The sequence below is a fragment of the Malania oleifera genome, chromosome 5 (assembly GCF_029873635.1).
Source record: "Malania oleifera isolate guangnan ecotype guangnan chromosome 5, ASM2987363v1, whole genome shotgun sequence".
Lineage (NCBI taxonomy): Eukaryota > Viridiplantae > Streptophyta > Magnoliopsida > Santalales > Ximeniaceae > Malania > Malania oleifera.
Genome location: NC_080421.1, coordinates 76,394,392 through 76,455,339, shown reverse-complemented (window position 1 = coordinate 76,455,339; position 60,948 = coordinate 76,394,392). Strand labels below are relative to the sequence as shown.

At 34.9% G+C, this 60,948-nt stretch overlaps 2 protein-coding genes across 2 annotated transcripts; both read left to right on the top strand.

Moving 5' to 3' along the window:
• Positions 1 to 4,136: 4,136 nt before the first annotated feature.
• Positions 4,137 to 23,545, top strand: LOC131156301 (probable galacturonosyltransferase 6). Its single transcript, XM_058109873.1, has 9 exons — positions 4,137 to 4,440; positions 4,551 to 4,585; positions 4,880 to 4,921; positions 5,026 to 5,176; positions 5,268 to 5,332; positions 7,125 to 7,360; positions 7,572 to 7,929; positions 20,061 to 20,582; positions 22,573 to 23,545. The coding sequence occupies exons 1-9, from the start codon at positions 4,329 to 4,331 to the stop codon at positions 22,846 to 22,848; spliced, it is 1,797 nt and encodes a 598-aa protein (XP_057965856.1). The 5' UTR covers positions 4,137 to 4,328; the 3' UTR covers positions 22,849 to 23,545.
• A 34,126-nt stretch (positions 23,546 to 57,671) lies between these two features.
• Positions 57,672 to 59,555, top strand: LOC131155498 (photosystem II reaction center W protein, chloroplastic). Its single transcript, XM_058108693.1, has 2 exons — positions 57,672 to 57,919; positions 58,826 to 59,555. The coding sequence occupies exons 1-2, from the start codon at positions 57,820 to 57,822 to the stop codon at positions 59,167 to 59,169; spliced, it is 444 nt and encodes a 147-aa protein (XP_057964676.1). The 5' UTR covers positions 57,672 to 57,819; the 3' UTR covers positions 59,170 to 59,555.
• The last annotated feature ends 1,393 nt before the right edge of the window (positions 59,556 to 60,948 follow it).

Genomic DNA, 60,948 nt, shown 5'->3' with positions numbered 1-60,948 from the left:
TGTAACTCACTTGCCACACACTAGTAATAGCATATTTCATCTTACTAAGCGTCGTCTCATCCCAAAAATTAACATTTTTTTTCAGGTGATCCAGCCAGGCAAGTAGATTAGGCTCACAAGTAGAGGGGGCTACAGTGTTGCCCTATAAGTAGGGTGAGTCTTTTTGGGGAAGGGAGTACGGTTGTGTAGCCTAATTCAGTTATATACGTGTAATTTGAGAATAATCTAGCACTCTGGTATCGTATTGTATATATATGGTTGTGGATTTATGTGAATTCAGCTTCTTGCTGCTTAGGCTGTAGTTAGATTTAATTTAGTAGGTATCAGAGTAGTGTAAACTTCGGTTTATATGTATAACAAAAATAATTAATTAGTAGGTCGTTACATCAACAATGCAAATCGGAGCTCGAATGGAGGTCCCACGAGCTCGCACGCACCTACAACAATACGTCGTAGTAGCCACACACCTCCACGAGCCGTCACGCACTTCTCGGTAGTCAATGAGTAACCACATACGCCCATATGCGCCAGTGAGCTCACGTCAAGAACTGAAGAAGAAAGAAGAGCTTACGTTAACATCCAGTCAGTGCTGAGTCAATGTCCTATCAGTGCCACGTCAGAGCCCAATTAGCCTGCCACATCAGCGCCTAGTCAGCAGCCACGTCAACGTGTTGTCAACTTAGTTAGCCCCGCCAGTAGTGGGGCCCATCATACAATGTCAGCAGCCACATCATTAGTGGGGCCCACCATTCCACGTTAGCTGTCACGTTATTAGTGGGGGCCAGTGTGCCACGTTAGCCGCCACGCTAGCAGTTGGGACCCACCCTCTGCCACGTCAATAACGGTTGGCCGTCCCGCATAGGATACCTATATTATTATTATTTGATCATATATTTCTACAATTTATGTCAGTCAAAATATCATTTTATGTACTTATTTACATATACAAACAGTGTCTACCCTATTTATCTTATGAAATTCCATTTTGACCAGGCCGACGTCTAGGGAGCGACTAAGCCGCAATGGTCTCTGAGTACTTGCTTAGACAAGGCCTTTCTTAGGCATCAAATATAGAATCAAGGATCATAATATAGAAACACTTTCATTTTGATACTAACTAAATGACCATTATTATTATTCTATACATTTTTTTTGGGTTATTACAGGAGTTGTCGACAGCCACCAACCCAGCCGCTTCTGTTGAATTTGGAGACCGGCAACCACCAACCCAGCCCACCTTCATTGAATCTAAGCCACCTACCTTTGAATTTTACCCCCCATCCATGGCTATATAAATGAGATGTGTGTGTGTGTGTGTGTGATTTGTGGTGTGTAGAACTGTGTGTGCATAATAGAGAGTGGAAGAGTGTGCGTTCCTCTGTGTTGAGAGAGAGAGAGAGAGACAGAGAGAGTTGAGTTAAGCAATTGCTCCTCCTCTTTGTAATTATTCTCCCAGTGATTAGTAAGATTGGTGTGCTCCGTGGACGTAAGTCAGATTGGACAGAACCACATTAAATCTGGTGTCCCATTTTCGCTTGTTTATATTTTGCTTGTGTGTAATTATTGTTCCTAGATCCCCTAACAAATGGATTAGTGTTAATAATATTGGTCGCAAATTGTATCAATAGTGTGTGTAAATAAATTAAACAATTCTGGATGATTATTTGTAATCATAAACAGTTGTTGTAATTGTTGATAAAATTGATCTCAATCGTTGATAAAATGCTAAACACTTTTTAAATCATCTTTTTGAATCCTATTAAAGAGTGTTTTACAAGCTTATGTTTCCTTCTAAACAAAACACCTTTCTTATTTTTAACTAAAACATTTTCTAAATATTTCATTAATTTTCTTCCCTTCTTAACAATAAAGAATTATTAAGCTAAATTTAAATGTGAATTTCTAAAATCTCTCCATTGTGCATCCCGAAAACTAGTATTTACTAAAATGCGCATGAACGAAATTTTTTATTTTTAATTGAACTTTTTTGTTGAAGTAAAAATAATAATAAATAAAAATATATAAAAAATTGTCATATGCTTTTTTAAATTAATAGCATTATGCCATACCTGATATGCTGAAATGAAATGAAATGTTTATTCTCACATTTTAATTTTTTATTTTTACGTTCAGGTGTGTTTTAAAAGTGAGAATACCCATTTCTAGATGCCAATTTCCCAAAAAATGAGAATGAACATTGGATCGAAATATTTGAGAAATGCCCATTTTCGCTTGAAATAAGAATTAAATGCAAATTCTTCCCGACCCTCCTTTCTACATTCCCAGCATCTTAAATCTCGCTTCTTTTTCTTGTGGATCTTTACTTATTGCTCGACGAGTCTCCGGGGGTTATTTTTTATTTTTAATACACATAAATTTCGTTGAAAAAAATAATAATGATATGAATTTGAGATCTTAAATTTAAATTTGAATAAATTTTATCTAAATTCAACACCCATTTAAAAAATTACTATATAACTTTATCTTAAAATTTATGTGAATTTATTTAAATTTATCTAAATATAGAAATTGAGTAAAGTATATATAAGAAGTGATGGAAAGTGGAGACAGTGACATACTGTCAGTGGGGGTGATAAGCTTTAGAGGAAAATTCACGCAAATCACACTTGGGAATTATAATTATGACTGTACTTTTAATTGTAATTATGAGAACTCAGGGACACAGACACAGCCACAGCCACAGGGAAACCGCCCACTGCCAAATGAATGACAATCTACACTTAATTTCTCTTAATTATTATTATTTTTTTCTTCGTATAAATATAATTATGACTGTACTTTTAATTATAATTATAATTAAAGAAACAATTTGTATTAACACCTATCAAATTTCACATTTTGCTCATGCTACTCCGCACCCTGAGTTCCCCATTAGAATAACCCCAAAAAAAAAATAAAAAATTACAGACTAATTAATCAACATGAAGTTCTTTTTTTTTTTTTTTATAACTTTTTTATAAATATTTTATTGCTACAATAACAATTTTTGGATGAAAAAAAAAAAAAAAAAGACTCTGAAGTGAAGGTAAGGTGGTGTACTGGTGTTTGTGTGTGTGTGTTTCTTATGCTTCAGATGTGATTTTCTAAAATCTCTTTATCTGCATCCCAAAAATTGGTATTTACTAAAATGCGCATTAACGGAATTTTTTATTATCAATTGAACTTTTTTGTTGAAGTAAAAATAAAGAAAAATATATTAAAAATTGTCATATGTATTTTTTTTAAAAAAATTAATAGCATTATGCCATACTTGATATGCTGAAATGAAATGTTTATTTTGACATTTTAATTTTTTATTTATATGTTCGGGTGTGTTTTAAAAGTGAGAATACTCATTTCTAGATGCCAATTTCCCAAAAAATGAAAATAAACATTAGTTCCAAATATTTGAGAAATACCTATTTTCACTTGAAATAGAATTAAATGTAAATTTGCATTTCAAATTTCCATTTTTGTTCCAGCATCTTAAATTTCACTTCTTTTTCTTTTGAATCTTTACCTATTGCCATATATGTATACAAAGGTTATTTTTTATTTTTAATACACATAAATTTCATTGAAAAAAAAAATAAGGATATGAATTTAAGATCTTAAATTTAAATTTGAATAAATTTTATCTAAATTCAACACCTCTCGGCTAGTATATTTGAAAGCATATATTTAAATTTTGAAAATTTAATTTGTGTAGAATTAAAAATTATATATAACTTTATCTTAAAATTTATGTGAATTGATTTAAATTTCAATTCAAAAATTTTAACACGGGTCCCACAAGCGACCGTGCGGCAGGGCGCGACGGGAACAGAGCCGATTCCGCCGCCGCAGCATGAGGCGTGCGCCAGGTGGCTCTGCCTTTCCTTTCACAACACTATTGATTAAAAAAAACAAAGGCGAAACTGTTCTGTAGTTGGTACGCAAACGCTGAGCTTTCACCGACAAAATGAGCACCTGGCAGCATCGGCGACGACCATCATCATCATCAGCATCAATCATCGCCCCCCCAATCATATTTCCAAACGTGTCAGTATAGCATGGGCCCCACTCCGCCTTCCTCGCCTCTCAAACTTCCACGCAAACCCCAAAACTATATATATGAAAAGTCCCGCACCAAGACCAAAATTTGTCAGTTCAATTTTCCGAAAAACGAAAAACTAAAAACACTGCCTTGCGCGTTCGACTTCTCCAAATATGGAAGCTCAATTCCACCGATGCGCCAATAGTGAACCCTAACTTTCTCTCCCTGATATCCAACCCCGCAGATGTTTCGGGAAAATCAAGACGCCCGGAGCGAGCCCTAGAGTGCGTTGATGAAGCAGGTTCGCCGATGGCAGAGGATTCTCATCCTCTTCCTTCTCGGTGTTTCTGTGTTGGCACCTATTGTTTTGGTCTCCAGCAGGCTCAAGGGTCTCGCTTCTCCTGGTAATTTGTTTTATTTTTATGTAAATTTTATCAATTAAAATTCAATTAGTTATGGATTCGTGTTCCTTGATCCCTAGATTTGTGATATTTTTGTGAATCTGGTGTCGCAGGACGGAACGAGTTTATAGAGGATTTGAATAATATTGTATGAATCTCTTCTCTCAGATTTCTGTTTTTTTTTTTTTTTAATAATTTTTTTGTTCAATTGAAGCTCTCGTTTGGCTGCTGAGATAACTTTAAAACTTATGTATTCTGGTTTTTAGAAACAAAAAACTAACAATGCCTGGTTGTTTTGTTGAGGTTTATTGGAGGTTTTGTAAATACTGTGAAAAAGATTTTTGAAAACAAATCAATCTTTGGTTATTTCTTTTTCCCACTATCTCAGTAGCATAGATTTAGTTTGTTAAAACTTATGGTGATTTTTGTTTTTTTAATGCAGAAATACAGGACAGATGCTTTGCACCTAAGATCGATTGAGCTGGTAATCTAAATTGTATTGGTTTACTATATTATCTTGCTTTAACGTTGTAGTATGGATTTGCTTAATAACTTGTGTTCATGGCACTGGGTGTCATTTGTATTCAGGAAGCTGATGAAAGCTTGAAAGAGCCACCCCTATTTGTTTACAAGGATGGAGATTTAAATTCTATAGTCAATTACAATTCTTCTAATCTGAATCTTGAAGCAGAGGAATCCATTAGTGCTGCAGGGAGGGTTAATTCCGTGGAAAGAGATGGTCAGTGTCATTGAGTAAATATCAATTCCGCATGATGCTTTATTATTTTGTTGTATATCTGAATCTGTTTTGCACCTGAATTAAATTTCAGGAACAAATGAAGATAAAGAAAGAAATCAGAAAAAATGGAAGAAATTTTACATATTTGGAGGGAAGGTATGACATTTTGTGTTCTTATTTAATGATCATTTGAGGGAGGTCGTAGTATTGACTGCAGTAAAGAATGTTGATCTGATTTCTACCATGTATTTCTGCTGTGAGTTTGAACAAAGGCATCTTTATGTGGATAAATAGGAATTATGTGGATCAATTAAGTGACCAAGGGGGTTGTTTATTGTTTAACAGAAAAGTTATTCATCTTTTCCTTCAAAACCTTTTGTGAGGGGAGTGCAATGTTAAAAGTTTCTTAGGGGTTCAGAAATTCCACACGTTGTGAAGTTGTTATATATTTACTATTTTTGTCAAGAGAGTGGATAGGCTGGATAGCCATCATGTGGTTTTTCTGGTTACGTGACTTTGGTTTCCTTGGCATTTGTGTGGTGCATTCTGTAAGTTCATGAATGAAGTGACTTTTGGGACCCTTGGATCCTATTTATTTAAAATCACTCATTTTGGGACAATAAATCCGTCAAATCAATTTGGTATTGCATGAGGCCAAGTATAGAGGCATGGTCATGACAATGTGGTTATGTGCCAACAGATTATAGAGCTGGATTTGCCTTTTCAGGTGTTTTTTTAGCAGCCACAGCTGTGACATTTGGTATTGGAGCAGATTCAATATCTAGGGTATGATTCATGGAAAGCAAGACCATCAAACCAAAGCCATTACAAGGTAAAAAGGGCTATTGGAGCAGGTTCGATGTCTAGGGTATGAATCATGGAAAGAAATACCTAAGAGAAGGCCATCTACAGTAAAGTGAAGCCATCGCAAGGTGAAAAATTTTGCGTATTGTTATAACAATAGCTATTGACAGTGGGAATGGCTTCCCAGGAGAAGGCTGCTTTTGGCAGAGTTTCAACCACCTCAATGGTGATCACTACCTGTCACTAGGGGAAAACCTTCCCAAACTGCGAGTTCCATTAGTTTGGCAGCATTTGCTTAGTTGCCATGTCTGTGACGTTTGGACTTGGAGCAGGTTTAAGAGATGACTACCTAGAGTAAAGTGGGAAGCTGTTACAAGGTGAATCGGGCTGCCTGTTGTCAGAATAAAAGCCATTGACAGTGGGAATGGGTATCCAAGGGTGCTTTTGGCAGAGTTTCAACTGTCTCTAACAGTGAAAAGGATTCAATTAGTTTGCAAAATGAAATTTTCCTAAGATGAGACCCACTGAAGACATTGGATGCATAATTGTGGTAGTCTATTATGATTCTAATGGATTATATGACTTCAGTTGGTGTGTTCCATCTGTCATATGGCTCTTAACATATCCATATAATTTGTAACAGAAAACCACGAAAAAGAAAGAGTAGTGAAGCATTATTTTGTTTCAAATACGTGATTCCTGTTTGAAAACAATTTGGTGTTTGAAGTGGTTGTCAACTTATAATGTTTTTCTAACATGCTAAATGTAAACATTTAGAAGTTAGGACAATTGGAGGTGTTGTAGAATTGAGTCCTTTTTGTTGCTTGACCTATTGGAACCCTTGATATAACATGCCTGGCCATGATTGTCTTAACATTTGTAATTTTGTATGCATGTGTGTGCTCTCTCTCTCTCTCTCTCTCTCTCTCTCTCTCTCTCTCTCTCACACACACACACACACATTCACACACACACACACAAAGATTGTACTTAATTTTGGAAAGAAGAAATGAATTTTTTTTTTTAACCTTTTAGGGTTTGAAATTCAATAGAAGTTGTACATTTGTTTGTATGTTATAATTTTTTTTTTTTCCTTCAATAAAGTCTCTGGATTAAGCATGATACTTTGATTTGGCTTTGGTAGAAGGATCATTCTGGTCAGGCAAAAGTTCAACATGATCAGAATGTTCAGTCTCGGTCACAAAGGGCCACAGATGAAAAGGTAAAAGAGATAAAAGATCAGTTGCTTAGGGCCAAAACGTACCTGACCTTTGCACCCCCAAAGAGCAGTTCTCATTTAGTAAAAGAGTTGAAAACAAGAATGAAAGAGGTAGGGCGAGCACTGGGTGGAGCCACCAAGGATTCGGATATGTCAAGGAGGTATGACTAAATTTTTTCATTCTCTTGCATTTAAACAACAGAACTAGGAAATTAGGATTGTGTTTAAGGGGGATTCAAATTTCTGATTAGTTAGTGCATTTGAAATGATTATGCAATATCTTTATATATTTGATAAATTATGATAAGCTCTGATTATGCAAGGACCAACAGATAATTCAACTTGTGATCTAAAGAGCTGTCTACTTTGCAGTACTCTGCAGAAGATGAGATCCATGGAGGCTACCTTGTCAAAAGCTGGTCATGTCTATAATGACTGCTCTGCCATGGTTGCTAAGCTCCGAGCTATGACATATAACACAGAAGAACAAGCCCGAACACAGAAGAATGAAGCAGCATATCTAGTCCATCTTGCTTCAAGGACTACCCCCAAAGGACTTCATTGCCTTTCTATGCGGCTGATTGCTGAATACTTTGCTTTGCAGCCTGAGGAGCGGGAGCTCCCTAGCCAACACAAATTTTATGATCCAGATCTCTATCACTTTGTTGTCTTTTCAGACAATATTCTTGCTTCTGCAGTTGTTGTGAACTCGACCATCTCTGCTGCTATGGTAAACTGCTGAGCTTATTATTGTTGTTGTCGTTGTTATTAATACTATTATACAGTGTTTTAACAAGCTCAATCAAGGCTCGCCTTGAGGCTCAATCTAAAATACCAAATTTCAAAAAGGCTAACGCATCGCTTGTCGAGGCTTACGCTTTTTTTCTGAAAGGCACGCCTTTTGAGCTTTTTTAGTTGAATCTTATGCCTTTTGGGTGTGTGATTCTCAAGTTAGAATTGGTTAGAAAATTTTAACTACATGTTTGTTTAAAAGCAATGTCTTAAACCTCAAATCTTTCCAAAAAATAACTGAGAGTCGTATCTTAGATCATGAAAATAGTTTGAACTTATAGTATAGCTATCACGTCATGATTAAAGTCATGTACTCAAGTTAGCAATTTTTGAATGCCCAACAAGCAGTTTGCAAAGTATATCTAATTTTCTTTTTTATATTATATTTGTGGTTTTCTTACTTTTTTTCTTGATTTTTATAATACATATAATTTATTTACATATTTTTATCTTAAAAACAAATTCTCAAAAGGCTTACGCCCCAACGCCTTAAGGCTTTTGCCTCACCCCTTAAGGGTTAAAATGCCTCACCTTACTCTTTCCGCTTTTAAAATATTGCTATTATATAAAAAAAAAAATTAAGAAATGGGCAAGGGAGGTGATGCAAAGAGGAGGACAAGGCATCCTCAAGATGATAGGGGAAAAAAAAAAAAGACAATAAAATGATGGAAATCTAAACAGTATCACAAGATTAAGGAAGCAAAGTTCTCCCTTTGTGTGCAGCTCGGAGAAAATCCTCTGAGAAAGCTTCTCATAGAACACCAAGGCAAAGTGACAAGCACTTCCCTACTCCACATGGAACTGGCAGGAGTACAAGATCCCTTAAAATTTTAGCATCATGCCCCAACTAAATAGACCAAATGACTGCCTAACATTCCCGAAACCCTTTAAATGATGAGCACACTAGCCTTTCAAGGAAAATGGACAAACCCATTGCTCCCCAAAAATAAATAACAAATTACTCCATACATCCCAAGATAAGGAATGCTACAAGAAAAATCGAAAACAAGTCTCTCGTTCGAATAACAAGGCAACGCCACACATATCATGAGATAATGCTTTCTTTGGCCTTTTCCTCTGAAGTAAATCATTTTATATGAAGCCTATTAAGGATTGCAGTCTTAAGTGTAAGCTTAATTTTAGAAGGAATCTAATTTTCCTAATCGAAGGTATGTATGAAAAGGGAAGAGAATTAGTAGAATGCTGAGCGTAATGGGGTACCATTTAACTAGTTTCCAATTTTGCTCATCATTCTTCTTGGATGATTCTTAACATATGATAATTAGCATCCTTAAAAATCCAAGGTTGGCGAATTCAGAAAACTTTCTGTCCAATAAATTTTTATTATTAGGGCAAAGTAATTAGTTTAATGAGGCTGAATTTTTTGGGAGACTTTTAATGGTGTCCATCATTGTTTGATAGTGAACTTTGCAAAGAGCCATATATTCTGCATTTTTATGTGAATTATCACTTTGTGAACTGTTTAATTTTGTAATGCATTGATATCTTGTGGCACATGTTTTGTATAATCTTTTGTCTGTTGCAATTGTTCTGTGTATTGCAAAGTACACAGGAAGTTTTAAGACAAAATGTTGTAAAGACTAAAGCATTAATCAACTTATATTATATCTAAATGCAGAACACATGACAATGATTGTGGTACATTAGGGGTTTGCTTAGATTTATTGTTGAAAGATGTGTATTGGCTTTTCTACATTTAAATGAGGTTATGGAGTTGTTTCTCATTTGTGAAAGAAATCGTCTTTGGTGAAGAAGAGTGATAATGACTGTATACAATTATAATGCAATAATGCTATACATTAATTAAAATGCATCATATGGAAACTACTGACGAAAAATGTACCCTGTTTCTGAATGTTTGTACAAATTTGCAATTTTCTTAGGTGTTAATGTTTTCTAGTGACTATGATTGATTCCATTAAATTTAAGGCTCTAATTACTCACTCCTTTGCGTCTAATGTACACTAATGAACTCTAGAGGGTAGTAAATTTTACATTTCTGCATTAATTTAAATCTGGAGAATTCTCTTATGTGTCATATTCTTGGCAGCTTCTTGAGCATTTATGTAAAATTATATAGTTGCACGGCAAAGTTATTTCTTTTATTTGAGATATATCAATTTGTGTTGTTGCATTGTACATTATTAAAGTAGTTCAATAGGTCTGGAGAATACATAATAAATAACATGCACTTTCACAGAAGGCCTAAATTCAATAAATCTGATGAATATGAAATAAATAACATCCGTTTCATGAAAATCAGGTATAAAATATTTATCCAGTTTGGATCTAATATTTACTATCGGCCCTTGTATGCGAGCATATATAACAGTTGTTAGATTAATTAATGAACTCTGCATAGTACTCTCTTATAACATAAATTTGACAATTTCTTGAGCATTTGAAAAATTTTGAGCATTCAAAAGGTGCTGTAGCTGAATGGGAAATACTTTTGCAGTTATAAGTAATATATGAGATGTATTGGTATGTTGCTTGAGAATTTTCAGGTTTGTATGTGCTTTTTTTGTTTTTTTAATTTTCAATCGCTCCTAAAAGCCAGTATTTCTTTTCCCTTATGTAACATAAAATATAAGGCTTTTTTGCAAGTAAATTAAACATTTGTCACTCTAATTAACGTACTACTCAGGCACTTTGTTTCCTCCCTCAAAAGAGACTGCCTGATTATGTAAATTATCATCACATTGTCAATCTACCAAAGTAGGAAAAAAAAAAAAGAACGGGGGAGGGTTTTTTGGGGGGGGGGGGGAGGGGTAAGGAAAGTAAGTCATAATTTGTCACACTACCATCTGTGTTCAAAGGGTAGTTTCTATTTTCCACTATGTTGTCATCCCTTTTTTTCGCCATTTCTGTGTTAATTAAATTTTGACCTGTTTAAGAAGAGCATTTGACCATGCATAAGAATCTTTGTCCAAGGTTAAATGCCTTACAGATAACAAATTTTGTTTTTCCCTCCTACGACTGCAGCCTGTAGCTTTTCTGTGCTTATATTTAGCACTTATTTTCTCTTTCATTCTTTTCTCTCACAGCAACTCTTGTTGCCTTTTTAATCACTGGGTAAAATAAGATAAGTTGCACCTCAAGCCAGATGATAAGTTTCTCATTTTATGTCTCTAAGCTATCACTTATTTATTTACTCATGCTTCAAATCCCTTGAATTTAATAAAACCATACTATTTGTCCACCTTATCCACTTATTTGCAAGTTTTTGGCAAGAAATTGAGAGCACTTTTGGGAATAAATTTCTATGCCACTGTCGGGCCAGCAGCCTCCATTTATTCTGGCACTGTGCTACCTCGTCACCTCTAAGAAACTGAAAGAATGAGAGCATCTTTGGGGAGAATAATTGTAGCACTTGGAGCAGTAACCACCATTTTAGATGGAGTCGTGTACAGGAAATCAAGTGTGTTTTTTGGGGAATATTTTATGGTGCTACTGTGAAGCAGAAACCTCCTTTTTTTTTCTACCATATCGGGCAGCGTCGTCTCCTACAAGAAATTCAGACAATTTTCATTAGGCAACGTCAACTTGCTGCTGCTGCTGCTCCTCCTTGAGTTATTTACAAGTTTTATCCACTAAATTAAGAGCATTTGTTGGGGAGAAATTTTCCATGCCATTTTTGGGATGGTGTAGAGGGGCTTATTAAAAGGGGAGGAGAGTTTGTATTGTACACAAGTAATAGATGGTCTAAGAAGGGTCCAAAAGAGCAGAACCAGGTAATCTCTAGGAAGCTTAAGTGGTGGCAAGTGAAAGAATTCTGATGGTTGGAGAGATTCCCTGAGCTAGAGAAATTCCAAGAGTTGGGTGGATTTTGAGAGGGAGAGATTGGTTGCTTAAGTGCTAATAGAGACCACACACCCCCCCCCCCCCCCCCACAGTAAAGCTCGGTTGGGGGTGTTTATATGGGGGAGGCAAACATATGAGTTGTCATCCTCCAATAAGAGAATGTCACATTTGATCCCAACCAATACACAGATAAATTGTTGGCCTAATGGAGAGAGGTGACATGTGGTTAGGATGAGCAAGGAGAAAAGGGACATGTCACAAGCGACATATGACGGACAACTAATCAACCTAGGAAAAGGTTAAGGGGATTGAGACTTCTCTTGATTAACTTGATTTGAGCCCACCAAGCTAGCACTTTTTAGATTATTCAAGGACCTGGATTGGTAGGGAGACCTCACTGCATGTCTCCATTACGAATTCTAAGCTTGCGCACTACGAATTTGAGCCTCCTGCAAGGTTGCAAACTTGAAGGTAGTTTATGATTAATTCATTATTGTGCACATAGAAGTTCAGTGTGCACCAATTTCATAATCCAGGGAAAATAAGGAATCCTTCAAATAAATTCTTGTGTATCATACCTTGTAAATGTTGGAAAGAAAATTATGCGAAGTAGGAAATTTAGCAAAAGTAATGTAGCCTTGAGTTTCCACTGCTTGTAAAAACCTTCTCCCCGTTCTTAGCATCTGCAATAGGTTGAGTTTCGGAAGCTTCTATTTGAGTATCTAACTTTATTTTGGCCACTCCCTACACAGCCACACTCTCCTTAGTGGATTCTACAAAACTTTGGAGTTCTTGAAAAAAGATGAGTGCGCATTGTGCACGAGTAAGGATGTTGTAAAGAGGATCCAAAGAGGAAAACTAATCAATACCTAGGAAGTATGAAGCTCAAGCATGAATGGGGGCAGGTGAAAGGATTCTCATGGTTGGATAAATTCCCTGAGCTAGAGGAATTCCAAAAGTTAGTTGGATTTATATGAGAGAGAGAGAGATAGAGAGGGGGAGAGAAATTGCTCAAGTATCAAATGAACCTTGCTGAAGCTTGATCAGGGGTATTTATGTGTGAGAAGTGAGTTGTCAACCTCCAATAAAAGAATCCCATTTCAGGTCTCAACCAGTGAAATGAGATGAATTTCTGGAAAATGGAGCCACGTCACATGGTCAAGGTGAGAAGGAGGAGGACACATGTCATAGAAGACAGGTGGCAAATCCTTGAGTGGCCTAGGGAAAAGGCTGAGAGTTGGAACTCCCTTTAATGAACCTAATTTGAGCCTACCAGACTGGGTCTCTCTAGAAAATCCTAAGACCGAGATTGGCAGGAATATCCCACCATGTGTCTCCACAATGAGTCAAGTGTGTGCTATTAGTTTGATCTCCTGTAATGGTGCAAACATAAGATACTAAACAATTAATTCATTATTTTGTTCAAGTTGAATGTGGGCCAATTTCATAACCGAGGGTAAGTAGTTTCATGCATTTACAAGTGCCAACATCCATTATCCTGGTGTGTTACATTACTTCTACAAGAAATTGCAAACAATGTTGGGGGGAAAAATTTTTATTTCACTGTTGGGGTATCAACCTCCTTTTTTTCCCAGTGGACCATGCTGTTTTCTCTTCTTCTTTTCTGTTATTTACAAGTTCTGTTGAAGAAACTCATAGAATTTTAGGACTGAAATTTTCTAGGCTGCTGTTATAGCATTACCTCCACATTTTTTGCCAGTGGATAAGGCTGCCTCTTCTCCTTTTCCACTTGATCCTGATGGCAATACTACCACTGTGCTATCATGGCCGCATCTACTTCTTCCCCCTCCTTACTCTGTCATAGTTCATAGCACCATGGCTGCTGCAATTGTAAGTTATCTTTATGTATGCTCATGCTTTGAGAACAGCTCTGATAGAGGGAATACTTAATCTATTTTGCATTATCCACCTGTTAATATTTGCACTATATTTTACAGTGGAACAATCAGGAAAAGGAAAATTATTCTGTCCACCCGTTGCATATCCACCTGTAATATTTTCAGCCTTCCTTAATATCCACTCACACTTTTGCTCTTGGTGCTTTGGGGCTGGTCTGGCCATTCTTCATTCTGGCAGTGCTGCCTGTTTAAGCCTTTTTAACTCTGGCAATGTGTGGTGTGACACAGTAACAGGTGTTATATGCTAACCATTGGTGATGCCCAAAATGTGGGTTTCAATTTGTCTAAGCTACTCTAGATATCAAGGAAATTATTCCTTCCACCTGTCGCATTATCTACCTGTTAATATTTTCTGTCTTCCTTATTATCCTGTCACACTTTTGCTCTTGGTTCTTTCGGGCTGGTCTGGCCATACTTCATTCTAGCAGTGCTGCCTGTTTGGGCCTTTCTAACTCTGGCGATTTTGGCGTGGCAGGTGTTATATGCTTACCATTGGTGATGCCCAAAATGTGGTTTTTAATTTGTCCAAGTTACTCTAGCTATCAAGCTCCTGCAAAGATGAGATTTCATGGTTTCAAATTTCCATGAATTTAACAAAATTTTGTCAAAATTTCAGCTTTCCACCACCCTAAAAGTCAAATGGCAGCCAATTTCATTCCAACAAAATTTCCATCAAAATTTTACAACACATGAACAAATCTATTGAAATCGTGAAATTTCAAAAGAATTTTATCCAAAACGTAATAAACAACAATAACAACAAACCAAGCCTTCAGTCCCACTAGGTGGGGTCGGCTACATGAATCCTTTTCCCCCAATTTGCATCATCATGGGTAATTTCCTCTGAAAAATTCACTGTCAAATCCTTACTATCTCATTCCAAGTTATATTAGGTCTATCCTTACCCTTTATACTACCCTTCACAGTAGCTCAATCCTCCTCATTGGTGCACTTTTTGTCCTACATTGCAAATGCCTAAACTATTTGAGTCGCCCCTCACTTAAATCTATAGGTGCTACGCCTAACTTATTGCGAATATGTTTAGTCTCGTAGTTTATCTTTTAACATTATACCACTCATGCACCTTATTATTCTCATCTCAACTACTTTTACTTTTCGGTACGCTATTTCTTAGTTGCCCAACATTCTAATCCATATAGCATAGTTGGTCTTACAGCTATACTATAGAACTTCCCTTTTAATTTTAAATATATTCTACGATCACATAGCACACTCAAAGCACTTATCCATTTTACACAACTTGCTTTAACTCTATGCATTACGTACATCTTCTTCAATTTCTCCTTTAGCTTGCATAATGGATGCAAAGCATCCGAATCTACTAGTGTTATTGATTTCTTGACCATCAAGTTTAACCTTTTCTCCAATATTCCTCCTACAATGTTTGAAATTAAATTTCATATATTCTATCTTATTTCTACTTATCCTAAAATCTTTTGATTGCAAAGCTTCTCTTGGTAGTTCTAACTTAAATTCTACTTCACCCCTAGTTTCATCAATCGAGGCAATGTCATCTGCAAGTAACATACACCATGGAACCTTATTTTGGATGCTCCTAGTAAGTTCATCCATGACTAGAGCAAAAAGATAAGGACTTAAAGCAAATATTTTATGTACACCGATTGTGATTGGAAATTCCCTAGTCTCTCCACTTGTAGTCCTAACACTAGTCACTACTCTATTGCACATATCCTTAATGACATTAGTATACCTACAAGGTACGTTTTTTTTTTTTTTTTTTCCAAAAACCCACCATAGAACTACTCTAGATACCCTTTCATACACTTTCTCTAAGTCAAAAAAAAAAAAAAAACCACATGCAAGTCCCTTTTCTTTTCCAAAACTTTTCATTAATCTTCTTAAAAGATATATAACTTCTATAGTAGATCTCCCAAGCATAAAACCAAATTGATTTTCTAAGACCCTTGTTTCTAATATGAAGTATTGGTTCAACTATCCTTTCCTATAGTTTTCATTGTATGACTTATAAGGTTAATTCCACAATAGTTATTGTAATTTAAATATATTATTTCTATATATAGGTATTAAAGTGTTTTTCTTCTATTTGTCAGACATTTTCTTAACTTTTATAATTGTGTTAAATAAATTAGTTAACTATATACTTACATTATCACCTAGGCGTTTCCAACCATCAATTGGGATGTTATTCGATCCTATAGTTTTTCCCTTTTTTTTTTTTCATTTTTTTAATGCAAACTTAACTTTACTAACTCTATTTTTGCAAGTAAATCTCATATTTTTAGCCTTTCCCTAGCCTTATATTTTATTTTCATTAATTAGCTTACTAAAGTAATTTCACCACCTTTCTTTTAGGTTTCTTCCTTAACAAAGACAATATCATCCTCACTTTTTATACATTTTACGTTACCGAAGTCCTTGCTCCTTCTTTCTATAGATCTAGCAAATTTAAATATGTCTCTTTCCCCTTCTTTTGTATCTAATCTAGCACATAAATTAATAAATGATCTATGTTTAGCTTCACTAACTACCTTTTTTTTGTATCTTTTCTCGCCTCTTATACTTCTCAAAGTTTTCCATGTTTCTACATTTTTTCCATGTTTTATACCAAATTGTTTTTCTTTATAGCTTTTTGGACATCTTGATCCCACCAACAATTTTCTTTGCTACCAAGAATCTTCCTCTTGATTCACCTAAAATCTCTTTTATTATCTTTTTAATAGTGCTAGCTAACTTACTCCAAAGCATGTTTGTGTTTTACACCATCCGGTATCATCCGATCACCATTTTGATCATTTAATCTTTAAATTTTATTATATTTTCTCCCTTTAGGCTCCACCACCTAGTTCTCTTGCACTAATTGATATTATCCTTTCTATTCTATTTTTTAATGCATATATGTAACACTAAAACTCTATGTTTTGTAGTTAATCTTTCACCTAGGATAACTTTACAATCCTTGCATGATAAACAATCTACCCTCCTTATTAATCAAAATTTTATTTGACTTTTATTTTGTCCACTCTTGAAGGTTATTCATTGTTATTCTCTCTTCTTAAAGCAAGTATTCATTGTAATAAAATCATATGACATAGCGAAGTCTAAAGATCATATCCCCAAACTCATTTTTATCTCCATATCCATGTCCTCCATGTATCTTCTCATAATCTTTATTTTCCTTTCCAATGTGTCCATTCAAATAAGCTCTTATAAAAATTTTCCCAATCCCAAATATCCTTTGTATAATACTATTCAATCTTCGCAAAATTGTCTCTTAAAGTTTTCTACTCAACATATATGAGGAGCATATGCACTAATAACATTTATCTCTTGGCCTAAGACCATTTTGATTTTTATGATTCTATCCCCTACTCTTTTGACATCTACTACAGTATCTTTTATGTCTTTGTCCACAATGATTCCTACCTCATTCTTATGTTTTTCCTTTTTAGTGTACCAAAGTTTGGATCTTGATTTTCAATTTTTTTAGCTTTCTGCCCTACCCACTTAATCTCTTGAAGGAAGATTATGTTAATTTTTCTTCCTTGTTGCTAATCTAATGCTAGTCTCCTGAACTAACTTATATACCTATCCACGTCCAGAATAATGTAGGAACCCTGACATATTTGACATTGTACTTAGACAATGACAGAACATGTTGCTTTGGGGCAGTAACTTAGCGCACACTTACCCACTTTTCACCACGCCCGGGTGGTAAAGTGCAATGTGTCGCTCGTAGGGGACGCCCCAACGAATAATTAGTAAGGATTCATATCATAGTGATCTGACAAGTTTACGCTAGCTATCAGCTACCTAATGCAACCATCATCTATTACCTTGGCTTGGAACCGACTGTGTGTGAAAAGATTAGGACATTGAGTGCATCACAGAGTGTACCAAAATTTAATATGGAACCAAATTTCTTTGAAGGTGAAATTTGAAATTCAAAACTTAAATTGAAATTTGTAATAATCCTCTTTTTAAATGAAAATAAAGATTATTACAGCAAGGATACAAATGATTGCTTATAGACTTTTGAAGTTATATACAAAACTGAACTTTAGCAACAACATTTTATTCTACCTTTTTTTGTTTAAATTAGTTGTATTTGCATAATAATTTTGCTTAACTGATTATTATATCACTGGTATTGCACCTCATACACCACATGCCTATTATTGATCTATTTTATTCATAATATTTTAGTTCTAAAAGCTGCATTTTTTTTTTTTTTTTTGGTTTATCAAATATCTAAAGTTCATAAAAATTCATTCTTTGCAATTAACCTCCATCAGTTTTAAGGTTACTAACGAAAGTACTCTTGAAGCTTTGAAATTTTATTTAAAAGCGAAATTTAAAACCTAGGTAATCCTGTGTAACAGGCATAACCAGATAAGAAAAGCCATTGAACCTCATAGGAAATGCTTTGTTATTATAAAGGAAAGAATTAAAAAAGAAAAAAAAAAAACCAGATAAATTTTGGAGCCTGCTAAAGTAACTTTTAAAGCAAGAAAGAATAATTGTGTTTTAATGTGGAAAATTTTCATTTGGTTACTGAGGAGATTAAGGGATAATTTTCAACCTTGAGCTACATAGTTAGGCCACACTAACCATAATAAATGGCACTTCAGAAAGTTGTTTAAAAAAGGGACAATGTTAAGACAAAGTTTAAACCAAACCCCCAGTGACACATTAAAAATGCAGATTTCTTTCTATTATAATCCCCAGTAACTCACCACAATTTTCATCTGTTCATATGTAACATATAATTTTTTAATAGATAAATGAGGAGGAGGATAGTAAAGTTGACCCCTGATCAAGAATAGGGTAGATGAGCCCTTGCCATTGAGTCATCCATTATCCTCACATCTAAGATATTATTGGTATTAAATGAAAGTTTACATAAAATTTGTTTTATTAATTAATAGCCTCTGTAGAATACTCTTTTATAACATAAAGTTGGCAATTTCTTGAACATATAAATAATCTTGAACATTCAAAAGATACTAGTGGCACAGGTTAAACTGTTTGCATTTAATATATGAAATGTATTGTTATGTTTCTTGTGAGATTTTTAAGTGTGTCCTTCGAAAAAGAAAGGGAAGAAAACCTCTAACCATTCCAAACAAAGCAATCTTTTAGTTGCATGTACATTTAACATTTGTTACAGTAATTAATGTACTCTTCAGAATACTCTCTTCTTTTCACTATTAAGGAAGTAGTACACTTGTGTCTTCCCCCAAAAAGTACTTCTGTATTGCTAAAACTATCCTTTCTTTCTCCATCTATATAATTTTTTATTTTTTTCAAAAAAGAAGGATGGATAGTCATATTTTGTCAAATAACTACCACCCATATTGAAGAACGATTTCTGTTTTCTACTTCATTCTTTTTCACTTTCTTCATGGTCTCTTTCTTTCACCATTGCTATGACTTTTCTTTTTAACTTCAATTTGTATAATGAAAGCATTTGGCCATACATACAAATCTTCGCCTGAGGTTAAACTTAAGGTAATAAATTGTGTTTTCCCCTTCTATAACTAACTGCTGCTTTTCTGTGCTATGTTCCACATTTATTTTGTCGTATCATTATTTTCTCTGGCTGCAACTGTGGTAGCCTTTTTAATCACAAGGTTAAGTACAATGAGTAGCACCTGAAACCGGACAAGAACTTTTGGTCTTGACAGGGGTGTGTACAACAAAATGGTTTGAAATAAATTCCTATTTATTTTGTCATCACATAAAATTTCCATATATGCTCTTAATGTATAGGATAAAAATCTTTATGTTCAGCCGCAATGTGGTGATAAAGATGCCAACTTGCTGATGCAATTATATTTATCTTAGTAAAACACAACTCTCCATGGATCTTTTCATATATCCATATACAAAATGTTGACTATTGATTCTTTCAAAGAAATTTAAAACTCATTATAGAAACATTTATAGCCATTTTAATATTAATTATTTGGTCTAGTCTTTGAGTCCAGATCAAGTATTCCTATTGCAATGTAACCATTGTGTACTTATCTTGATATATGGTGTATGGATTTGGTTGGGATCTCTTATGTGGCTAATGACTAAATTAACAATTGTGTCTTTTATTTTTTTCTTGTACTTCGGATTTTTGTCACTGTGCACATTTCTTTCCATGTTTTTGGAGACCGTATTTACCATAGAAATATGTTCTGGCCAAGAATTGTAAGTAGAGCTAGATGTTCTCTCCTAATAAACTCAATCTGGCTGTTATGTGATCAGACTGTAAAATTATAAAGACCTGATGATGCTTCAAACATGACATGAATATCTTTCTTGTTGTTTGCAGGAACCAGAAAAAATTGTTTTCCATGTGGTTACTGATTCCCTTAATCTCCCAGCAATTTCAATGTGGTTCTTACTAAATCCTCCTGGAAAAGCAGCAATCCAGATTCAAAGCATGGACGATTTTAAATGGCTGCCTGCTGATTTTTCTTCAAAGTTGAAGAACCAAGGCTCTCGTGACCCCAGATATACTTCTGCATTAAACCATCTTCGTTTCTATCTGCCAGATATTTTCCCTGCACTGGACAAGATTCTGTTCCTTGACCATGATGTGGTGGTAAAAAGAGATCTTACACGACTCTGGGGTTTTGATATGAAGGGGAAGGTAATTGGAGTAGTGGAGACTTGTCAAGAAGGGGCATCCCCATTTCGTCGATTGGATATGCTTATTAACTTCTCAGATCCTATAATAGCAAAGAAATTTGATGTCAAGGCATGCACATGGGCATTTGGGATGAATGTGTGTGATCTGCGGAAGTGGAGAAGAAGAAACTTAACTGCTGTCTATGAGAAATATTTGCAATTGGTATGTGAATTTATTTCCTGTCTTGATTTTCTGCATTCTTGTATGCTTGTCCATTTTAGTCACCTTTGTTTTCTTTTTATACTATATATATCAAACACCATGGTCTTATATTTCCACAAAATTGTGATCTCCTTCGAAATTTCTGTTTTCTACTACCCTCAAAATCAAAGTGTCTGTTAATTTCTGTCTAACAAAATTTCTGTTGAGATTTTCACTAATTAGGTGAAATTATTGAAATTATGAAATTTCTGGAAAATTGATTAAGAAGTTGACTTTGAACACTTGATTTCCTTGAAATTGAAATTTGAGCAAAACCTAAAATTGAAATTGAAATTGAAATTTTCTCTTAATAAATCCTCTACTTATTGAAAATTAAGATTATTAGAAGGATGTGAATTAACTTTCTAACTTTTGAAATTTTAAGAAAATTGAACTTAAATATTAGTGACAACATTTTATGCCAAAATAGTTGTATTTGCACAACAATTAAGATATAACTGGTTTATGAATTTCTTTTACCCTGTATCCTGAGAGCATGGAATTGAGACTTTGGATTTGCATTTTTGTGGATTTGGATAAAACATTGTACAAAAAAATTGTTTTTATTATTATTTTTTCAAATCCACACATCAAATCCAAACCCCAAAATCCATAATCCCAAATACCACCTTATTTTATTTGAATATATTTTAGTCTTGACTATTGTATTGCAAAAATTGCACCTTATGCACCACAGGCTTGTCTTTGATGTATATTTTCACCATATTTTAGTTCTAGCTTGCATTATTATGCCTGCTAATTGTATCTAAAGTTTCCTAGAAGAATTTCACACTTCCTACTAATTTCAATTATTTTTTAAATTCAAAACCAAATTTGATATCAACATAGAAATTTCCATTCTATTGAAGCTTAGGAATTTTACTTAAGATCAAAATTTGAAACCACCTTTGGCACTAGGTGCTCTCAGTTGGATGATTCTGTCTTGTTCATTTTTTTTTTCTACAATTTAACGATTTTTCTAGAAATTTTCAATTAAGTCCCTATGTCGGGGAGATGTGAAGAACTTTTTAATTTTCTGAGCTGTTTAATTATTGATCACTTCCTATCTTCCTGAAGCTATGGTGGTCTTTCCTTTCTGGTTTCTCAATGTAATTATTATTGATTAATCTCTCTCTCTCTCTCTCTCTCTCTCTCTCACACACACACACACACACACACACACACACACAAGTGCATGTGCAAGCATGGACGCAACTAGAACATGTTTTCGTCTGGAATCATGTTTTTGTAGATGGTTTTTGGCATACCCTTGCATATGTTTCAACAAGCACTATTTATTTCAACTGTTCGTCAGCTTCTGGTGCATGCTTTAATAGGGCGTGACGTGAGATGAAACTGATGTTGGGGATGCCAGTTGCTGGTTATGCCTATCCATTATTTAATTTGGTACATTTCAGTCAGTTACATTGGTGAATTGGGTAAAGGTACGGAAAGAGAGGGATTTGAACCCTCGATCCCTCAGTAAACAGAAGTCTACATAGCAGTTCCAATGCTACATCTTGAACCACTCGGCCATCTCTCCTACATAATGATTATGCCCTAGAAACTAAAGGAATAGCGACTCGTTTATATTAGGTTATTGGATAAATACAACCAATCTATTCTAACTATCAAAATCTATAAAAATAGAAAATTTTTCATCAAAATAGAAGACATGAAATGAGCTCTTGTGATGTCTTTTCTGCACTGCATTTCTTTTGTTTTCGTTTCTTTTTTCCATGAGAAGTTGGTTCAGGAAAGCTTTTGCTGTTGCATTGTAGGTTCATTAATTCATATGTATTTTATTTTATCAAGCAACACTCATGTTGTTTTATTGATTGTATTTCGATGTAGTTTGTGTCTCTGTAAAGTATATCTATGTGTACACATATGTTGATTTGCATTAAGAAGTGTGCAATATTTTAATAGGTGTGTTGTGCTGGGGTTGCAGGGATTTGAAAGGCCACTGTGGAAGGCGGGGAGTTTGCCCTTAGGTTGGGTTACGTTCTATAACCAGACAACAGCTTTGGACAGGAGATGGCATGTAGTTGGGCTGGGACATGACTCGACATTGGAGCTTGGCAACCTCGAGCGGGCAGCAGTGATACACTATGACGGAATCTTGAAGCCATGGTTAGATGTTGGAATCGGAAAATACAAAGGTTATTGGAGCAAACATGTGAAGTATGACCATCCTTACTTGCAAGAATGCAACTTACATGAATAGATAAAGTAGTTGAAATCACAACATAATATGCATAAATTGACCCAATTCTACCCATCATTCTTTGATTCATGTTATTATAGGAAATGAAGCTGGTGAGTCTTTTCTTCCCCTTTCATTAACATTTTTTTTACGTGTAAAATTAAACTCATTTCCCCCATTTTTCCGGCCATAATCTTATAGGAACTGAGTCAAGTTGCATCAATAATGCGATTGAATAAGTCTGTCCTGGGGGGGTGGGGGTTGTTTTGTAATGCTGGCGTTCCATTTGTACATAACTCATTTCTGACAGACATTTCAATAGTTCGAACACCTTCAAACGCGAATTCATCTCTCTGCACTTGATGTTCTCTGTTTGCAACTCTTTCATGCTGTCCCGTGGTTTTAAAGTTGACCATGAATTAGGACAGTGGTCACGTTATCATGATCAGATGCGGCACCTGCTTCTGCTTGCCCTGTTGTACTCTTCAATGGGAGAAAGGTTGGGTCCTGATGTGCTCTGTTAACAGATAAACTGCAAGTGTGTTGGTGCGGTTGTTTCTTGCATGCCTCTGTTTCCATCATTGGGATGAGATGGGGTGGGTTATTATCAAATCCCTTGGTGTACAGCACAAGCCTGAAGACAGTTTACTTTGTAGTACCAATAGCTTGTAACGTGAATATTTTGTGGCATAATTGTTTTGGTGGTATTTCCTTTCAAGGGGGCTTTTTTTTTTTTTTTTTTATTATAATTTTAGTACTATTTTTAGATTGCAACTCAGTTTGCTGTGTTTAACCTTCAAAAGAAGAACAGTTTCACGGCAGTAAACATATGTTAATAAATAAATGAATTACTATTAGGAGCATAACAGTAATGGAGATCAAAAGTGAGACATGAATTTACTTGGTTAAAAAAACATTTAATTAATGGCTCAATTTACTACCTTTTCATATGATTTTAGAATCTTTAACATGCTATAATTAAAATTTTTGAATTTCTAAAATTATTCTTGTTGGCTTCACAAGGTTTAAAATCTTATTTTGATGATAAAAAATCAAAGGAAGTTAACATATTTGATTAAGGGAAGATTTAGGACTCAAGTGTTTTAGATTAAGAACAAGTGATTCAAGTGTTTTAGATCAAGATCAAGTGATTCAAGTGTTTTAAATCAAAATTAAGTGCTTGAGACGTTTTTTGAAAGCTCGAACTCAAAGATAGAGGGAGGACATGATGAAGCTAAAGACTATTGAAACTTGAAGTCAAGATAAACATGAAGAATGAAAGCAATGCATGAAGACTTAGTGATTAAGAAAAGTCAGTCATTGAGAAGTCTCATGTAAGTGCTTCACAAATTTCAATATAATTGTTTGGAACTCTTAAGAATTAATACTAACTTAGAGACCTGTTCTAAAACCCCAGAAAATATTTTCAAGTGTCTCAATTCAATATGTCAAGTATAAAAGTTAAAAGAATTCTTGGAAACAAAGTTTTTGAAAACATATGTTTTCCAAAGACAGACGACTAATGTATTACCATCAAGCGACTAACATATTTATGCTAAATAAAATGAATACGCATAACAAGATCAGGTGACTGATGAAATACCATCAGGCGACTGAAATTTTTACGTTGTTACAATCTGAATAGATGAATAGAGACAGGCGACTGGCGTCTGACCCTATTCTGTGTTTGAAAATTTGCTAAATTATAAAGAATGAAGCAACTGACCCTATGAATCACAATCGACTGACCTTCGTATTTTCAAAATTTAAAACAGTGAGAGAAAATTTCCAAAATTGATTACTTAGCCCCCAAACTTTGAGAAAACTTGGGAAAGACTGCAAGTAACTTAGGGAATATTAAAATTCATTTTTTCTATCTATAAATACATATTAAACCTAAGGATTAAACATACCAACAATCAGCAATCAATCAAATTCTCATACATTCAAAGCTATCTTGTTGAATACTTTTGCTGAACGTTCTTGCTGATTAACTCACGGTTCTTGCTCTTTCACTGAGATTTTCAAATCTAAGATTGATCCCTGGTGATATCTTCTTGAGCTTCATTCATTATATTGTTATTTTTCTGAAGTATTTTGATCTTTAACTTGTACAAATCTGCTCTAACTGAGAGTGTCTATTGTACGACATAAAGTTTGCTTCTTTATATTGTTCTTTTTGACGATTCAGGGTTGTTGAATCGTTGCCTAGCAAGAAGATGTATTCTTGTTAAAGAGGGATCTCCACCTGAGAAGGAGAGAGGTTGTAACTTTGCTTAAGTAAAAAAGTTGCAATCCTCACAACAGTTGCTTGGGGCAAGGACGTAGGCTGCAGGGCGAACCTTGTAAAAAATCTGGTTCTTAGCTCTTCTCCTTACTCTCTTTAATTTTCTACAAGAATATTATATGCGTGTATGATTTTTATATCTTGCTGAATTTTGGAAATTGTTGGAATCTTGGTTTTGATCATTATTTGAAATCAGCATACTATAAATTGTTGGTTGATTTGAAATTTTCAATGAAAGTCTGATTTTTAAAAATTAAACAACTAAAAGGTAATTTGAACTAAAAGTTTTACAAAATCAAATCTTTGAAAATATGTATTTTATTGATTGAAGTAAAAGAATAAATTCTGAGTTTAAGTTTAAAAGCTGAAATTTGTTTCTAAACTATCTTAACTTGATTCTTGAAGTTTACCAGCTGGATTTCAATATTAAGAATTTGAGTTGAATATAAATTGTTTATCAATAGAATAGTAATTGTAAAGGCTGATTAATTACTAAAAGTAAATATTAATGAAATTAAAATTCAACTAAGGAATTTGCAATATAAAGCAAATAACTCAATTTTAAAATCCCAATTCACCCCCCCCCCCAACTCTATTGGGAGTATACCTAGATTCTCAATTGGTATTAGAACGCTAGGTTGTAGTAAATTTTAAACTAGAAGCTATATAAAGACCCTATGGCACACCTAGGTGTATCTCCTTTTGCTGAGGGTCAATCCTACTTTAGACCACCTATCTTCTGTGGTGTTAACTACACCTTTTGGAAACACTGAATGAGAATATACCTGCAATTCATGGATTGGAAAAACTTGGAAAATTGGCACACATGGTGACCTCATTCCTACCAAAACCGTAGACAATAAAGAAATATCAAAAGAAGAAAAAGAGATGACAGATAATGACTTAAAGATGCTGCAAATAAACTCTAGTGTAATGAATGTACTATATTATGCTTTAGATGTGAATGAGTTCAATAGGATTATAGGATGCAAATCAGTTAAAGAAATTTGAGATAAACTTGAAGTAACTTATGAAGGAATGGTTGATATAAGAAATAGTAGAATTGATATGTTCACTAGCGAGTATGAAGTTTTTAGGATAAACCTTGATGAGACCATCACTAGTATGTACACTAGGTTCACCTACATAATAAACTCCCTAAATGCTTTAGGGAAAAATTACTCCACATAGGAAATGATCTGGAAAATACTTAGAGGACTTCCAACAATATGGGAACCTAAGGCCACAACAATTAAGGAAGGAAGAAACTTGAAAAACACTTCCCTTAATGAATTGATTGGATCGCTTCTCACATATGAGATGACCATAAATGAAAGAAATTCTGAAAGTAACAAACACAAGAAATAAATAGCTCTTAAAGCTACTAAAGGAAGTTCTAGTGAAGAAGAAGAAGAAGACAATGAATTAGATGATGATGATATAGCTTTAATTACTTGGAGACTTGGAAAATTCTTCAAGAAAAATAAGAAATTTACTCAAAATTTCAGAGGCTCGAAATCTGATAAAAGAGAAACAAGCAAAAAGGAAACCAAGAATGAATCTCCTACATGTTGTAATTGCAAAAAGGTTGAGCATATAAAGCCTGATTGTCCACAGCTTAAGAAAGACGCCAAGAAGAAGAAAAAGAAGGTGATGAAAACTACTACATGGGATGACACAAGTTCAAGTGAATCAGAAAACGAATCAAGTGATCAAGATGTGGCAAATCTTTGCTTCATGGCTAAAGATGCTGAGGTAAATTCTTACACTAGCTCATATGAAGAATCTAGTGATGAATCATATAGTGACTTGTGTGAAAGCATGCCTTCAAATAAAGAAATTTAGGCTGAACTATTTACTTTGCATAAAAGGTTCATAAGAGTAACCAAAAGAAACTTAGCTTTGAAAGAACAAAATTAAATACTCAAGAACCAACTTGAGACTTCAAAATAAGTTGAAAAGGAAAAGAACTCACACATTGATGATCTCATGGAAAAAATAAATGAGATGTCTCAAGACTTAGTAAAGCAGCAAGTAAATGGTGAAAGTAAAAATGATTCAGAAATAAGTAACCTTAAAAGTAAAATTGAGGATAAAGACAATATCATCTACAATTTCACAAAAGGAAAAGAAAATTTTGAAAATCTGGTTGGAACACAAAGAATGTCATTAGATAAATAAGGAATTGGATACAATAGAATTGAAAACAACAAGAAAAAGAATCTCTATATGGGATACTTCGTAAAAGAATCAAAACATTATGCTACATATCTTCCACAAATGCTTATGAACACACTACTTGCTTCTTGTGTAAGAAAAAGAGACATATAAAGTTTGAATGTCCATTTAAAAGGAAAAATGTTAAAATCAAGAAAGTATGGAGTCAAAACTAAAAATAAACATGAAATAAAAAGACCTAAGAAGGTTTGGGTACCAAAAGTAACACCTTGAACCCTTCTTGTAAGTTGTGCTTTAAGACCACTCCATTAAAAGACAAATGGTACTTGGACAACAGGTGTTCAAGACACATTACCAAAGAAAAATCAAAATTTACCACACTAATGCAAAAAGATGGTGGATATGTCATCTTCGGCGACAATGCTAAAGGTAAAATTATCGGTATTGGAAAAGTAGGAAAAGAACCCTCCTTAACCATTGATGATGTTTTACTACTAGATGGGTTAAAACATAATCTACTTAGTATAAGTCAATTAAGTGATAAAGGCTTTGACATGATCTTTAAACAAGAGAAAATGCATAGTTGAAAATTGAGAAAAACATGATGTTTTATTCACCGCTAATAGGGTTGATGATGCGTATTGTATAAATTTTGAAAATCTAATATCTTAAGAAATCACATGCTTAACAACCATAAATGAAGCTAGCTGGCTGTGGTATAGAAGACTAGGACACACTAGTATGAATTTTTTATCTAAATTAGCTAAAAAGAACTTCGTCAAAGATCTACCTAGCACAAGGTTCGTAAAAGACAAAATTTGTGATGCTTGCCAATTTGGAAAGCAAACTAAAACAAGTTTTAAAAAGAAGAAACACATTTCCACTAGTAGGCCCTTAGAACTTATCCACTTAGATTTATTTGGCCCTACTAGAACACAAAATCTAGGAGGAAAGCAATATGCCTTCATCATTGTTGATAAATACTCCAGGTTTACTTGGTTACTCTTCTTAGCCTCCAAAGATGAAGCTTGCTAGATGTTAATTAACTTGTGCAAGAGACTCCAAAATGAAAAAGGGTATGGAGTTCTAAATATCAGAAATTATCAAGGAAGAGAATTTGAAAAAAAGTAGTTGATAAATTTTGTAATGAACATGGAATAAATAAAAATTTTTCAACATCTTGAACTCCTCAACAAAATGGAGTTGTTGAAAGGAAGAATAGGTCTCTTCAAGAAATGGCTAGGACCATGCTTAGTGAGCATAAATTACCTAAGTATTTTTGGGCTGAGCGGTAAATACTGCATGTTATGTGATGAATAGAGTTTCCATAAGATCAAGCCTAGATAAGACCCCGTATGAACTATGGAAAGGAAGACAGCCTAACATATCTTATTTTCATGTATTTGGATGTAAGTGTCTTGTATTGAATGATAAAGAAGAATTAGGAAACTTTTATGCAAAATCAGACGAAGGATCTTCCTAGGGTATGCATTAAATAGTAAAGCATTCAAAATTTACAACAAAAGAACACTCATAATCATAAAATCAATACATGTAGCCTTTGATGAGGCAAATCCATTCACTAAAACAACTGATATTGAGGAAGTTGAAACAATACAAAAACTAGAAGACTTGGAAATTAAAGAAATAAAAAAGGAGAACAATGAATCAACCTCAAATGATGGACCTACACATAAATCTGAACTACTTAAAGAATGGAAGTTTGTAAGAAATCACCCAAAATACCAAATCATTGATGAACCTTCACATGGTGTGTCCACTAAATCCTCATTGAAAAATCTATGTAATCATTACACATTTCTATCTCAAGAGGAACCCAAAAATATAGAAAAAGCCTTAAGCGATGATTCTTGGATAGTAGTTATGCAAGAAGAATTAAATCTATTTGAAAGAAATAAAGTATGGAATTTAGTTCCTAGACTCGCTGATCATTCACTAATTGGAACCAAATGGCTATTTAGGAATAAAAAGGATGAAAACGGTATAGTAGTATGTAATAAAGTTAAACTTGTAACTCAATGATATAATCAAGAAGAAGGAATAGACTACGATGAGACCTTTGCTCCTGTAGCTAGAATGGAAGCCATAAGAATGTTATTAGCCTATGCATCTCACAAAGAATTCAAACTATATCAAATGAATGTGAAGAGTGCATTCTTAAATGGATTTATAAATGAAAAAGTTTATGTGGCACAACCTCCAGGTTTTGAGGATACTCATAACCCTGATCATGTGTTTAGATTAACAAAAGCACTATACAGATTAAAACAAGCCCCTAGAGCTTGGTATGAGAGGTTGAGTGGATTTACATTGGATAATGGCTTTTCTAGAGGAAAAGTGGACAACACTTTATTTATTAAATATAAAAATGAAGATATGCTTATTATTCAAATCTATGTGGATAATATCATTTTTGGTGCTACAAACGATGATCTATGTAAAGACTTTGCACAGTGTATGCAAGATGAATTTGAAATGAGTATAATGAGAGAATTGACTTACTTCCTAGGACTTCAGATTAAGCAAGCTAAAAATTGAACCTTCATAAATCAATCAAAATATATAAGGGATGTGCTTACAAAGTTTGATATGGAAGGTAGCAAACCTATAGGAACCCCAATGGGTACGTCTATAAGTCTTGATAAGGATGAAAAAGGAAAACTGGCAGATATGAAATATTACCGAGGCATGATAAGAAGTCTACTATATTTGATAGCCAGTAGATCGGAAATTATGAGTGTATGCTTGTGTGCCCAATTTCAAGCAGCCTTTAAGGAATCTCACCAAATAGCCGTCAAAAGAATCTAAGATATTTAATAGGTACTATTGACTTGGATCTATGGTATCCTAAGGACATAAGCTTTGAAATGATTAGCTATTCAAATGTGGATTATATGCTAGATGTAAAATTGATAGAAAAAGCACAAGTGGTACTTGTCACTTTCTAGGAAGATCTCTTATGTCTTGGTTCTCGAAGAAAAAAAATTGTGTAGCCCAATCTACTGCTGAAGCTGAGTATGTGGTAGCAAGTATGTAACGACCCAAAATTCCTATCCATTTTTATTATTATTTATTTTCTGTCATGCTATAAAACATAATCTCTAATATCCTGTAAATAAACATCTATCATCATCATGACCCAGAGTGGGTACCGTGGTAACCTGTGCATTCTATATATATAATACATATGCAGTGGAAAAACACAAATATCCAAAACATAATCCAAAATACACAATACTAGAGTACTACAGACCCACCTGTATATACATACACACATATACATCTCTTCCTCAAAAATCCCCAAAAATACAGTGGGCTCTACTACACAGCCCAAAACTCACCCCAAAACTACGCCGACTCAGCTGCCTCTTCTATCTCTAAGCTGGCCCTGCATGCCCCTCTGGGTTACCTGAAATATTTATAATGCTGGAGTGAGACACTTCTCAGTAAGGAGAAACATGTTATTACCAGTGTGTGGCATATGAGTCTGTACATAAAATATAACCTTTAATTAAAGATGTAAATAGAATATCATGTAAAAAGTGTCTGTGTAATAATCCATATTTATGTCATTTAAAATGCATTATTTCTGAGTTATCTATTCAATCGTAGTTCTATCTATAATAAATTATCTATGTTTCCTGTGAATGCTATAAATACATATATATATATATATATATATATATATATATATATAACTCTGAAAACTTTCCTGGATGGCTGTATGTCATGATTTAACCCCTCATGACAGGGTTGTGCGGCCCGTAGGCGGGGCTAAACACTAGTTGGCCCTCTAGTGCTAGCCTAACTCTATGCATATATGGATGCCTATAGGACGAAAGGCCCACTCCCCCTGGTCTAGATGCCAGGGAGCTCTCAACTCTACCTGTGGGCACAATCGGCAATACCATACGCTATCTAAAACGTATGGGTGCACTCTGTATAGCAACGATATCATGCTCTATATTCTATTATGTATACTGCTCTATTCCATCAGGGTCTGATACTATATAATAATATCTCTATATAACATTTATCTATTTAACCATGATTCTATATCAATTGTATTAACCATGATTCTGTAATTTTCTATATAGCCATGACGCTGTAATAACTATATATTTGTATATTCTGTAATTTTGTAATTTTGTAATTTTATATGTCATGGCTCTATACTTTGTATATCATGGTTCTGCATAATTTTGTATAACCATGTTTATAAAAACACTGTATAATCATGTTCTGTAATACACTGTGTAATCATGATTCTGTAACATACTGTATAAACATGATTTTATAAAATATTGTATATCTGAATTATGTATAACCATATAAACTGTAATTCTATAATATTCTGTATAGCTATAGCTTTGTAAATAAAACTGTATAAGCTATATATTATAATTCTGTAAAAACTATATAACCATTTTTATGTAAATCTGTATAGCGTATTTCTGTAGAAACTATATAAACTTGATTCTAAAAACTCTGTATGAATTTTCTATAATAATTCAGTATTTCTCATGCCACACAACTAAATAAAAACTCTATAAACATACTCTGTAAAACTATATAATTTTCAAGCTTTGATACGTTCAAAAATCATATTCTAATACTCATGATCAAATACTATACTTTACTAGTAAAGTTTCTAGTAAAGCTGGCATAACATGTATTCCCTTTACCTAATCAACTGAACTTGTTCACTAATTTTCTAACTCACGCCACTATGGCATTCATAATTCCAAACCCTGGAATTACACATTTTAACAACATATTTCATGCGTTTACTATAAAATAAGCCAACCCACATTCATCATTAATATACTGAAAATATACATTTAATTTCTTACACAATTATATAGAAAATCTGTCATTTTAACTTTTCATTTTCGCAAATAATATCTAGTAGCACAGCTCTAGGCTCAAAAATTTACAATTCAAATAGTCGACTTTTCAGAACTCACGTGAAAATCATATACATATACACATAAAATTTCCATTTTTCATTGGTTATTTCCTCAAAAATCCTAGTTTAATATATTCTCCTTACCTAGTTTCCTAAACTACGCTAGCAGGGACCCCAAAATGATACCCTTGTAATGCTCACCCAAACCCTGAATAAAAAACCCTAATTTAATTAAATAAACCCCAAATAACCTACTATTTCAACACTTTCTCAACCCATAAACCTCAAATAAACGTTTTAAACTCTAAAAACTAGAATCCTAACCCTTATCTCAACTTTGGAGTGATGCCTAGAAAGCCCAGTTTAGAAATCTGTTCTGCTAGATGTGTACAGAATCTCTCCTAGAACACCATAGCGGTTCCCGTTTGTTGATTCAGGTTGAATCTGGGCCAGAATATTAGAGAGAAGGCAGAGAGAGAGACGTTTTAGAGAGAGAAAAATGAAGAAGAATGAATTTCTTCGCGGAGAAGCAACCTCAAATCAATTTATACATGATGTTTCCACGTGGCTTCGTCGACGAACGTGACTTCATCGACGAGAAAACAGGATTCGTCGACAAACCACAAAAGGGAATTCATTGATGAGAGGATGTATCCATCTACAAAACCTAAAATATGAAATTCACTCTCTCGGGATATCTTCGTCGATGAGGGACTGAACTTTGACGATCCCTAAAAGAACACTCATTGACAAAGACAAGAGATTCGTCGATGAGGTCTACTGTCTTTTCCTTCAAAATTTTCCCTTTTCCCCTTATTATTTATTTTTCTATATTTATTATCTTTCCTAATTATTTTAATAGTTATAATTTTTCGGGTCTCTACTTGATTAATTCCCTAAAACTCAATTTAGTATGATGGACAAGATATGCTATATTCAAGAATTTTAAACCTTAAGCATAAATATAACATCAAAAATATTTTAACAAGTAAACACTCATTTGTCCATTTGAAAGGCGATTTTATCTGAGTAATCAATGGCCAATATATTCAGATAATAACCAATCATAATAATGTATATACCTTAAGCGGAATGGATTGGATTTTTCACTAGAATTCTCATACTGGCTTGATTTTCCTAAGGTTCGTAGTATGATGGTAGTGTATATTAAATTTAGAATTTTGAGCACAAACACATTGGAAGCATTTATCACCATTGTAATTCCTTATATAATAAATCCTAAAATCTAATGAGAAAAAAATTTTCTTTGAAATGAACCTCATAAGATATCATGCAATTAATACTATAATCATCACATGATTCACAGCAAAAATATAACACTAAATATATCATGTGAATCATAACATGAATTATTCAGAATATTAGAAGGAGAATAGATATGCCTTTAAGATTTACTCCTTCTTAATCATTTAAACTCAGAAGATGCATTCTTTTCTCTCTCGGATTTTTCAATACCTCATGGTTCCCAAAATCCTTAGCACTTAAAAAAATATAAACTTTGTAAAAGCATTAGTGACTAAGGCACAAAATAAAATAAGCATGGCACTCAAATGATATGCATTAAAATCATGTCATGCTCATTCAAGGCATTTTCAAGTTTTGGAAACAATGCATTTTAAAAAACATTTTGGATGAGATATGATAACTTTGACAAATACTTTCCAAATCCTCCAATCAATTGATTTTACAAAAATCATTTTCAAATTTTAAACCGTAAAATCCACGCAATAAAACCAGGGGAGAATTTGCAAAGACTTGACCCTCAAAACAGGGATACGCAGAAATATGAGTCGTTGCAATTTTTTTGCAAATAGAGGTTAAGTTTATTGCAACCATGCTCTGATACCAATTGTTGGAATTGGTGTGATCCCAAGATGGGGGACATTTAAAACTTTTTCGCTAATTTAAACAATTACTCTGATTCACCACATCTCATATCCCATTTGAAATAAAACATGTATGTAAAGTAAGTGAGCAATGTATGCATACATACACGTGTGCAGCATATCTCATTTAAATTAATTATGTGTGTATGTAAGATGGTTATAATAAAACATGAACAGACATACACATACTGAATTAAAAAGTGAAAAGTAAATGAGAGAAGGAGAGAGAGAGAGAGAGAGAGGGAGAGAGAGGTGAAGGGGAGGGGGGCCTTCTGTTTCTCAGGAAGCTTTCTCTTGAAGCTTGACACACACACACACACACACACACACACACACACACACATATATATATATATATATATATAATATTATATTCATATATAATTATATTATATTAATATATTATTATATTATATTATTAATTAATTAATTAATTAATTAATTAAATTTTTTTTTGGAATCACTACATATCAGTCGCCTGAACACTATACTACTTAGTGTTTTTTGCATTTTAATTCCAAAATTTGTTTTCATTGACTTTGAAAAGTATTTTATACCTTTTAAACAATATTTTTCATTTTAAAATCAGGTTTCTAAGTCCAAAATAAATCCTATGAGTTTCAAATACAATATTGAAGTTTGAAGTACTCACATGAGACTCTCAAAAATATAAATACACTACAAAAAATCAGGGTATTAGTGACGGATAAAATCCGTCACTAATAGTCATAAATTCGTTACTAATACATAAATTCGTCACTAATAGTATTAGTAACGAATTTACTATTAGTGACGAATTTATGAGTAGTAGTGACGGTTTTTAAATAATTGTTATATGTGCCGTTACTACTAACTTTTCATGACAAATATAATTTTCATCACTAATAATGATGTATTAGTGATGGATTTAATCCGTCACTAAAACCCTAACACCGTCACTATATAGTATATAACGGCTCAACTCAAACTCGTCACTAATAGTAGGGGTATTAGTGACGAACTACAAATTCGTCACTACTAGTAGGTGTATTAGTGACGAATTTATAATTCGTCACTACTAGTAGGGTACTAGTGACGACTTAGATATTCGTCACTACTTGGTATTATTGACGAATTAGAAATTCGTGACTACTAGTACGGTATTAGTGATGAATTAGTAGGGTATTAGTGACAACTTAGATATTCATTACTACTTGGTATTATTGACAAATTAAAAATTCGTGACTACTAGTACAGTATTAGTGACGGATTAGAAATTTGTTACTACTAGTGTGGTATTATTGGCGAATCAAAAATTTGTCACTAATAGGAGTGGTATTAGTGACGAATTGCAAATTCGTCACTAATGGGTATTAATGACGAATTTGAATCCTTCACTAATAATTAGAAAATTTACTTTTATACTAATTTTATTTGATCATGAATTCTTATATAAAAATCTATAATTACATTTTCGAATATATAAACTGAAACCATAATTACTACAAAATTTGTAAATCATTCAAAATTTTGAATTTAAATATAAATTCAATTAAAATGAAGAAATAACATATGTTCAGATAACAAAAATTATTTAAAAATATTCAACATTCAAATACAAATACTAATACAAATTCAAATTAAAATACAAAAACTCAATTTGTTCAAATAACAATAAAAATTATAAAGAAATAGTCAAAAGTTCCATTTGACGACTGTAGTGCATGCATGCATGGCATCATGCTGATGTTACGACAACTACGAATCCTATAAATTAAGAGTCATTAAAAAAAATTTAGTATACCAAATCGAGGAGAGCTGATGCTAAGTATAATCAAGAAAAATAATTATATAATATAATAAATTGGCAAAGATTTCATAATCATGCTTATTACATAATTTGTACAGTAGTAATATCAATAATAAAAAATGTAACGTTACGTTCGAGAGCATAGATTTCGAACATTTGAATGGATTTGGACAAATTTTAATACAATTTAATATTCCATTTTATTTAAATTCAATGTAAATTCAAGTCCAATGTGTCTCGAAACACGAGGAGCATAAAATTATATTGAAATTTAATAAAGTCTATTTAAATCTAAACTTAAGATGTGAAATGCATGCTCTGAAACGCAACATGAGATTAGTTTAAGGGGGATTTGCACAATGACTCAATGAGGTATTAGCATTGCGTAGGGAAGGGGATGCAGCAAATAAATCTAGCCGGGGACACGTGTCAAATTAGCATGCTTTACTGTTTCGTAGACAAGTATTATTGCTCTACTTGAAATAAAACTCTAAACAGTGATTGTGAAGTTTGCAGATAAGGGAAATGGGAAGATTCATGGAGAAAAAGGTCATGAACTGGCATGAGCAAGTGTGTATCTTTTCAAACCTTAATGAGAAAATATTAGAATTAAGTAAAATATGTCAATCAAATGGGCATGAAATTGGTCATTTGTTTGGTAGCTGAGAAAATTATGGAAAATAAAATATGCCCTAGGCGCTTTCATCGGTGATCTTGTGCATGGACCATTTTTTTCCACTTGTTTTAGTTCTTTTCTATAGTGATATTGCAACCCATATGTCCAGACGAATCCCTAGTTATGTCTAATTTAAATAATTATGAAAGTGATGCTCCCTATGAGTTATGTATATATTCAACTTATGCATTTTTCAAATTTTCAAATCGTCAGCCAAGTGTATATGATATTTTCAATGATTTCGGCACGGTAATGAATGCTTTAAGCTTATCGGACCAAAAATATATAAATGAATGTCCATTCTAAATGAACTAAGTCTACATTGCCTAATTTATTATGATTCCTAAGTTTCACTCATCCTTTCAAAAATAGTTTAACATTAAACTAAGCCTATCTTTTATTTAGGATTTTGGAAAATTTTAACGCAATTTCGGCAGCATGCCATCTGTAAATTGGACGTTTTCCCATAAAACCTGCACCTGAAAGGTTCAAATAGATCATTTATAAGAAGTTGAAAGCACACGAGAACCTATATCCACTACTAGCATGCAATACACATCAACTACATCCGCTATGCAGGAGGCATTCTAGACTAGCATGAAATCATGTAGCATATTCACGACAGTAATCCATGTAACCATATATTAAATTCAAAATACGAATAGCAGAGAACAGTTGATAGTATTGAGTTTAGTGTAGTATTATTATTCATCCAGACATTTGAACATGAACGTTATGAGATTATAAGAGCATTTATTTAAATAATTATGAAAGTGATGCTCCCTGTGAGTTATGTATATATTCAACTTATGCGTTTTTCAAATTTTCAAATTGTCAACCAAGTGTATATAATATTTTCAATGATTTCGACACGACGATGAATGCTTTAAGCTTACTGGACCAAAAACATATAAATGAATGTTCGTTCTAAATGAACTAAGTCTACATTGCCTCATTTATTATGATTCTTAAGTTTCACTCATCCTTTCAAAAATAGTTTTACATTAAACTAAGCCTATCTTTTGTTTAGGACTTCGAAAAATTTTAATGCAATTTCTGCAGCATGTCGTCTGTAAATTGGACGTTTTCTCATAAAACTTGTACCTGATAGGTTCAAATAGATTATTTATAAGAAGTTGAAGGCACACAAACCTATATCCACTACCAACATGCAATACACATTAACTGCATCCGCCATGCAGGAGGCATTCTAGACTAGCATGAAATCATGTAGCATATTCACGACAGTAATCCATGTAACCATATATTAAATTCAGAATACGAACAACAAAGAACAATTGATAGTATTGAGTTTAGTGTAGTATTGTTATTCATCCAAGCATTTGGACATGAACGTTGTGAGATGATGAGAGCATTTAATTTAAATAATTATGAAAGTGATGCTCCTTGTGAGTTATGTATATATTCAACTTATGCATTTTTCAAATTTTCAAATCGTCAGCCAAGTGTATATAATATTTTCAATGATTTCGGCACGGTGATGAATGCTTTAAGCTTATCGGACCAAAAACATATAAATGAATGTCCGTTCTAAATGAACTAAGTCTACATTGTCTCATTTATTATGATTCCTAAGTTTCACTCATTCTTTCAAAAATAGTTTAACATTAAACTAAGTATATCTTTTGTTTAGGACTTTGAAAAATTTTAACGCAATTTCGGCAGCATGCCGTCTGTAAATTGGACATTTTCTTATAAAATCTACACCTGATAGGTTCAAATAGATCATTTATAAGAAGTTGAAGGCACACGAAAACCTATATCTACTACCAGCATGCAATACACATCAACTGCATCCACTATGCAGGAGGCATTCTAGACTAACATGAAATCATGTAGCATATTCACAACAGTAATCCATGTAACCATATATTAAATTCAAAATACGAACAGCAAAGAACAATTGATAGTATTGAATTCAGTGTAGTATTATTATTCATCCAAGCATTTGGACATGAATGTTATGAGATGATGAGAGCATTTAATTTAAATAATTATGAAAGTGATGCTCCCTGTGAGTTATGTATATATTCAACTTATGCGTTTTTCAAATTTTCAAATCGTCAGCCAAGTGTATATAATATTTTCAATGATTTCGGCACGGCGATGAATGCTTTAAGCTTACTAGACCAAAAACATATAAATGAATGTTCGTTCTAAATGAACTAAGTCTACATTGCCTCATTTATTATTATTGCTAAGTTTCACTCATCCTTTCAAAAATAGTTTAATATTAAACTAAGTCTATCTTTTGTTTAGGATTTCGAAAAATTTTAACGCAATTTCGGCAGCATGTCGTCTGTAAATTGGACGTTTTCCCATAAAACCTGCACCTGATAGGTTCAAATAGATCATTTATAAGAAGTTGAAGGCACGCGAGAACCTATATCCACTACCAGCATGCAATACACATCAACTGCAATATAAATACAACTTCCTAAACTGTCAACATTGGACAATCCAAGAATGGTTGAAATACAAACATTACTAATCGTAAGTGAAACAAATAATTATCATGTTCAAGTGATTATTAGTCAACATAGTATGACTAATAATCAATTGAAATATAACAATTGATTTGTCTCACATGTACGATTAGGAATGAATGTATAGTAATCGTTCTTGGACGGGTCTAAGCTTCAATGAATACATGAAGTTGAAAAAAAAAAAAAAACATGCAAGGGGCTATGATTTCAGGCTTTGGTTTTGAGGAATATAAGACTTATCTATGTATTGCATGTACACATTCGTTTTTTAATAATATGTGTGAGGACGATCAATTTTATCTAATGCAATGGATGACTTAAAATGACATTTTTTTCAATGCGGTGTAAACTCGTTTCCTTTTTTAAGGATTTTCGATAAAAAATAGTTTGAATGAAGAATAGCTTTCATTTTTACTAAATCCAAAAAGGGAATATCGCACCAAAGTGAAATGCCAAAATACTACAAACTAGTAGAATTGCACAAGAAATATAAATATAAATAGAGGAATAGCAGAATTTCACAAGTAATACAACTAAACATAATAAAATAGCATTATTCCATCACCTTGAAGCAAAATACTACAATTAAATACAATGTGAAACATGAAATAAAAGTAATTGTGTGTGTTGGATAAAGGGAGGAGATCCTATTCATTCATATTAATACCCACCCACTAGCTCACGTCATGCTTGTTATGGTGATTAGCTCTGCTACTTAAAGATAAGATAGTAGAAATGGAAAGAAAGATAATTCTCAACCATGGGTTGGTTGGACTGATTTGAGCCACCCCGTTGAGTCGTGCAAATTTCTAGTCAAACTAGTAACCACAATTACAAACATTTATTAATAAACTACTCATTAGTACTAAATCAAAGATAACAAAATAAAATGACAATTTAAGACCACTTGTCTACGCCTAAGTAGATTATATATGCATATTTATTACTAGAAATAAAAGCTAACTTAATTCTCCTACTTTTTGTTTAGAATCGTCGAGATAACTAGGCTCTCATTTGGGAGCACTTTAAAAAAGTGCTTTTAGTACTTGTCACTTAAAATAAATACTTTTACAAAAAGGTAGTGCTTTGGTTGTACTCTCATTGCAAGAAGTGCTCTTTTAGAACTACTTTTTTGAGAGCTATTTAAGCCTCCATTTGTAAGCATTTTAAAAAGTGTTTATGGTATTTATCATTTGAAATGAACACTTTCGTAAATTCACTCCGGCATCAAACCAAAATTTAAAAACTATACTCAACATTTGAATGATAATGTGGAAGATAGTTTACGTTTCTTTATTAGGTCACACGGGCTTTCTTGTATTTGTGGGTTAAACGGTCTATATCACATTATCACCAATCCAATAAATAAATAAAGAGAGAAAAAACATTGTGGGTCGTTGTCCAAGATTAGAGTGCACTCCAAGTTATTTCCTAAACATTCATGTACAAAGCATGCGGCTTTAGGAACTGTTTTGGCAGGAAGCAAAGGACAGGAGCAGCAATGAAGGTTCCTCCATTTGTTGCTTCTATTTATTTGTTCATTGTTATTTTGTTTTGTGCTAAAATGCGAGTAGTGAGATTAAGATATTTTTGCTACCTTCATGTACAAAGCATGCAGCTTTGTAAAACTACATACAATTTGTGATGCCAAATGGGAAGATAAAAGGGGAGTGCAGTAAATGCATTTGAATGAGAAGAGAAAGTGGTGTGAAATAAATATGTTTAAATGATCAGTTTCTTTTACCTTGTTTTTGTTTCTTCTTTTGCTTTATTGAGTTTTTGATTTTTTTAAGGGGATAGGAGGAGTGAAGGAAGAGAAAATTTTTATTGTGAGGCATAAGCACGAGTACTTGGTTACTTTATTTATATAAATGTGGAGGAGGCATGCAATGGACATTGTTAATTTGATATTTTTCGTATCTCATGTCTTTGAGTCATATTTTTATCTTTATTTTTAAGATACAAACAAAATTTTAATTTGCAAAATAATTAAATAAATAAATTTGATACATAATTTTGATATGGTGAATGTCATTTTATCTAATTTTAATTAATTTTTAGAGGAATAATATTAACTATTTATATTGTGTGTCTATGAGTTATGCTTTCAATTTATAAAATATTGAAATATGTTTGATGTTTGATATGTGAGTGCCTCGGTTTATAGAATATTGAAATGTGTTTAATTTGAAATGCAATAAGGGATATTATAGGAATATGAATATTATTTATGAGGGAGACATACTCCAATAATAATTTATCAAAATAAATTGAAGAAATGCAATATATAAAGTTCAAATAGTTTGGGGTTAGATGGAAAAGTATATAAATCAAAATGTTGAGCATGTAAAAATATATATATCCCTAACGTAATTAAGGATTAGGGAAAGTAATGAGTAGTATAACTGCAAAAGATAAAATGGCCTATAAAAAATAAAAGAATTGACAGTCAAAATGACTCGATCCAAATAATAAGCTGTTAAGATAATTGTTATTAGTAATATTGAAAAATATAAATATAAATAGATTAAACTGAAATTGTGATTGCATATCTTAACTTTTTAAAGCTATTTGGACCAATCTCCACCTAAACTGACTTTGAGGCCTTTTCTTCCTCTTAATTTTCCTTCCTTGGCATTTTCCCAACATCTCAAAAAATTGAACAAGTTGTAAAACATGAGAAATGAGAACTTACTAGTTGCAGAAAAGGGCAGATTGCCACAGCCAGATTGCAGAGGGGAACCGAGCGATGGCCTACGGCGACTCGCAGGCGGTGGCTTGTGGCCGAGAGCAGGGGGAGACTGGCAGAGAGCAGGGGGAGACTGGCAGAGACGATCATGGGAGCAGGAGGCCGGGGAAGAGGAGGAGCTGGAGTAGGAGGTTCGCGGGAGCAGGCGGAGGGGAAGAGGCCTGACTAGAGAAGGAGGGGAAAGCAAAGTGGGAAAATATCTCGCGGAAAAGGAATAAGGGTTTTTGGGCATTAGTGACAGTTTGAAAACCCTCACTACTACTCTCCGTCTATTTTTTTTTTTTTATAAATAACAAAGTATTAGTGACAGTCCAAATTTCGTCACTAATAATGGACTAGTAGTGACGAATATCGAAATTCGTCACTAATAAGGAACCAATGGTAACGAATTTATAAATTCATCACTAATATTCTGAACTTAAATTTTTTTATATTTTTTTAAAAAATGAAATATTAGTAATGAATCTAAAATTTGTCACTATTGGTCCCTTATTAGTGACGAATTTACAACATCGTCACTAATACTATGAATTGAAATTTTTTTTATTTGTTTAAAAAAAAAAAAAGGAATTACTAGTGATGGTTCTCAAATCCGTCACTAATAAGGGACAAATAGTGACGAATTCATAAATTCGCTACTAATACTCTGAACTTAAAATATTTAAATTTTTTAAAATAGTAAGTATTAGTGACGGTTGTCTATCCGTCACTAATAAGGGGTCAATAGTGACGAATTTACAAATTCATCACTAATACTCTGAACTTAAATTTTTTTATTAGTGACGGTTGTCAAATCTGTCACTAATACCCTAAACTAAATTTCTTTATATTTTTTAAATAAAAGAACTATTAGTGACGGTTTCAAAACCGTCACTAATACCCTATTATTAGTGATCTCTCAAACCGTCACTAATACCCTTAACTAAATTTATTTTATATTTTTTAAATAAAAAAATTAGTAGTCACGATTTCAAAACCGTCACTAATACCTTTAAATAAATTTTTTTTGTATATTCATAAATATTAGCAGTGATGGTTTGTTAATCGTCACTAATAAGTGACTTTTAGTGACGAATTTAATCCATCACTAATACCATAGAATCGTCGCTAATATTTTCTCGAAAAAATTTTCGGACAAAAATTGTTTATCGCGCAGTTTTTAGTGACGAAAGTATTAGTGACGGTTCTGAAAAACCGTGACTAATACAACACTATTAGTGACGGTTTTAAAACCCTGACTAATACTTTCGTCACTAAAAACCTGTTATTTTGTAGTGATACTAATAAGTTCCTAAGCCTTCATGTCGTATAGCTTCAATGCTTTGTCCGAGCTTTAACTAATTCTTCAATATGCTTCATATCCCTCATGACTCGTAGCATTAAGTTTAAACTTCATTCAAGCTCTTTCAAGTAGAATCACTTTACTTAGCACAAAGCTTGATTCCTAAAATTTAACTCGAAAGCATATTTAGTAACCTTAATTTGTTATCATCAAAACGAGATTAAGCCTTGTTAGGCCAACAAATACGATAATAAATCCAACTATAATATTGCTTACTTTATATCTTAAAATATTGCATCATTATTTTGACTCGTAAGAAAATCAACAAAATTTCTTTCAACTTCTTTACTCTTTTCCTTTTCTTTTATAAAGGCTTGGTTCAGGTCTACCAAGTGTCTGGGCGTACGATAGGTACGCGATCAATAACCTTTTCTTCCGCATCTGTAGTATTCATTTTCATGATGCCTAGGTCATTGATTTTGATCATCATCCCGCTTCTGGGGCCTATCCCTCTTCTAGGGTTATTCCTCTTCTGGGGGATTGTAACCTCACGTCGATGTCCGTGGTTATTCGACCATAGCCACGACCATGCCCACGACCATACCTGCGATCTCGTCCTTGATCACGAATTGTATTCATATTCACTTCAGGAAATGGGGTCGAACTAGTTGGACACGTTTGGTGATATTTTTTCAAAAGTTCATTATTTTGCTTAACAATAAGAAGACATGATATGAGTTCAAAATAAGTTTTTTTTTCAAGCATGTCTTCGTTAGTAATGTTTTCATCACATATTTTTAGTTTCGAGCTAATTTTATGTAAAGTTAAGTTATATTTACTGATTATTTTAAAATCTTATAACTTCAAGTGCAACTATTCATATTGAACTTTTGGTTAAATCACAATCTTTTGATGGTCAAATCTATTATTTAAAATTTTGTATAGGATAAGTAGGTCTTTGACAGCGAGATATTTAATCTTTAATTCTTTCTCTATAAATACAATAATAATAACAAAGATAATAAAAATATATGAGAGAGAAAGCAATTAGAGAGAGATAACAATTATAAGAGAGAGAGAGAGAGAGAGAGAGAGAGAGAGAGAGAGAGAGAGAGAGAGAGAGAGAAATTATTAATTAGATGGGGAACTAAATATAAAATAGAAAAGACAAATACGTTTGAGCCCATGCATGATTATATATGTAATAATATATAATATTTTCTTAATAAGCCGCCCACTCCATGCACCTTCCACACATGATCATATATACATGCGTAAGGAAGATCATGACATTTGCACGATCTTACAGGAATGTGATATTTCCATCTAAAATAGTATTTCTCAATTTCTTTATATTTAGATGGATTTCAATATCAATAATTCATGATATATAATTATTGTCTTTGATGTAAATGGAACAAATTCAACTTTTCTTATGTTCGACATTTGAATAAATTAACAATAATAAGGCAATTCGTAAAAACAAAAATAAAATTGAAATAATAATATAATATTAATTCCACCATTCCGAGGCACCTAAATATGTTTCTTCAGGAACATTATTTTATTTTTCTCAAATTATACTCTTTAGGAGTATGATTCCAATTTACAATATTAGATTAGGTAATAATTTACCACTTCATCCGGAGGTCAAATATACTATCTCATCTGGAGGATAAACATTTCACCTCTTCAGGAAGTTGATTTGAACATCTCTTCGAGAGATTAAAAATATACCCTCTTTGGGAGGAAAATATTTACCATCTCTTCTGGGGATTAGATATATATATATAGCCTATTTAAAAGGTTTATCTCTTCGAGAAAGTAAATATGTAGATGAGACATTTATATAAATTACATCTTTAGGAGGTATATCTCTTTGGGGATTATATAGATATATACACGAAAGATTTAAACATATAGCCTCTTCAAGAGGACAATCTCTTCGGGGGATTTAAATATATAGCCTATTCGGGAGGACTATCTCTTCGGGAAATTTAAATATATAGCCTCTTCGAGAGGACTATATGTAACGACTCGGCCCTTTACACGGACCCAGGTGTCACTCACATACATCAAATACCTATACCTGTTCAAGATATGGAAACAACCCGCCCTTAAACAGGGACATACGGGTGTAAATCATACATAATCATGATGTAAATGTCGCGGAAAAACATAAACATCCATTGGGATTACTACTAGCCTTATACTAGAGTTCACTAATATATCCATAATTTACATACATTCGGATTTAGAGTAATCGTCATATTACAACCCTCCAAAAAGGACTTTCATCAAGTTTAGTACAAAATTTAGATGCTTACGTAAGCTGACCAAAATAACCACCCCAGTCCCTTTATCTACTAGGACCGACGGACGGACGGACCTGAAAACAAAGGTTGTAAGATAGGGTGAGACACCTCTCAGTAAGGAAGAAGGAGTTACAACAGTGTGTGACTGCATACATGCATATTTTCATTCAACATCTAGAATATAAATCAAATATTTTCAATACAGTAATGCAACAGGTATATCATCATTCATATTACAAAATTCCCACATCTGTCTTTCGACCATTTAATGATTTATCAGATGACCAACAGTAAAATATCCTTATAACCAGTTTTACCCTATGGCTCGGGTTGTGCACTGGTACTCGTCCAATGCTCTGTTCGTGCAGACACTGTCGAGTACCTACATACGATCCGACTGCCTCCATTGGCCCAATATCAGCCAATGGTTTCACCTTGCTAGCCGACCATCTTGGTACCCACATCGTTGAGTACGTGTGGTTGCACGTGTACATCTAGCTACGATATCATGTCGTATCATATAACAGTGGTTTCATTTCACCCTGCAAAGAAAGTATTTTTCAACCCTCCCGGGACTCTCAAGCTGTGGTTCCGTGTATCATAAATTCAATTTATACAAATATGATAAGATTTTATTTCCCATAATTTATATCAATAGTATAGAAATAATTCCAGCGGGTTCAAACCAGCGTCTTTCCACTTAATTTACCCCTCTTTGTTTACTGATGCGGCTCAGTGTATCACCAGCCTCTGTTTATCACATTGTCAGTATAACAAATTGGAATTTCATTCCCATATTCTATATCAGTAGTATAGAAAATACATTCATTTCCATTTCAACATATATTACACAAGTTAAATACAAAAACCCGCTAAATGATAGAAATTCAATATACATAATTTAACTGAATAAATAAAGGATTTGAGCCTCTCCTACTGTAGTATAAACACAAATAAACAATATTTGTAAAATTTGGAGATCACACATCGAAATCCTCGTTTTTATCAAAAATCGTAAAATCGTCAAACCAGCATTTCTATTCGGTAGAATTTCATAAATAAGCAATTAAATCATACATAATAACATAAACTAGTTTTTTAGCAATTTCGTTTTCCAAAATAGCAGTTGTAATCAAATTCCCCTTACCTTATATTCGAAATGAAACTTCGTACGAAAACGGTCCAAAACGACAACCCGAGATCCCGAAAACCTAAAACCACAAAACATAACCTTACTATGTTTTCTACTGCTATCCAAATATCCAATCAAAATTAGGATCAAATTCCTACCTCGATTCTTGGGAAAACCCGAAACTCTCCGAAACGACGATCCGATCCACTAAAAGTGTAGAGTTTCCTCTTCTGATCCACGCAGTACCCTCCGTTTTTAGAAACGAATGACGAACGGCGAAGGATCTTAGAGAGAGAGAGAGAGAGAGAGAGAGAGAGAGAGAGAGTGTGTGTGTGTGTGTGTGAGTGAGAGAGAGAGAGAGAGAGAGAGAGAGAGAGAGAGAGAGAGAGAGAGAAAGAAAGAAAGAGAGAGAATGAGAGAGAATAAGAGAATTTATAGAACAAATCCATACTTAGCCCTTAAGTAATCTAAATAAATATCTCCTCCAAGATATTTATATATAAATATCTCAAAATATTTCTTTTCAAAATATCTTCTCCAAAATATCTTTTTTTTTTTTTCGGGGTCGGGTTACTACAATCTCCCCTCCTTATAAGAATTTCGTCCCCGAAATTCACCAACTGATACCAAGCATACTCTACCTTACGTCGGAGACCTACAGAAGAGTCGGCAGCCACCCTCAAAGTAGCTCCGGCGTGAAGTTATTATCTATCCTCGCTTATAGCGGAGGAATACCGTGGTTATAATGTGATGCTTCGGAAGATTACACACACAAAACTCTCCCGAAACCATACCACCTATACTACTATACATAATTACGTACCATCCGAAAATAACTACGGGTACTTCTGGCGTATTTCTAACTCTAACTCCCATGAAGCTTCCTCCACTGTATGGTTACGCCATAATACATTCACTAGCGATATTTCCCTAGTCCGTAACTGTTGAACTTTCCGATCTAATATCAGTATTGGTACCTCCTCATATGATAAAGCCTCATTGATCTCTAGAGGTTCGTAACTCAGTACATGTGATGAATATGGTATGTACTTCCTCAGTACAGACACGTGAAATACATCATGAACTCGGGATAATGCTGGAGGTAAAGCCACTAGATAAGCAACCGAACCTATCCTTTCAAGGATTTCAAAAGGCCCGACATACTGAGGACTTAGCTTCCCCTTCTTCCCGAATCTCATCACCCCTTTCATTTGAGCGATTCTCAAGAATACCATATCTCCTACCTCAAATTCCAACTCTCGCCGACGAGTATCAGCATAACTCTTTTGTCGATTCTGAGCTGCTTTAATTCTTTCCCTGATCAATGTAACCTTTGCAGAGGTCTGCTGAATCAGTTCTAGACCTAGTATCTGCCGCTCACCTACCTGATCCTAGTACAACGGAGATCGACACCGACGACCGTACAAAGCCTCATAAGGTGCCATCTTTATGCTCGCCTAATAACTATTGTTATTTGCAAATTCAACAAGCGGTAGATATCGTATCCAACTATTACCAAAATCTAGTATACAAGCCCGCAACATATCTTCTAACGTCTGAATAGTTCTCTCCGACTGTCCATCCATCTGTGGGTGAAAAGAAGTACTGAACATCAATAGCGATCCCAAGGCATCTTGTAAACTTTTCCAGAAACGAGATGTAAAACGTGGATCTCGATCTGAAACAATAGATATAGGAACACCATGGAGTTGTACCACCTCTTGCACATAAAGTTCTGCCAGCCTATTTAGAGAGTAGCTGACTCTGATTGGAATGAAGTGTGCAGTCTTCATCAACCAATCTACTATAACCCATATGGCATTCTGCCCATGCATCGCCGCAAGTAAACTCGTCACAAAATCCATCGAGACATGTTCCCACTTCCACTCAGGGACGTCAAGTGGTTGAAGTGGTCCTTCCGGCTTCTGATGTTCTGCTTTAATCTGCTGACATGTCAGGCACTGTTCTACAAATCGGGTGATCTCTCTTTTCATATTAGACCACCAGAAAGATTCCCTCAAATTTCGGTACATTTTTGTACTACCAGGATGTACAGTGTAAAGCGAACGGTGTGCCTCCTCTAGAATAACCCGTTTAATCACGACATCATTCGAAACGCAAACCCTGCTGCGGAATCTCAGTATCCCATCACCAGAAATACTGAAGTCTGGCTTTAAATCATTCCGAACTCTTTCTATAACTTCAACTAACTCTGGATCCTTTTTTGCGCTACACGGATCCTCTCTTATAAGGTTGGTTGCACCACCAAGCTAGCAAGGACAGCTTGATGATTTCGTTCTACCACTTCCAAGCCCAACCTTTCCAAGTTCATACAAATTTGGTGCTGAACTCTAATCGCTGAAACAGACGCATCAACATACTTCCGACTCAGAGCATCAGCTACCACATTAGCCTTTCCTGGGTGATAGCTAATAACACAGTCGTAGTCTTTAATCAACTCTAGCCACCTACGTTGTCTTATGTTCAACTCCTTCTGGGTAAAAAAGTATTTAAGACTTTTATGGTTAGTAAAAATCTCGCACTTTTCACCATACAAGTAATGCCTCCAAATTTTTAATGCAAATACTACCGCTACTAATTCCATATCATGTGTCGGGTAGTTTTTCTCGTACTCTTTAAGTTGCCAAGAAGCGTAAGCAATTACTCTGCTCTACTGCATTAGAACACAATCAAGACCCTTCTTAGAGGCGTCACTATAAATAACGAATCCACCATCCCCTGAAGGAATGGTCAGGATTGGGGCAGTAACCAGTCGCCATTTTAGCTCCTGGAAATTCAACTCACACTCCTCAATCCAAACGTACCTCACGTTCTTCCTCGTGAGTCACGTCAAAGGACCTTCTAAACTGGAGAACCCTTCCACAAAACGATGGTAGTAACCTGCAAGACCTAAAAAGCTTCTGACTTCCTGAACATTTTTCGGTCTCGCCTAGTCCACTACTGCTTCAATCTTACTCGGGTCCACGGATACACCTTCCTTGGACACGACGTGACCAAAAAACGCAATCTGCTTTAGCCAGAACTCACACTTCTTCAATTTAGCATACAATTTCTTATTCCTAAGCATTTGCAAAACAAGCCTCAAATGCCCCTCATGCTCTGCAGTGCTCCTAGAATACACTAGGATGTCATCGATAAATACCACGATGAACCGGTCTAAATATTCGTGAAAGACCCTGTTCATCAAATTCATAAACGCTGCAGGTGCATTAGTCAAACCAAAAGGCATAACCATAAATTCATAATGGTCATACCGAGTTCGAAATGTCGTCTTAGGAATGTCTTCCACTTTCACCTTCAGCTGGTGATACCCAGATCATAGATCAATCTTAGAGTAGATCTGCGTGCCCTGAAGCTGGTCAAACAGATCATCGATCCGAGGTAGCGGATATTTATTCTTTACCGTCACCTTGTTCAGTTCTTTGTAGTTGATGCACATCCTCATCGACCCATCCTTCTTCTTAACAAACAAAACGGGTGCTCCCCAAGGAGAAACACTAGGACGAATGTACCCCTTGTCTAGGAGCTCATGAAGTTGTTCCTCATTCTTTCAATATCAACTGGAGCCATACGATACGGAGCTTTCGATATCGGCGTCGTACTTGGAACTAGCTCTATCGCGAATTCTACTTCCCTGTCCGGAGGTAACCCTGGCAAGTCCTCTGGAAACACGTCAGGGAACTCGCACACTACAGCAATTGTTTCCAACTTATTTTCTTCAACTAGCATATCTTTCACAAATGCCAGATACCCTTGGCAGCTATCTAGGAGTAGCCTCCTAGCTTGCAAAGCTGAAAGGATTCGTGCTGTAGAACGCACACACGACCCCTGGAATCTGAATTCCTACTCCCCTGGTGGTTTAAACAACACCTCTCGCCTGCGGCAATCAATACTAGCATAACTGGCCGACAACCAGTCCATCCCAAGGATGATATCAAAACCATGCATGTCATAGATCACTAGGTTAACTGGTAGTATTCTTCCCTGAATTTCCATAGGGAAGTTATGGACTAACTTACTACACCCGACTGCAGACCCAGATGGCGTAGTCACTACTAGTTCATAATCCAACAGTTGCACCTCCAAACCACATAGTTTAACAAAATTACGGGAAATAAAAGAATGCGTAGCTCCAGAATCAAAAAGTACTACAACTTCATGAAAAAACACATAAATAGTACCTGTGACCACATCACCAACGTTCTCAGCGTCACCAGGAGTCAGAGAATATACCCTAGCCTGGGCAGTACCCCCCTGCTGACCGCCACGCTGTGTCGGAGCATTCCCTCTGTATTGCTGTTGTGTGACTCCATGATTCCTTTGCCTCGGACAGTCTCTCATCTTATGTCCTTGTCTACCATACCACATACAGGCTCTCGTAGACAACCAACACTGCCCTGGTGTTTCTTACCACATAAAGAGCAATGTGGAACACTTGCGGCATTCTGGGACGTGCCACCACTATTTTTCTTCCACTTACTCTGTCTTGCCCCAAATGAATAATTAGGAGGCGTTGGTCTCTTCTTCGTAACCTGAACTTCTACATCCTCTAGTAAACACTCCTCTACTACCGTGGCTTTATCAACCAACGTAGCAAAATCCTGCAACTGCAGAATCGCCATCTGCTTATGGATCTCGCTCCTCAGAGCCCTCCGAAACTTCCAAGCCTTATTTGCTTCATCAGGAATCACGAATGGAGCAAATCGAGACAGCTCCTGGAACTTGGCAGCGTACTGCTGCACTGTCAGTGAACCCTGCGTCAAATTCATAAATTCCTCCATTTTCGCGTTTCTACTTGTGGCCGGAAAATAACGTTCAAAGAAGAGCTCTTTGAATCAGGCCCATGTCAACCCTATCGGTATTGGTCGGTGCTCCTCCATCTGCTTTACCGACCCCCACCATCTCTTAGTCTCCCCTGCCAACTTGAACGTGGCGAAGGTGACTTTCTGCTTTTCAGTGCAGTTTAACACACCTAAGATCTTCTCGATCTCCTGGATCCAATTCTCAGCACGAACTAGATCTATACTGCCCACAAAAGCAGAGGGCTTCAATCTAGTGAACTGCTCAATGGAGCAACCCAACTCAGTCATAGGACGATCTTGCCCTCTATTCGTATGCACTACCTCAGCCATAAGCTGCTGTGCGAATTCACGTAACACACTAGTAGAGTCGTTACCAGCCTCGGGGCCGGCACCCTCACTACTACTACCAACTATATTGGCAGTGATATCCCTGGATTCCATCCTGAAAACATTTACGAGAATCCATTAGAAGGTAATAGCCTAAGCATCAACTAACACTATCATACTATAGACTCAGTTCCTTAAATCCACATCCTGAATATCGATGTACTCCATTAATTTAACATTATCATTCTAACTCAAGTTCTGCCCTTCCACTTGGAAACAACACCATCAATAGATTGCTGATTTTATGAACCCTTCGAATGATCTAGAAAAACACAGAAGTCTGCCAATTGTTTTCATCTCCTGGTATACAAAACAAAACTCAAGGTCATATCCATGTCCTATACTCTAGTATATTCTAGACTGTAACAACTAGCAACTTCTTAGTTTAGCACATATCCCTAACCAGGCAGCATGAATCAAATCATACTTCCGACTAGCTACGGGCTCTGATACCAACTGTAACGACCCAACCCTTTACACGGACTCAGGTGTCACTCACATACATCAAATACCTATACATGTTCAAGATATGGAAACAACCCGCCCTAAACAGGGACATACAGGTGTAAATCATACATAATCATGATGTAAATGTCGCAGAAAAACATAAACATCCATTGGGATTACTACTAGCCTTATACCAGAGTTCACTAATACATCCATAATTTACATACATTCGAACTTAGAGTAATCGTCATATTACAACCCTCCAAAAAGGACTTTCATCAAGTTTAGTACAAAATTTAGATGCTTACGTAAACTAACCAAAATAACCACCCCAGTCCTTTTATCTACTAGGACCGACGCACGGATGGACCTGAAAACAAAGGTTGTAAGATAGGGTGAGACACCTCTCAGTAAGGAAGAAGGAGTTACAACAGTGTGTGACTGCATACATGCATATTTTCATTCAACATTTGGAATATAAATCAAATATTTTCAATACAGTAATGCATCAGGTATATCATCATTCATATTACAAAATTCCCACATCTGTCTTTCGACCATTTAATGATTTATCAGATGACCAACAGCAAAATATCCCTATAACCAGTTTTACCCCGTGGCTCGGGTTGTGCACTGGTACTCATCCAATGCTCTGTTCGTGTAGACACTGTCGAGTACCTACATACGATCCGACTGCCTCCATTGGCCCAATATCAACCAATGGTTTCACCCTGCTAGCCGACCATCTTGGTACCCACATCGTTTAGTACGTGTGGTTGCACGTGTACATCTAGCTACGATATCGTGTCGTATCATATAACAGTGGTTTCATTTCACCCTACAAAGAAAGTATTTTTCAACCCTCTCGGGACTCTCAAGCTGTGGTTCCGTGTATCATAAATTCAATTTATACAAATATGATAAGATTTTATTTCTCATAATCTATATCAATAGTATAGAAATAATTCCAGCATGTTCAAACTGGTGTCTTTCCACTTAGTTTACCCCTCTTTGTTTACTGATGCGACTCGATGTATCACCAGCCTCTGTTTATCACATTGTCAGTATAACAAATTGGAATTTCATTCCCATATTCTATATTAGTAGTATAGAAAATACATTCATTTCCATTTCAACATATATCACACAAGTTTGATACAAAAACCCGCTAAATGATAGAAATTCAATATACATAGTTTAACTGAATAAATAAAGGATTTGAGCCTCTCCTACTATAGTATAAACAAAAATAAACAATATTTGTAAAATTTGGAGATCACACATCGAAATTCTCGTTTTTACCAAAAATCGTAAAATCGTCAAATTGGTATTTCTATTCAGTAGAATTTCATAAATAAGCAGTTAAATCATACATAATAACATAAACTAGTTTTTTAGCGGTTTAGTTTTCCAAAATAGTTGTTGTAATCAAATTCCCCTTACCTTATATTCGAAATGAAACTTCGTACGAAAACGGTCCAAAACGACAACCCAAGATCTCGAAAACCTAAAACCACAAAACATAACCTTACTATGTTTTCTACTACTATCTAAATATCCAATCAAAATTTGAATCAGATTCCTACCTCGATTCTTGGGAAAACCCGAAACTCTCCGAAACGACGATCCGATCCACTAAAATTGTAGAGTTTCCTCTTCTGATCCACGCAATACCCTCCGTTTTTGGAAACGGATGACGAACGGCGAAGGATCTTAGAGAGAGAGAGAGAGAGAGAGAGAGAGAGAGAGAGAGAATGAGAGAATGAGAGAGAATAAGAGAATTTATAAAATAAATCCTTACTTAGCCCTTAAGTAATCTAAATAAATATCTCCTCCAAGATATTTATATATAAATATCTCAAAATATCTCTTTTCAAAATATCTTCTCCAAAATATCTTCTTTTTTTTTTTTTTTCCGGGGTCGGGTTACTACACTATATTATCGAGAGATTTAAATATATAGTCTCTTCAGGAGGACTATCTTATCATCTCTTTTGGAGATTGGTACTCTTTAAACTTTAAAAGACAAATTTTCTTCTAAGAATATTATATTCTTGTGGAGTAAAACTTACAAGAAATAAATAAATTAAATAAGAATTAAATAAATAACTCAGTTGGTTAGAGTCTCGTATTGATACCGTGTTACAAAATATGCAGGAAAATAAATAGAGATGAGACAGAAATTTAAGTGGTTCGGCTATGCCTACTCCACGAGCGGAAGGGATCAAAAACTTCACTATCTTGGGAGAAATTATAAGATGATTTGGAACCAGCCTTGTACAAAATATATTTCTTCTTTCTATCTCTTCTCTTCTCTAATCCTTTCTATATGCTCCTTACTTCAAGCATGCAATATGTATATCATAAATGAGAGGAAGATGGTGCCCTTTTATAGGGCAAGGAGTGGAAGATGAAGGGATGACATCCACTAATTTTATTTTTTTCATAACATTGGATTGATTCTTTGCCGCTCCTCTCCTCCTCCTTATAACAAGGGAAGCCAGGTAGAATAATCCCCCCGCCCCCCCTCCTTTTGTTGAACAATATGTGCATTGAATTAATGGTTTAATTTTCTAAATGCATTTTATCATAGATCAATAAATGGGTTTTTGGTCAACTCATTATTGACTTTAATTATTTTTTAAGTTCTAAATTTGGAAGAAGGCAATGAAATTTTTTTAGACAAAAGAAGAAGAGACGTTGGCATTTTTGGACAGCCAATGGTTGTAGCACATGATGATTGCAACGCTGTTATTTTTTAAATGTATTTTTAGTGTTAACTTGAAATTAATTTTTTTAAAGGAAATTTATCTACTTTGAATTTTTATGGATGGACCTTTTTAAGACATTTTTTCCATTTATTCGTTAGGATGAGTTTGGTTTGTAGAGCATCAAAATGGTCACACTAAAATGATATTCTTAAGAATCTTATTATTAAAAAAGAAAAACCCCTTCGGGAATATTTTTGTTAAATCGGTGCATATGATGTCCATGTTTGGCTACTTGTTAAAAATTTAATGGATTTTACAAGATGGCTATTATACCCATTCTATGTGTATGAACAATATATGGAAAATAATTATATTTTCAAGACAAAATATAGTAAAAATAAATATCTAGTTAAATGCATATCCTAAAACGGGAGTTGTTAACATTTAAGCATTATGTTATATTTTTATAATACATAATATTATTATTTTCTTTGTTTATTTTAATTATAACAGCATCTAAGTATGATTTTATACTAAGCATTCTCAAAATAGTAAGATAATTTGGTTCAAACGTGAAAATGAAATTCCTAAAAAACTTATGTGGATGGAAATGAAATATCTATATTTTATGAAGAAAGATAATTTCAAGATCATAATTACACCAATTTGGATTTTCAAAAAAAGTGAATATTACCCCCACGACATAACGCGGTGGAAAGACATCAACAAGTAAGAATGAGCATTGGAGGTTTAATTCCAGGTAGATACACTCACGGAACTAGTGGTACCTGTGGATGGTAAGAGTTTACTCTGTGAGCCAGCAGAGACCGTGGATGGTGAGAGTTTGCTCTGTGAGCCAGCCAGGACCGTGGATGATAAAAGTTCTTTGTGAGCCAGCGGGAACCGTGGATGGTAATGGAGATGTGTCCCGGGGGTCGGGTTGACCGAACATCCAACTGATGCACAAAAGCCGTGTCAACATGCGGGCTTTACCCTGGTTAGCAAAACCTGAGGGCGAAGGACACTGATCTGTAGGTTTGGTGCCGCACCAGGGGTCCAAAGGGCTCGTTGGTGACTAGAGTTCCTATGTAATAAAAAAAAAAAAGGTGAATATTGGAACATGTAGGCAACTAATATGTAGCGCAGCTCTCTCTCTCTCTCTCTCTCTCTCTCTCTCTCTCTCTCACCACTGCACTCCTGCGCAAGACGTCGTGCGCCTGACCACCACTGGTGACGCTGCTGCCTGCTGCCGCTCGACTCCACCCAAGCCACGCCCACGCTGCTGCCCTCACCTGTGCTGGCTGTGTGCACTGGGCAAACCAATCTTCGAATCGAAGCAGTCTTAGGGAGGAGTCGCTGCCCTCCGCCAACTGTTTGATTAAATTTCCGAAAGAAAGAGGTGGTCAGACAAAGCATGGGTAGGAGAGGAGCAAAGAACAAAGGGCAGGTTAATACTAGTGGCTCTCAAACTGTGCTCACGTTGAGAGAAGAAAGCAGTGGGCGAAAGCAAACCAAATCCGGCAATGTGAAGTCCGTGTTGAAGATGCAGCACTTGTAGAAGCTGGCAGTTTGGGCGAGCAGGAAGGCCTCTGTCCCTTCTTTGGGTACCTTTTTTGGGCATTGCTTGGCTGCTTGTGGGGAGGCCATGGGTTGGCCTACTGATCCTTCATTGTTTCCCTGCGAAAGATGTGAAACAATTCTTCAGCCTGGCTATAATTGTACTATCCGGGTTGAGAAGAATAGTAGAAAGGGGCGGCATCGATATTCCTATGCAGAACAATGTGGTCTACGAGTGTCACTACTGCTCCCATTGGAATATTAAAGTAGGCACCCCAGAAGGCCATATGAAAGAGTTATGTCCACTGAATTATAAACCATGTTCAAAATTGGAAACTGCCAAATCTATAGTTCCGAGGTGTGGCTTGGAGAAAGGCTTGAGAAGCAGTGTGGAGGTTGATGAGATGGATCACATAGCATCAACCACAATTTCCGGAGACATTCCTGTGGTTAGTAGTCCAGAAGAAGTTTACAAAAAGGATGAGATGACTTTGCCTACAGAAGCTAGGGATATTCATAATGCTGACTGTCTAACAACTCCATCAGTGCGAAAAGGTGCAACTTTGTTGGAGGGGAGGAAGAGGAAGAGGCAAAAACCGGGATCTAAAAAGACAGCTGAATTTGAAAACAATTCTGCCACAACTGATGCAGAGAAATCTGTCAGCACGTCCAACAAACGAAGGAGAAAATGGACTAGCCCGAGAGAGATTGCAGAGAGCACTGAACGTGATAAAATCCAGAGTATACCCAAATTAGCTATCCCTTTTTGTACGTCAGTGGTATAGTCATTTAATAATTATAGACAGCAAATTAAATGGCAGATATCCGATTATAGCACATCAAAAGTGGAAAGAAAATGTAGCTGCTGGAAATATTGATCATGGGAGAATGAGTTGCTTGTCTAGCTTTTTGACCAAATTCAAGTGCTAGCTTTCACTTTTTAAGTGTATAGACTTTATGGAGAGATTTTTAATGAGTTAAAACTGTTCTAGCTTTCTTGGAAGTATTAAAAAAAAAGTAAATATTTGAATTGAATCCAGAGTGTCCTTCCCCTCAATTTGTGCAGCAGCGTGGTCGCGTGCCAGATGGATGGGGCACCACGTGGCAGAAATTGGTTGGGCTGATGCAGATAGTGGATATAGAATTGAGGGGGCAATCTATCCATCCGTGTTGTGTGGTTGAGTGCGTGCGTGCTAGCCTCGCCATACACCAATAATATTATTTTGTAAACTTATATTCAGCGTGCAGTCCTGTTCTGCCATTTCGCATTATTTCATCTCTCTATCCTGTTTTCAGACCGCAAAGCAAAAACAAAATGGCTGCCTTCACAGCTGCCGCTCCAACCCCATCCGTCGCCCGCCCCACTCTTATTACTCCCAAGAGATCATCAGGAGTTTCATCCTCCCCTGTTCTTGGTAAGAGTTTAGAAATTTTTTTTTTTTTTTTTCCTGTTTTTGGAGGTAAGAGTTCGGTTCTTATATATATATATATATATATATATATACCTAATTCACTTCTTGCTTTCTTGCTTCTTGGTATGTGTAGGAGCCAACTTAATCCGATTCATAAAATCAAACATCACGAACTCATGTGAAAAGCAGCAGCATGCAGTTGTAGCTAGCTGCTAGCTGCTAGCTGAAACATTAGTCTTTTGATTGATTGATGGGTTGATATATAACAAAAGTTGTTACATTATTTTCTTAGTGTGTATCCAATTTTCTTGATCCATTAGTTTCATGTACTTAATAAAATAAGATAGGCATGTAGCTCGATTTGATTTATAAACCCTTTTATTTTTGTGTGTGTGTAAACAAGGGGAAGACATTTACTCACAGTGGGTCTCGGTTTGATCCTCAAACCATCTCTTTTCCCATGAGAAAGGAAAAACATAGCCCAGGGCTATTGAAAATAGTCATGAGAAGAGTTTAAAGCCTATTGAAACGTAGCCTAGGGCCTATTTGGCTATGAAAATAGTTGTATTTTTTTAGTTTGAAATTTTCTAATAATTATATTAATATTAATTGTCCTATTTTTCAAATTTCAACATTTAGATAGAGAAGTTAGAAAGAATTAATAAACATCTAATGGAGAGAAGTCGGAAAACAACAAAAGATGGTATAGAAATACCATAAACCGAAAAGGATAAGATGGTTTTGTAATTCTGAAAATAAAATAAAATAAATAAAAAGTAAAGAAAGCATGATTAATTAATTAAAAAATAGGCCCCAGCTAGGTTTGCTTCCAATGAAACTATATAAACTTCTCAAATATGTTATATACGTGCCCATACTTGTCATTTAAATTCAAACAACTGGTGACAGGGCTGCCAGCAATGGTGAACAAAGGACGAGTTAGATGTTCCATGGAAGAAAAGCCTGCTGTTCCAGAATTTGGCAGCTCAAAGGCAGGCATGGATATGGGTATGGGTATGGGTATGGGCATGGGGGCATCACTGATGGCAGCAGCTTGCGCGGCATCCGTGTCAAGCCCAGCCATGGCCTTGGTGGATGAAAGAATGACCACAGAGGGAACTGGCCTCGCCTTTGGTCTGAGCAACAACATCCTTGGTTGGATCCTTTTCGGCGTGTTTGGTCTAATCTGGGCTCTCTACTTCGCTTACACCTCCACCCTTGAGGAAGATGAAGAGTCAGGGTTGTCCCTCTAATGAAACCTACACGCTACACCCATTTCAGTACTACTTGATTTGAAACCATTGTATTGTCATGTAGGTGTTGAAAATTAATTAAAGCATGTTCAGAACGTGGGGCTTGGCCCTAGCCTCCTTGTGTTGCTATTTGTAAAACTACATTGCATGTAGAATTTGTGTCCTTGTCTCTCAAGTGTGTTCCTTCTCTCCCTTTCATTGTTTGTTACTCGTGTATACTTAGCTTGATTGCCTAGAAAAATTAGCCAACCATGTTAAAACCGTCCTGCTGAAGTTGGGTTCGAGGAAGGATAGATGTACGTGTACCGTTGTCTCCATGTGTAAAAAAATTGTATGTACCTCAACTCTTATCACAAAGCAAATGAGAAGTCTCTCCTTTGCTAAAATTATTCTTATACAATGCTAAAGAAGAAATTCAAAGAAAAAAAAAGCAAAAGAATATTGGTTAAAGCTTGGGGATAGAAACAATCTTTATTTCTCTGCTATTATTAAACACAGAAGAGCTAAATCTCAGGTAAATGGGAGTTCTGAAATCTGTTGAAGGGAAAATATTGAATTTGAAGGAAGAAACTAAAATGGAGATTCTGAATTTCTATACAAATTTGTTGGGTAGTGTTGCGGGATAAAATTAGTGATGACCTACGACATCGCTCTCTGACTTTTGATGACCTGAAAAGGATGGAAACACGGCAAACTTGGGGAACTCAGGGTGTACTCCGGGAGATCACTTCGATGCCTAAGTAAGGGAACACTTCAAAGAGGTTGAATGCAACACTAAAGTGGGTTAAGGGTGAATTACCTTGGCTTGTTTGCATCGCCCTTCTTTATAGTGGCGAGGTTTGACCCTTGGGGTGATCCGTCATTATGACGCGGGGGTGTGGATCACTCTAGGCGTTTAAGGCGCCAGTGTGGATCACTGTAGGCATTTAAGGCACCAACATGGATCTCTCAACGTGGATCTCTCAATTCATTATTGGATTAGAGCTAATTGTTCTTATTAGAGGATTTGACTTGGATAGTGATTGTTGGGTTTTGACTTCCTTTTATAAGCTGATATATTTAGGACATATAAGGTAGAAATGATACAAATGTTGGGAATTGTGACTAGAATTATCTGGAAGAAATATTAAATTTCTCATTTAGTTTAGAAAGAAGATATATACTGGGAAAAACTGTAATAGAAAAAGAAGTAGAGGATGTATTTTTCTTCTTCTTTGATGAAAAGTCGCCAGGTCCAGATGGTTACATCAGTAGTCTTACCCTTCTTCAAAGATTGTAAGATGCTAAAGCAGTTAAATTCTACTTTTATTACTCTGGTTCCAAAAGCAAAGCGTCCTTCTCTTGTCAAAGATTGCAGACCTGTATCATGCTGCACTCTGATTTATAAAAAAGTATTACTAAGATCCTTGACTTCAAAAAATGTATTGGGGAATTTGTGGATTTGAACCAATTTGCTTTTTACCTAAGGAAAAACTATTCATGACAACGATCTTCTCACTCAAGAATTGCTCAATGGTTATCATTTAAAAAGAAGCCTTCTAGAATTGCTTTGAAGGTGGACTTAATGAAGGATTTTGATTCTGTAAATTGGGAGGCAATAATAAAGTTGCTGGTTTTTATCGAAACTCCAAGAGTTTTTGTAGATTGGATAAGAGACTGTATTACTGCTCCTTGTTTCTCCATCATTATTAATGGAAGGCCAGAAAGTTTTTCAAGGGCCAAGAGGGCATTAGACGAGGTGAACCATGACCACGTTACTTAATTGTTATGCTTATGGAA

Excerpts from the sequence above, each read along its gene's own strand:
- LOC131156301 (XM_058109873.1), top strand. The coding sequence starts at position 4,329 with ATGAAGCAGGTTCGCCGATGGCAGAGGATTCTCATCCTCTTCCTTCTC. Across the intron at positions 5,333-7,124 it reads TTTACATATTTGGAGGGAAG|AAGGATCATTCTGGTCAGGC; the intron begins GTATGACATTTT and ends TGGCTTTGGTAG. Across the intron at positions 7,930-20,060 it reads CGACCATCTCTGCTGCTATG|GAACCAGAAAAAATTGTTTT; the intron begins GTAAACTGCTGA and ends TGTTGTTTGCAG.
- LOC131155498 (XM_058108693.1), top strand. The coding sequence starts at position 57,820 with ATGGCTGCCTTCACAGCTGCCGCTCCAACCCCATCCGTCGCCCGCCCC. Across the intron at positions 57,920-58,825 it reads TTCATCCTCCCCTGTTCTTG|GGCTGCCAGCAATGGTGAAC; the intron begins GTAAGAGTTTAG and ends AACTGGTGACAG.